General features: G+C 33.5%; 5 protein-coding genes, 1 long non-coding RNA gene and 2 pseudogenes across 7 annotated transcripts; 6 read left to right on the top strand and 2 right to left on the bottom strand.

Annotated features, from left to right (window-relative positions):
* Positions 1 to 4,255: 4,255 nt before the first annotated feature.
* On the top strand, positions 4,256 to 4,948 carry LOC120193716. The gene is made up of 3 exons (XR_005522884.1): positions 4,256 to 4,319; positions 4,500 to 4,613; positions 4,909 to 4,948. It is a non-coding gene; the product is annotated as an uncharacterized LOC120193716 (long non-coding RNA).
* A 3,229-nt stretch (positions 4,949 to 8,177) lies between these two features.
* On the top strand, positions 8,178 to 11,595 carry LOC120193441 (uncharacterized Rho GTPase-activating protein At5g61530-like). The gene is given in 11 exon segments (XM_039195930.1): positions 8,178 to 8,310; positions 8,468 to 8,576; positions 8,676 to 8,824; positions 8,826 to 8,942; positions 9,540 to 9,602; positions 9,694 to 9,712; positions 9,847 to 9,945; positions 10,043 to 10,120; positions 10,207 to 10,451; positions 10,877 to 11,039; positions 11,251 to 11,595. Coding segments are annotated over 10 exon segments (1,140 nt in total). The 5' UTR covers positions 8,178 to 8,310; positions 8,468 to 8,515; the 3' UTR covers positions 11,397 to 11,595.
* Positions 11,596 to 15,076: 3,481 nt separating this feature from the next.
* LOC120193438 lies at positions 15,077 to 20,156 on the top strand (annotated as a pseudogene).
* A 15,490-nt stretch (positions 20,157 to 35,646) lies between these two features.
* Positions 35,647 to 43,068, top strand: LOC120193571 (putative kinase-like protein TMKL1). Its single transcript, XM_039196051.1, has 3 exons — positions 35,647 to 36,434; positions 41,274 to 41,902; positions 42,094 to 43,068. The coding sequence occupies exons 1-3, from the start codon at positions 35,647 to 35,649 to the stop codon at positions 42,684 to 42,686; spliced, it is 2,010 nt and encodes a 669-aa protein (XP_039051982.1). The 3' UTR covers positions 42,687 to 43,068.
* Positions 43,069 to 43,398: 330 nt separating this feature from the next.
* On the bottom strand, positions 43,399 to 50,689 carry LOC120193570 (annotated as a pseudogene).
* An 838-nt stretch (positions 50,690 to 51,527) lies between these two features.
* On the top strand, positions 51,528 to 55,389 carry LOC120193689 (WD repeat-containing protein WRAP73-like). 2 transcript variants are annotated; one of them, XM_039196124.1, is made up of 6 exons: positions 51,528 to 51,802; positions 52,401 to 52,889; positions 53,418 to 53,639; positions 53,713 to 53,782; positions 54,016 to 54,126; positions 54,849 to 55,389. In XM_039196124.1, the coding sequence occupies exons 1-6, from the start codon at positions 51,686 to 51,688 to the stop codon at positions 55,214 to 55,216; spliced, it is 1,377 nt and encodes a 458-aa protein (XP_039052055.1). In that variant the 5' UTR covers positions 51,528 to 51,685; the 3' UTR covers positions 55,217 to 55,389. The 2 variants fall into 2 exon arrangements, with proteins under 2 accessions (XP_039052055.1, XP_039052056.1); XM_039196125.1 differs by having other exon boundaries at positions 51,529 to 51,802; positions 54,019 to 54,126.
* An 8,027-nt stretch (positions 55,390 to 63,416) lies between these two features.
* Positions 63,417 to 65,408, top strand: LOC120193468 (lipid droplet phospholipase 1-like). Its single transcript, XM_039195955.1, has 8 exons — positions 63,417 to 63,474; positions 63,596 to 63,838; positions 64,246 to 64,409; positions 64,517 to 64,572; positions 64,670 to 64,720; positions 64,810 to 64,935; positions 65,056 to 65,153; positions 65,241 to 65,408. Exons 1-8 carry the CDS (start codon positions 63,418 to 63,420, stop codon positions 65,310 to 65,312), a joined length of 867 nt encoding a protein of 288 aa, XP_039051886.1. The 5' UTR covers position 63,417; the 3' UTR covers positions 65,313 to 65,408.
* Positions 65,409 to 66,031: 623 nt separating this feature from the next.
* Positions 66,032 to 66,819, bottom strand: LOC120193505 (ethylene-responsive transcription factor ERF105-like). The gene has a single exon (XM_039195988.1). The coding sequence runs from the start codon at positions 66,745 to 66,747 to the stop codon at positions 66,040 to 66,042; it is 708 nt and encodes a 235-aa protein (XP_039051919.1). The 5' UTR covers positions 66,748 to 66,819; the 3' UTR covers positions 66,032 to 66,039.
* Between the last annotated feature and the right edge of the window lie 5,270 nt (positions 66,820 to 72,089).

The following is a 72,089-nucleotide window of genomic DNA, read 5'->3' as shown; positions in this document are numbered from 1 at the left end:
ACCCTTAATATTTATGATATTTGAACTCGAAACCTCAAAATATAACAATAATTTAAAAAATTAGTTATTAAAAATATTATTATTAGAAATATATTAAATATTTGTCATTAGATAAAGAATTTTTAATATATTTTTAAAATTTTATAATTATCAATAATGTATTTTTAATATATTTTTAATAATGTAATTTTAAAAAATCTAAAATTATAATATAACATTTTCTTCGAGTTACTCACGAGCTTTTCGAGTCGAATATCGAGTAGCTCGTTTCGGCTCGTTAAGAACCCGAGCTCGAGCTCGAGCTCGGGTTCGAGTCGAGTCCATTCGATCCGAGTATTTATCGAGTCTTGAACGAGTCGATCTCGAGTAACTCGCGATCTGTCTCGTCTCATTTACAGCCCTACTCCTCCTAGTCGATCAGCGAGTCTAAGACCATCAACAATGGAGACATGGTTAAGTGCATCAGAAAATACGGCAACCTTTTCTTGACCTTCGTCCTTCACCTTCACATATCACCGGCACAATACTTCCAATTGCAACCATCACCGCCATATTGGCTCCAAAGCCTGATGTGCAAAGAAGGCAAGCCCACGTTCCCAAATTGGCAACACCAGATATACTAATTAATGAAGCCATTTGAATATTTAGTATATAATAAATAATATGAAAAGGTTGTGTGATATATATAGTATACTTTTGTGGTTCGTTTGCAATCATATGTATTCATTTTTATCTATTGTTCTAGTTTATTTAGTTAGGTTTTCTTAATATTTTCCTTAAGTGACTAATTTTATTGTGTTCAGAAAAATATTCTTATTATATGTTTAGTTTAGAGTTGTGGTTCTAAACTTTCATTATAATTTGTATATTTTCTATTTTTAATGAAATTAGTGTTTTCTGTGAAAAAAATATTTTGAATGATAAAGATGAAATGAGAAAAAAAAAGTTTTTATAAGGAATCAAAAAACGTCGTTTTGAATTAATTTAATTTTGTGTAGGTATCTAAAATGACATCGTTTTAGTGTAAGTTTCCATGTCATAACGCAGTTAGAAAGTTAACAGCTGAGTGATAAAAAAATTCAATCTATAAAGTTCAGTGAGTAAATTGAAAAAAATTGAAAGTCCAGTGAGTTAAATAGGTGAGAGAATAAAGTTCAGTTACCAAACATGTAATTTATCCATGGATTAAATATTGAATGGTGGAATTTCAGGTTTGTCTCTGCAAAATTTGTCTGCATCTCTCTTCTCTCCCGCTGACAATTTATGGCTAAATTATTGATCTTACATGCTTATATGGATATCAACATAAACATTAAAAGTCAGTATGAACTGATACAGCACACAATTTGAAACTAAAACCAAACAAGAGAAATGAAGTGATATAAATCAATTTGTGCATACAAGAAGCTAAACAACAGGCCATAATCTTTGATGTCTTGTTAGTATGTCTTAAGATATAGTTGTAACGGCCATCTCTTTAACTCTGTGAAGGTGGAGTGACATCTATGAATCCCTTTCTCCACAAGTATATAACAAAATGAAGTCACCAAAATCAGCTGCTGCTGCAAATTTGATAGCCAACCGTTAACCTCATTACATCTTCGTTATACATCTTCGTTTACCAGGTTAAATCTCGTATCCATATTTTATTTTATGTTAATATCGGTTTAATTATTTTTCGGTTCACAGATTCCTAACACTAACCTTATTAATTTTGGAAACGAAAAGATCCAAGGAAGTTGGGGGTGGCGGATATCCTTGGCCATGGCAGGAGTTCTAGCCTCAATCCTAAGGGAACGTTTGGATGGGAGAATGTGAGATTCCCATGAGAATAGAATCCACATTCTCCCATTTGGTTAGCCGGTAATCTCATTCCTGGTAATGTAAGATTACCAATAGTAGATTTTTTGGGGTATATTACCTGGAATGTCATTACCTCCATTTCCTTAGGTATTGTTGGATTACCGGAGTTTTGGACTAAAATGCCCTTAATTTTTTTTTTTCAAAAATATCCTTATTCTGTCATTGAATAATAAAAATTCTACGAATGTTAAATTATAAATTTATCCTTAAACTATTTTAGATTTACAAAAAAAAAATTATAATTAAAATTTTATATGAAGTTCAGGGGTTAAAATAAAATTTTACCATTTTATTAAACTTTTTTTATATTTTCAATTTTGTAAAAAAATTATATAAATTTTATGAATTTAAATTTTTTAAAGAAAGTATATAAATATTTTCCAACTTGTTAAAAAAATAAATATATATTAATGACAATTTGATCAAATATAAATTAGAATAATCTTTTATTTCTTTAACCAAACACGATAATTTTACATTCTTACTAAACCAACCAAACACAGAATATAACAATCACAATAATCTTATTCTCTGGTAATATTACATTCCCACTGGTAATCTTACATTCCGTGAATCAAATGCACCCTAAGTGTAGGTGCACTTTTCCTCCCGGAAACACACAGCGGCCTAATCAGCAGTGATCATGACAAAGACAAAACAATTGCTGCAATGCATACGAAGCAGAACTCGATGATCTCATCAAAGCAACGTCAATATATATAAATAAAAAAAACCATCAAACATCCATCCAACAAAAAAATTAGCTTATAAAAAAAATTCATAATGGAAACGAGTTATGAGGCGTTTGAATGAAGGATTTTAAGATTCCTGGCAGGAATATTTTTTTTTTTTGACTAGGAATACCCATGTTTGATTAGGTATTCTTTTCCAAGTAAGGGTAATTTTTCTTTCCCAATAATAAATATTCAAGGGAATGTTATTCCCCACACTCGTTAGGTATTTTTTTATTCCCGTGTGCTAAGGGTTAAAATACTCTTCTTTTCCCGTTTGCCTTTACGATATCTTCTCCCAAGCGTTGTTGTTTTTGCCTTCGCTCTCTCTCTCTCTCTCTTTGTTCTTCGATCCTGTTTCGGCGTAGAACGGAAATCTCTCGTTCAACGCTATATCCGAAATGACTCAGGGATCCGAACTTCAGTATAGGTATTCTTTTATTTCCGTGTGTTAAGGGCTAAAATACTCTTCTTTTCCCGTTTGCCTTTGCGATATCTTCTCCCAAGCGTTGTTGTTTTTGCCTTCTCGCTCTCTCTCTCTCTCTTTGTTCTTCGATCCCGTTTCGGCGTAGAACAGAAATCTCTCGTTCAACGCTATGTCCGAAACGACTCAGGGATCCGAACTTCAGAATGGTTTCCAACCACTACCCGAACCGGAGTCGGATTTGAAAGTGGAATCTCTGCCTGAATTACAATCAGAAACGAAACCGGTTGAGGAATTGAAATCGGAGCCGGGGTAAGTGATGCCGAGCCGAAGCCGACTCCGGACACAGAGAGCTCGATCCAAGCAACCATCGACCAAGTTGCTCGTCCGGGGTTGCGTAAAGATGAAGAGAACCGGTACTCTTTCCCCTCATCCGTTTCGAGTCTTTGTTGCTAAAAAAATTTACTCTCCTTAATTCATTATTGAATCTAACGAGCTTTCAATGTAGAAACCTCTTGATCTTTGGCATTCTCTGTTGACTCGTCTCCTTAATTAGGCTATTTCACAAAAACTTCTAGATGCATCTAGGCGTGCTCGTTCTGTTAGACTAAGAGTTTGTCTTCAATTATTGCACGGATGAGCGACTGTTCTCCGATCTCAGTCTTCATTACTCTTGAACCTAATTGTTAGAATCTAATCATATATGTTTTGCTGTATATGAGCCTTCAGTTTGTTCTCAACTTCATGTGCGGCATTAATTGTATCGTACGCTTTCTATAACTTTGATTGAGGAGTCCTTGATTTTGCAATCTTACAATCTGTAGAATGCAGTTTATATTATTTTTCATGGGTCCATTCATGCAGTAAAGGTTTCTTGGTCTTGTAGGAGTAAATAACTAAATATGTATCATCTTGTTTCTTCTTGTATTTATAATGTTTCTTTTGCTCGACAATGATATCATTTTCTACTCCATGATTTATATATTCTTCAGTCAAGAAAGCAGACAACGCCAATCCCACCAAAACAATGTTGTAATGGAGTTGATCAATAATATCACTGGTACTGATGAGGAAGGCAGTTCTCGCCAACGGATTTTTGTATATGCTGCTAGGAGGTACCATCATCTTGTTTTATACACTTTTCACACTTATTATTATTCATATTGAACCTGATATGTTGCTGCTTTGATTCTATTATTCTGTAGTACTAATTTTAAGTCAAATTTTGTAGGTATGTTACTGCGCTAGAAAGAAACCCAGAAGATTATGATGCTCTTTACAACTGGGCATTGGTTCTTCAGGTTTGAGATACTGGTTCATTCTGATATAGCTATCTTAACATCATTCAAAATGATATATCATGTCCAATTCTTATATTGCTAGAACTTGCTGCTTAAGTTTGTGAATGTAAACATGATGTAATCTTTGCAAAATATTACAGATTTCTCATTATTTCCATGCGATTCTTATTTAGCTTGCAGGAAAGTGCAGATAATGTTAGTCCATATTCTACTTCGCCTTCTAAAGATGCCTTGCTAGAGGAGGCTTGTAAAAAGTATGATGAGGCTACTCATCTCTGCCCAAAACTTCATGATGTATGAGTTATTGTTCAACTCACTGAGAATTTATGATTTTTTAAGTTCGTTTTCAATTACAAAGGGCATGATGACTTCTCAGAATGCATAAGCCATATAAGAAGCTAGATAGACAAGAAAAATAAGTGTAGAGATGCAGAATGCATAAGCCATATAAAAAGCTGGATAGACAAGAAAAATAAGTGTAGAGATGCATAATGCATATATGTTCTCCCATATATGGATGAGTATGTATAGTATATATTTTTTACTGATATTTTTTCCTTGACTTTGTTGCAATGTTGTTGCTCAACAGGCTTTCTACAACTGGGCAATAACAATATCTGATCGAGCAAAAATATATGGTCGGACCAAAGAGGCTGAAGAACTCTGGGAGCAGGTTCTTACTAAATAATTTTGGTATTTCAATCGTGATAGATTTTGTATGAATAATAGTAGTAGTCATTTGAAGCCAAATCTTAGTATCTTGTTATAGTTCTTCAGTTAGTATCTTGTTACGAAAACCTTTTCCTTGCATGGATAATATTCTTATTCCGTTTATGCTTCATGATAGCTTCATGCTATTATACAATCTTTGATAGTTAAGAGTTATCGCTTTCATGTGTGTCGCAACTTATCGGTAGTGAATATTGGACGTCTTTGATAGATGGTGCTACATAGACAAGTAGAGCAGGGTATTGGATCAGCCACTGCAACTTATCGGTAGTGAATATTGGAAGTCTTTGATAGATGGTGCCATTCGCATTTTCAAATTCGCAAAAGCTTCTCCGGTACATGTTACTGTTAGATACATGTATGTGTCGAGCTCAATGCTATTTGGATGATGCTCTCAACCAATTTTGAATGTAACGTAATTATCATGTGGGTTGCTAAAATTTTAATGTCGTAATTCGACCGATTGAACCAGTTCAATCGAGAATCGGCTGGTTTGGGGGTTCATCTGTCTAAAATTGGAAATTTGAAGAATTGTTGTGAGCAACTTCAAAACCAAAACCAAACATTGAAATAGGAAAAACCGGATGAGCAAGTTCTTTTTAGGTTCTTTGTTAATATAGTCTTTAATTCGATCAATCGAATCAATTCAATTGAGAGTCGGCTGATCTAGTGGTTATAAAATTGGAAATCTGAAGAACTGCACTTAAAAACCAAAAATTGAAATAAAAAAAAGACGGATGAACAAATTATTTTATGGCTTTTGAATTTCTTTTTTAGGTTCCTTGTTAATATGATCTTTAATCGAACCAAATCAATCAAGAATCGATTAATATAGTGGTTGTAAATCATTCATAAATATAAATAAATATAAGAGCATACTTTATTCCATTAAAAAAAAGATTAATTCAAAATCGTTAAAAAACATTAAACTATTAGTATTTTTAAACTTTAAATAAGTAATATAAAAATATTTGTCCGAAACGGTGAATGCCAAGGGTTTATGTAATGAACTTTCATGTTATCTTGAGTGATAACAGTAGAAGAAATAGAGAAAAGATGATAAAATAGAAAAGAAATATTTGAATTATAGACAATATGATTTTTAGTGTTATATTTTCTTACTTATTTGAATTATGTTTTTGTAATATAAATTAATGAGATAAATAATAATGATAAAGTATGTAGAATTAAGTATAAATATAAAAGATAAATAAATAAATTATTATATATATAATAAATATTATATCTTAGATAACAAAAATAATTTACATCTTTTTATTATTATGAATATTTATGAAGAATTTTCACAATGTAAACATTTATATTTAATTAAATGTTGATGTAAAATTTTAATATATTTTTACATAAATTATGTAAAATTTAATATTAATTAAAATTAAAATAATACATGATATATTTAAATATTCAAGTAATATATTATTAACAAATAAAATTTTTATATAAATAATTTTTATTTAAATATTTAGAATTTCACTTGTTAAAAAAATAAATATAGAACAAGGACAATTTGATAAAATATATATTCTAGTAATCTTTTATTCTTTCAACCAAACACTGTAATCTTACATTCCTGCCAAACCAACCAAACAAAGTAATGTAATATTCCTAGTAATCATATTCTCTGGTAATCTTTTATTCCCACTGGTAATCTTACATTCCCAGTATAAACGGCTTGATGAAATCAAACTGATTACACTTCTATAATTGGTCCACTTAGCTCCTTAATCAATTTTTTTATTAATTAAAAAGATAAAATTAACCGGATTAATTTTAAGCAATAAGCAATCTAAAATTAAATAAATTCCTACTGTGACACGAATCGATCAATAGTAAAATTGATTTTGGAATAAAACAACCTTAACCTAACCCTAGTTGTTTTGCAAGCCATAAAGTCCAATAATGATGGTACTTTATAATACAAAAGCTTTTTTTAATAGATATAATACATAAGCTTAAAAAAGTAGTTATTAAAATTCAATAATAATTCAATGAGAAAACGTTGCAATGACAAATAAATCGGTAGTTGTAGATACGTATTTTTTTGCCTCTCACCCCTCCTTAATAGCAACTACTTGTAGAGATCAACATTTACTCGAATTTGATAAATTTTAATTTGATTCGAATTGATCAAATTAATTTTTCATTTAATTCAAATTTGAATTCGATCGAGTTTGAATATATATAAAAAAAATTAATCTAATATGAGAAGAGATAATATTATAATTATCTTATAATATAACATATATATATAGGGTGCAAATTGAGTGTAGGTTTTGACTTTAGAATTTGGATCAAATTTCAGATCAAACAAAATCCTTCTAGACTTGAATAAGATAAGGATAAAAGAATTTAATTTTTGACTCGAATTCAAATAGATAAAAAAATCTAATATGACCCTTCTCATGATCATCCTTATGTATAGGGATGTACATATGTTAGGTTTTCAGTCAACCCGACTCAATTCAAAATTTATATGCCTTCTCCCGATCCGAACTCGACCCTAAAAAATATACGCTCTTCATCTTATTCAAATTTGACCCGTCTTTTTTAGATAAAATCTGAATCTGATCCGACCTGAAATAATATATTTATAAAAAATATTACTTTCATTCAAAAAAATATGAACTTAATTGAATAATATATAGATGAATATTATCACAATTATCACTAAACATATAAGGTAAAATTACATTTCTTTTGGATCGGGTCGGATCATATATTTTTCATCTTATACCCGAATTCGATCCGATTCTACCTAAGAATAACCTCTAAAAAATCTGACTTGATCCAACTCAAATTCAAACTTTTATTAAAAAAATCTAACCCAATAAAATCGAATCAAAATTTATCGGATTCGGATACGTCTACATCCCTAATTCTCTATATATATATATATATATATATATATATAATATATATATATATGGGACAAAAAAAATGTTTCTATTTGGTTGATGCTGCTGAGGAGAGCCGTTATACTCGTTGGAAGCATCCAGAAATCCGGATATTTCTGAGCAACTTCCACGTGTATTTTTTTCATTTGTAAACCGTAAACTTAAGAAATAACTGACCTAACCTTTTAAAATTTAAGTGTAATTCTCAACAACTAAATAATTTTGAAACAGCCAAATAAAGAAAAGTAGCAGTCCACTTTCGACTTTCGCTATCACCTGCCGATTCAACTCTCAGAAAAAGGAAAGTTCGTCTTTGATCTTCGCATCCTTTAAGCTAACACCAAAAGGTAGATGTTCTATTTCTATATTTTTAGTTTTCCGTCAAAATTAGGGTTCTGTATCGATCTTTTATTTTGATGATTACAAAAAATTATTATGTATCGATTCAGCTTCGCTTATTTTCCCTTCACTCTCAAATCTTTGCTCTTTGTTTGGCTGTTTCAGTTGATATTTCGTTATTGATTATTTTCTCGTATTCGTTAATCGGAATCGATGCCTTCAGCCGCGTCGCAGCAGTGGCAAGAGAAGGCGACTGGTTTTTTCTCTTTCTCAGGTATCTTTTACAATAAATTCTTCATTTTATTATTTTTATCTTATTTTTTTATGTTGTTGCAACATTAGCCTTTTTTCAATTTCCGAATTTTGATTGCAGGGGTGAAGCTGAAGGAAGCTAGCCAAACAGCCGGAACGTTTGTCGGAGAAGTCGCCAAGGATGCCAAAGGCAACGTCTCTGACGTGGCGGAACGATTTGGTTCCTTGGTCAAAAACCGATGGACGATTCTCCGGCAGCCCGCGACGAGGCAGGCATGCTGTGCAAGAGAGTCTTATATGCGCGGCTGCAACGACTGGAACCCTTCTGAGGAAAGGCATCACCGGGACTAAAGACAAGGTTGTTGTTGGGAAAACAAAAGTTGAGGAGGTAAAAGATTTTAGCTCTGAAAATAATTTTAATTTGATTGTTTTAAACAATTCTTACTCATTACCATATCTTGTTCAATGTATTAATTACATCTGGAGAGAGGATGGATGGAGTACTATTTAAATTTTGAGTTCTCCTGTTTCGTGCGGAACACTTGTCTATGACTGTTACTATTGCAATCTTCCTTGCTTGGCCATTTGTTTTTTGATTGGGATTGTTTGTTTTCTAGCCTCTGTCTCTTTTCTGTCCAACTTCCTGCTTTGTAGATTGCCGTCCGCTCTGTTCATTACTTGGATAAGTTGAGCTTCTGTTCTTACCAAACTTTATATTATGCTAGAGAGATCCTTTTTGTACCCTACGGAAGGGTGTTGCTTGCTTGTTTGATTTTGCATTGGGCGTCACTTCTGTTATTGCAAAACTTTCAATTTTCAAGTAACTAATGGGTTTTGTATTCTTTTCGTCTTGTATTTATGATGTGTGAGCTTAAACATGGTATTGATGTTTATTGTTGCTTTTCTTGCAGACTAGGCTAACCTAGGCTTCACAGATATTATGGTAAAAAAATGACATATATTGTAATGATGTTTTGTTACAGGTGGCAAAAAAAAGACGGCACAGAAAAGCAAGATAATTTTGACTGATATAGAACGATGGCAGAAGGTATAGGATTGTGCGCTTTACTTTTACTTTTGTTGTTTGCTACTTGCACTTTCAAGATTCTGAACTCTTACAATGCGTGTTCCATTTGCAGGGTGTTGCCAGCACTGACGGTAAGTTTCTCTATCTTGGCCTCTGCATTCTCCAAATGGTGACATCTTTGGGGATCTTTGTCATTTCCTTTCCCTCTTTTTGGACATTTACGGTAGTGCATAGTGCTAGCCCCTTATTTTTTTTCCTTCTTCAGTATTTGGAGTACCTATTGAGGTTACTGTGCAACGGCAGCAAGCCAGCAAGCCCATCCCTCTGATATTGGTGAAATGTGCAGATTATCTCGTGTTATCAGGTGACTCAGATGAAAATCATCGGCCTTATTTAGCTAATGTTATTGCCGTATAGATCTTTTTTCCAGCGGCTGACAATATTTGTTTTGACTGTTTTAGGTCTAAATTCTCAATACTTGTTTAAAGCTGAAGGAGATAAGAAGGTCATTGAGCAGTTGGTTACTGCATACAACCAAGGTCTCTTGCATGTTATCTGCTTTAATTTGACCATGAATTATTCTATTTGGATTGCATCTTAATTTGTTGTCATGCATATATCACAGATTTTAATGCTTCCATACCAGAGGGTGTGAATCCAATTGATGTAGCAGCTCTAACCAAATATTACATTGCTAGTCTTCCTGAGCCATTGACTACCTTTGAGCTTTATGACGAGATCAAAGGTGCCCGTTCTAGCATTCATGCTATGAGAAATGTACTCAAGAAGCTTCCAAGCGTAAACTACATGACTCTCGAGTTCATCACTGCATTGCTGCTTCGTGTTAGCCAGAAATTGGTCCTTAATAAGGTGGGAGTTCTATCACTCTCTCGGCATGCCATCAATGCATTTCCTGTATGAGGGGGTTTTGAGTAAGGTTGGATATAAAAAGCTTATTTCTAAACGTGGAAGTTGTTTAAATCTTGTTAAGTTCAATATTTTACCTTGTACTGAGCAATATTTTGGTTTATCCTATGCACAACTGATGGGCTAATTCTAACTTGATGATCAGATCTCTGATGGATTTTTCATGGATAATTTATTTCTTTGATGTCATTGTTAGCATTTTTTAATCATTGTGAACAAAAAACACATATATAAAACAGTTTCTTGGTTTCTCAGATGAAACCCCCTCCCTCCCTCCAAACAGTTGGCTTGCAATTATGTGCTTATTGTGATCTAATAGACAAGTAATACCTATTAACAGTGTTCTATTGTTGTTTATCTTCCAACAGATGGATTCACGAAGCCTTGCCATGGAAATATCCCCTGTTATTATGTGGCAGAAGGATCGGAAACCAGAATCATATAGGAAATACTGGAGTCATCCACCCAAAAGTCCTTCCAATGGTACCATGGATCCAACCCCTGCTTTTAGTGCATGGGACATGCTTGCTGGTAAATTTTCCAATCAGCTACAATCTATGCATATATCAGTATATTGTATTTTCATGCAAACCAGGTCAGGGGCAGCTAATCCTAACAAAGTTATAAATAGGATTACGTATCAACTTACGGAAGGTAGTTCTTAATCACAGGATAGGAAACAGTGGAAAATTAAGTGAAAAATGTTACTTTATGATTTACTTTTTCTTTGTTGTGGCTACAGACGAGGGAGAAGATATGGATGCTTCCTCCCACATTCCTTTAGATGATGCTACGCCGGTCGATTTCGGTGCCATCGAGGTTATTCAAAGCCTTATAGAACAACACAATCCCATATTCACGGATGGTAACGAGACGGTCTGGAGATGATCGAGACATTGTCTCCGGGTATGAAGTTCGAGATTTGATCAAGTTGATTGGTTTACAGTAGTGGATAATTTTTGTTGGCCGTCAAATCTGGGAAAGCACTTTCATTTGTGCCTGTACATTTTAGTCGTTAGTGGATACTTGTTTGTATTTGGAGATGAAAATGAAATTACCTCAAAGGGACTGACTGCTTTGAACTGAAGTGTTGGTTTTCAAGGTCTATTTCAACCCGTTTATGTTCAAAATACTTTAGACGCTCTCTCTCTATATAAAAAAACCTCGATACATGCAAAGTTTAACTTTAAATCATACGAATAAAATTGACAAAACCTAAATTGGCTCCACTAAAAGATATTTTATTGGTTTGTTACATGTTCCAAATCGACGTAACAAGTAGGAGTGAAACAGGATAATATTATTTACAAATTATTCAAGTTAAATTTGAAAATAGTTCGTCGAGTTTGAATTCAAATAATTTAAATTATCGATCAAGTCAAATTTAATTATTATAAGGGTGTGATTGGTTCACGGAATGTAAGATTACCATCGAGAATAAAAGATTACCAGAGAATAAGATTACTGGGAATGTTGTATTTTGTGTTTAGTTGGTTTAGCAGAAATATAAGATTACTGTATTTGGTTAAAAGAATAAAAGATTATTGGAATGTGTATTTGATCAAATTATCTTTATTATATATTTGTTTTATTAACAAGTTGAATTCTACTATAATATTACTATAAGGTTGTCCCTTGTTCTCATATGTAATGGGGTAAGGGGAGGTAAGATAGTAGGCTGCTCCCAACCCAACATTAGGTTGGGAGCAGCTTCCGTAGGAGACCTCCAAATTATGAAATGCCCTCCATGGGACTCGATCTCACGACCTCAAGGTTAAGAACCTTGTGCTCTACCAACTGAGCTGGATGGTCATTTCTATAATATTACTATAAGATATTTATATATTTTCTTTAAAAAAATTTAAATTCATAAAATTTAGGGTAAAGTATAGTAATGGTCACTGAACATTTCTGAAGCTTGCATTAAGGTCCCTCAACTTTTAAAACTTACAATACAGTCCCCTAACATTAATTCCATTTGCAATATGGTCCCCCAACTTAAACTACTGTTAGAAAATTAGGGTAAATTATATAAACGGTCCATTGACTTTCAGGCACTTGAATTTAGGTCTCCCAACTTTTAAAACTTGCAAAATAGTACTCAATTTTATTCTAAACCCTAATTTCCAAAGTAATTCAATTTCATTCTAAACCATTGATTCTACTAAATCATAAATGATCACTGTATAAGCAAATTCATGTGAATCATAAATGATCGCACTGTAAAGCACTGAAGGGTTAGGTACTCAAATCTGATAAAAAAATAGCATGCAAGAACATAGTGGTACTTAAATTATAATGCTCCAAATGAGTGTTCCGAATTTCATATAGTCAAAAGTTGAAGAAATGAGCAGAGTTTATGGGAAGTTGAAATACCGAATAGAGTGCTTACATTTTGCTATTCGGGATGTTTAATCAATACATATTGTTATTCAAAATTGATATAAACAGTTAAATAAACCTCAAATTTATGTTGAAATAAATATTTTCAAATAGTAAATTCATGTTCAAAATTTCAAAACACCTTAATTTTATTCTAAACCCTAAATTCCAAAATAATTCAATTACATTCTAAACCTTAAATTGAAGTATTTTAGAATTTGGGGTTTAAAATTTAATTGAATTATTTTGGAATTTAGGGTTTAGAATGAATTTGAATTACTTTGGAAATTGGGGTTTAGAATGAAATTGAGGGTTGTTTTGCAAGTTTTAAAAGTTAGGAGACCTAAATTCAAGTGTCTGAAAAGTTCAATGACCGTTTATATTATTTACCCTAATTTTCTAACAACAGTTTAAGTTGGGGGACCATATTGCAAATGGAATAAATGTTGGGGGACTATATTGCAAGTTTTAAAAGTTAGGGGACCTAAATGCAAGCTTCAGAAATGTTCAGTGACCATTACTATACTTTACCCTAAAATTTATATAATTTTTTTTTACAAAATTGAAAATATAAAAAGATTTAATGAAAGATAAAATTTTATTTTAACTCCTGAACTTCATATAAAATTTTAATTATAGATTTTTTTTGTAAATCTTAAATAGTTTAAGGATAAATTTGTAATTTAACCTTCGTAAAATTTTTATTATTTAATGACAGAAGAAGGATATTTTTGGAAAAAAAATTAAGGGTATTTTAGTTCAAAACGCCGGTGATCCAACAATACCTAAGGGGATGGGGTAATGATATTCCTGGTAATATACCCAAAAAATCTACCGTTGGTAATAAAACATTACTGAGAATGAGATTACCGGCCAACCAAACGGGAAAATGTGGATTTCATTCCCCGATAATCCCACATTCCCCGAACCAAACACTATTCTGTGCACAAGTCTAATTCAACTTTTTGTTAATGCACATTTTTAATATTTTATATTATTAAATTATATAAATACTATTATTTTATATGCAAAAGACACGACTCGAGCCCGAGCTTAAATATAAAAGACTTTAATCGAGCTTCAATAACTGAATTGAATAAAAAATAATGATCGAACTCGAATTTAAGTACGTTAATTGTATCTCGAGCTGAACTCAAATATATATTTTGATGTGTGATCGAACTCCATCAGAATTTCAACTTTAAATATTGAGAAATTCAACCAGAAACTAGTATTACTGGTATTAACCACATAGTCGAAAGTAGTTGTTAACAAGTATGCATTGTACCAGTAGCATTACCACATAGTCAACAGCAATACTCAAGCCTTAATTCCAGTAAGTTAAGAATGAGAACTCATACTAGAAACATGGCAGGAGAAATTGACTAAACATGAAGAACATTGTAGATGGTATCAATTTATCTTCTCTACAGATACGGGGGGTTCAAAATGATTCACCTTTACCACAACCTTTAGTAAATAGAGTATATGCTAATTTATCACCACCTCAGTAAACGAAGGGAAATAAATGATAAACTTTCATTGAAACAGATGAAGGCGACGATCAGTGAAATAAAGATGAAAACGGAGATAGCATCTTCAGGATGGTCGGCGATGATCTAGAATGACTCTGATTTCATGTTAATCCGACGACATTGGTGTCGTAAGGTGTCCGGATAATGTTCAATAGTAGAGAGTACAAGAATAATCCAGAGAGATTCATTGCAATTTGGCCGCGTATATCCAGAGAGATTCACATCTGTTGTTGTATATTTACCATGAATATTCATGCAAAGTATTTGTAAAATCAGACAGTGTGAAGCTAATAAATGAAGAATTTTGCACAAAAAAGATGATTGGGGATTGTTTCTTTTAATGTCAAAACTCTCCTCGCCCTCTGTTCCATTCCTTGAAACAAGGAATTTTAAATGAAATCTGATTGAAAACATGAAGAAAATACGATACACATGAAAAAGAAACACAAAAAGCGCCTAATTTCAACGGCTCCAAGGCCTCTTTCCTCGAATAGTAAGTCGGGTTGAGGGCAGTCCAAACCCGAATGCAGTTGACCCGATCTCTCGATTCGGACCTTATAAAAGTAAATGTCAATACAAGTCTTCTCCTATATTCTTGCCTCTATATTGTATCTTCTTAGCATGAACCTTGGTTTAGTGCTTTAAATTGACTCAATTTTTGAACAAAAATCGGGTGATTTTTTCATCTCAAAGTTTACATTTTTTTAACTGTATAATTTGTGTACTGATGCTTGTTAATTCAATTAAATGGAAATAAATGGAGGTCTTTGTAATTCTGGGAATAAATCCCAGGTTGAAGGTGAAATATCCTTTTTGAGTTCGAATTTGTTCTTGGTTCACGTTGGAGAGGTTACTCTTACTTTTGATTCAGATGGGTTATCTTGGAAATCGCTTGATTCCTTGGATAATGTGAGTTCTTTCTTTCTTTTCATCTTGTATATTTTCATGTACACGAATTAACGAACTAACATCAAATTTTGATTCTTTTTCCTTATTATCATACCCTCTTCTTTTTTCTTTTTTTTGTTACTGTTGTATAATTTTGTTTTCCTGTTCATTTGAACGTAACCCCATCATTTTGTGTGTGTTTGTGTGTTTTCTTAAGTTAATTCATTTTGTACTTATTTTGGAGATCTTTTGTCTCTCTGTCTTTCCATTCTTGAAGTGTATGAGCTGAGATACCCTTTGATTATTGAGAGATTACATCTAGTTATGGTTTAAGAGATGTATGTTTTGATCAAATATATGATACTTGATACATTATGATTTAAAACAGGTTGTTTCAATACATTTTGATCAATCCAAGGATCCTCCATTGTTTTCCGCTTCATTGAGCTTTGTTTTACCCGTAAAGAATATGGTGCCATAGTTGGCTTCTGATGGATTCTTCATGTTTACTGGAACAGGATGGATCAACATGTTTGGGAATTAAATTTCTTCCTAGAATGGCAACTAAAATGGCTACAAAGTTAACATTCCCTGATATCTATGCCGTGGAGTTAATGAACGGTAACGTGATTCAAGAATCGGACCTCACAACGGCTACAGAATGTTTCTTGGGGAATGACGCTCATGATTCTGGGGTTTGTTATAATTTCTGTTCTTCTTTGTTCCCGTTTCATTGAATGATAAAATTTGCAGTGATTAATCTTCCCTACTGGTGCAGATGAATAACTTTATAGTGCACACTTTTCAAAAGTCAAAGTCTCATCCTTGCCTTTGGATCTTGACGGCGTACATGTTTGGTCACAAGGACTTGCAGACCTGTCAACTTTTGGGTGAATAAAATTAATGGTTCTCTAGATAAGGAAGTTGGAAGACCAAAGAATCTTCTGGTAGACAGCCTCTATAGTTTTGTGAAACTTTTTTTTCAAGATGTAGCTCTTGTAACAAATTGAAGAGAGTTTAAGGGAAACATCTTTCTCTCTCTTTTCTCTTTCAATAAGGTATTTGTTCATCCATTGAGTGGGAAAGGAAATGGGCGAAAGACGTGGGAAACTGTGGCTCCTATATTTTCACGTGCTAAAATAAACACAAAGGTAAGCTTCCATAATGAATGCAGATAGATGTCATTGCATTATTTTCCAACATGATCAAGTGTCGTAATTTTCCAGTAATTGTTATGTTTACTAAATTAAGAATGCCTTCGATTTCAGGTGATAGTAACACAGCGGGCAGGACATGCATTTGATGTAATGAGATCTACCACAAATGAAGAGCTGAATTCATATGATGGTGTTCTAGCTGTTGTAAGTGATCTGTTACCTACATGTCATGATATCGTATGCATCTTTCCTCTATCTAAAATAACTATACCAAATAATAGGTAACTTTCTAACTTGATGGAAAAGATGAAATCTTTTCAACTTCAGGTTCATATTTCGGTTTCTAAGTGGCACACATTTAGTTCAAAGCTTTTTGTAAGCTGTAACTGCACTAAATATCCTTACCCCTTGAACTTTATACTGTATTTTAGTGGCCTTGCTTCTGTTTTATGTTCTTTAAGCTTTAATCTCTTTGTGCACTGTGGTATTTTGTTTTTAATTTACAGGGTGGTGATGGTTTCTTCAATGAAATCCTTAATGGGTATCTTTCTTCAAGGCATAAAGCTCCTTTCCCTCCTGTCCCTTCAGATTTTCTTGATACTCTGGGGAATGATAACAACCCCTTAGTTAACAATCCAACTGAAGCAGATTCTGAGAGTCGTAATACCGAAGAGAGTGATCCTTTTCTCTCAGGTTCAGCTCATAATGAATCAGGATTCTCTCATTTGAGTGCGTTACATAATAACTATATTTCCGTAAGAATCATCTCTTTGTGGTTCTGTTTATCTAGTATAACCATGTTTGCTTCTATTTACAGGAACTAATGATGGCTCTCTCTCTGTAGGTTAGTTTTTACCATACTCTTACAAACTACCATGATAATGGAACTCTGTTTGCAACTCTCTACATACTGCTGTCGATGGTCTTTTTATATCATCGACATATATCAATGCCTTACACCTAAACAAATTTTGTTAAAATGCAGATCAACAGACTGAGTATCCACTCCCTAACCAGAAGCTTAGATTTGGAATAATTCCTGCAGGTTCAACAGATGCTATTGTGATATGGTATATTCTTCCATCCTTATGAATGTTCCTTCATTAGATTTTCTGCTATTTTATGGCTCAACATAGTACTGTTAGGTTTTCTGTAGCTTAGAATATTGATGCATGTAGCAGGCTTTTTGAGTGACTATTTGGAATGCTTTTTACTCTAGACGCAGTTCACGTACCTAGCGGTGAAATGTTCTTCTGATATGGATACTGCCCTAAGCTTTGAGATTTTTGCACTAAGTTGCAGCACGTTGTGGCAAGTGGTGATAGAACGGGAGGGGAAAACATTAAAGAAATAAGTGACTATTGACTGGATGACTTCATGCTATATTGATTTTTATTGAAAGGCCTCTTCCCGTTTAGTACTCATATATAACTGAATGCATTCTAAAGTCATCTTTCCCTTTTAGAGTGCTCAATTTGATGGTTCACATAAGGTAGATTGATACAGGATTTTATAGCATTTCAAAGAATTCTTTGCTGTCCTGGTTTCTTTCTGGCTCTGGTATTCTATGCCTTACATTTAGCTCACCTTAGTGTATTACAGACAAGTGTAGGGTCCATCGTCCCATGCAATGGTTTATGTCTCGGGCTGACAAATAGACTTGAGAGTCCATGTCTTAAGAGCTGCCATTTATGCGAGGATTTAAGTCTTAGGAGTCATCTAATTATAGCTGAGGTAGTAACAGTTTTCCTTAGATATCACATCTTTCTAAGGAAATGGCGTGTGCTTTCTAGGGCTGATGCGCTAAAACATAATATCTAACTGAAAAATATTGGAGCTAATCATGGATGTCATTTATTTTCTACTTAATACAGTTTTCTTGGTTTCTTTCTTGCAGCACCACTGGTGCTCGAGATCCAATAACGTCTGCACTGCACATTATCCTGGGTAAAAGGTTGTGCCTTGATGTTGCTCAAGTTGTAAGATGGAAAACTAATCTACCACAAAGATTGAGCCTCGTGTACGCTACGCAGCTTCTTTTGCTGGGTAGTTTCTTATTATAACTTATGACATGGATCTGTGAGAGTATTAGCAAATAAATCTTCTGTCTCGAATGTTGCTAAATGCATGCATGTTTGCAAATTATTAACCTTTCTTGCATAGTCATGATTTTTAAGCATGGTCAACATAATTGGAAGGCATTTTAGTGTGCTCGTGTTCTTTTGTCACCCAAACAGTTGTCCTCATTGTCACTTTGCAACTCATCAATGAAATTTATCAGGTATGGATTTTATGGAGATGTCATAACGGAGAGTGAAAAATACCGTTGGATGGGCCCTAAACGTTATGATTATAATGGAACCAAAGTGTTTTTGAAACACAGGTATATTTCTCGTCATATAGACTTAATGAGTTCGTGGGTAAATGATGTTAAGTTTTGGTAGCAATGTCATTCAATAAGATAATCAGCTTTGAAAGTTTATTCCAATTTATAGTTACAGGAAAGCTGCAGTTAAGTCTGCAATTCAGAATGCTTGAGGTTTCCCTTCCCTAGGGCATGTCTCTGTAAAATGCATCATTACTATTATTCGATAGTTAGCTGATCGTGGTAAGTCGTGTTAACCTTTTTTCTTCATGAAGGTCATATGAAGTCGAAGTAGGATACCTGGAAGTTGAATGTGAAAAAGATAGTTCAATATCAGATGGAAGTAGGATGTTTAGTAAAGCACGAAGCTTGAAACGAAAAAAATCTGAAAGAATTATTTGCCGAGCCAATTGCAATGTGTGTAATACAAAGCCAGTTTATTCTTCTGCAAAGAGCACGGCTGCAACACCTTACATAAGTGCACAAGAAACAAAATGGTTGAAATCCAAAGGGCGTTTTCTTAGCGTTGGGGCTGCCATAATGTCTAACCGAAATGAAAGGGCACCTGACGGTTTGGTGGCAGATGCACACCTTTCGGATGGTTTCCTTCATCTTTTATTAATTAAAACTGCCCTCATGCATTATATCTCTGGTAATATGGCACTTTCACTCTTTCTTTGTATTATTTCTGCATAGTTCTTCATCCTTGAGAAAACCATTTTCAGTAACGGCTCTTGATAAAAAATACAGGCACCTTACGCAACTAGCAAAGAAAGGCGGAAACCCCCTAAATTTTGACTTTGTGGAACATCATAAGGTATATCTTCTTGTCGTATCTCATCTTGCCGGTGTTCCCGGTTCCTGGAAGTTGTTGAACCCATTACATATGTTATTTCCAGACGCGGGCATTTACATTCACTTCGATCGGAAACAAGAGTGTATGGAATCTGGATGGTGAGCTTTTTCGAGCACATAAGCTCTCAGCGCAAGTATTTCGAGGCCTTATTTGCCTATTCGCATCTGGTCCCGAAGTTTAGGATACAAAGGAAACAATGGTTTCATCAAAGGAGTAGAGTAATTCACTTTCTACCAACACTGTTTTGTATTTTACAAAGTTGAGTTTAGTTATTGATCATATACAACTATCATGGTACAAGGAAATGGTATAGTTATGTATGAATATGTTATAGTGGGAGGAGAAGGACGGGAGATCGAAGAAGAATTGGGAGAAAGAGAGAGGCAAGGGTTAGGGATTGAGAATGAATTGGGGATTACTTACCTGGCAAATGGGTACGTGAGAGGCATGGGCGGAGTTAAACCAGCAGTCCAACAGATCCAAGAGGGTAGTCCAACAGATCTAAGTGGGCGAGCAGCTAGCCCAAAAGGAAGCCCAATTCCTGTGAAAGATAACTGAATCAGTTAGGAAGGACAACCAACTAACTGAGCTAGATTCCTTAGTACTATGTATGCAAATAAAACGGGTACTTGTAAAGGAATGAAGTATGCATATTTTGAATGAAATCTGAATTTCTTCATCTTTTCTCTGCTTCTATTCCCTATTTCTTCTTCTCTTTATTTCTCTAAATTCTCGCGTTTATCACAATTGGTATTCAGAGCCTTATATCCTGACAAGTTTTCAGTGGGTATGCCAAAGAAGAATCAGAATATGGCTGAAGGTGACCTCTCTACGCTGCAAAAACAAATTGAAGAATTAGCTATGTTGGTGAAACAAGGCCAAGAAGAAACTAATCCGCCTAAATGGTGGGAAAGTCAAGAAAATCGTATCACTGCATTGGAATCCAGGATGTCCATAATCAAAGTTATGTTGAGGAGTTGTTAAAGATTTTTAACAGCCAGAAATGATGATCAAGAGAATTATGGTAATGAATAAGTACAAACTCCTAATACTTCTAAAAATGAAGGGAATAACCATGTTTTGGTTATTGTAGTGAATGATAAATCCAGATTTACTTATAAAACTGATGAACCTGGGATTTTAAAAGCTAAACCTGATGCTTGTCTAACTCTTAAGAATAATTCTAAACTTGAGAATCAAATGGGTGAAAACAGTGAATCTAGACCTATTTTGTTGGGTTCTGAAGTAGAAAGAAGAGGCACAGAGGGTTTCTTTAACAGTGCAGGGTTTATGTGGCATCAACCTAAAATTGAACTGCCATTTTTCGAAGGGGTCAATCCTAGGGGTGGCTTCAAAAATGTCATAAATATTTTTCCCTTTATAGTGTTCCTATAGATCATAGAGTAGCGAGCAAGGAAAAGATTTGGTTTGATGGTTATATCATGCAGAAACACCATGTGACATGGCATGAATTTGAAGCAGATCTTTGTCACAGATTCATTGACTTTTTCTGATATAGTAGAGGAATTCACTAAGTTGACTCAGAAGGGGTATGTTGAGGACTATCAAGAAAAATTTGAAGAGTTACAACCTCACATGCTATTGCAGAATCCTACCTTAAGTGAGGATTTCTTTGTATGACTTTTCATTAGTGGACTTAGAGAAGACATCAAACATAAGGTCAAGGCTTTAGATCCTAAAAACTTGTCTGAAGCATGCAAACAAGCTAAGCTTTATGAGCTATCTGTTGAGTTTGAGAACAGAAGAATGAGGCATTCTTTTAAAAACCCACCCTACACAAACCTCATTACTACTTCTAAGACAAATTCACTGGAAGTACCTCCCAAGACCACATCATTACCAAACCCAAAACAGAACCTCATGGACTACAGAAGGTAAAATAACATTTGTTTTAAGTGTGGTGAGAAATTTCTTCCAGGCCATCAGTGTAAGACAAAACATTTAAACATGATGATTGAGGATGAAACTGCTATACCTACAGAAACCTTACCTAATGAACCAGATCAGCAAATGATACAAGAAGAGGAGAGCCTAGAAATATCTATAAATTCTATTATTGGATGCATTGGCCATGATACATTAAGAATTCCGGGAACCATTCAAGACAAACTATTAAATATTTTGATTGACTGTGGTAGTACCCCATAGTTTTTTAACACCACAATGGGATGATGCTAGCATTCAAGTGTTTGCCCCTTACTCTTTGGCTATTACATTAGCTAATGGTCAACAACTCAGCAAGATATAATAAGGTAGAATGACAGATGCAAGAACACTCTTTTATACATGATTTTAGACTTCTTAAACTGGGTGGGAGTGATATGGTGTTAAGTGTTGACTGGATGAAATTATTTAGTCCAATTTTGATGGACTTCAATCAAATGACAATGAGTTTTGTACATCAGGGTGAACAAATTGTTATACAAGGCCAACAACCATCACATATATTGTAGCAAATTTTAGGGGCTACACTGTTGAAAATAACAGGCTCATATTCAGCTATTTTGGGACACGTGGTAATGTTGAGTATGACTGAGACTCCAAAACCTATTCCTGTAGCTCTCCAACCTTTCTTAGAGAGATATAACTCTATTTTTACTGAGCCTACAGGCCTACCACCTACAAGAAATCATGATCATGCTATTCCTCTCAAACCTGAATCTATTTCTATCAATCTAAGGCCTTACATATTTCCCCATAATCAGAAGGCTGAAGTGGAAAGACAGATTGCTACCATGCTCTTATCCTATATTATTTAACCTAGCAAAAGTTCATTTGCTTCCCCATGTCTCCTAATTAAAAAGGATTGTACTTTGCGGTTTTTTGTTGATTACAGACAGTTAAACATTATGACAGTGAAGGATAAATTTCTTATTCCCGTTGTGAAAGATCTATTGGATGAACTACATGGAGCAGTTTATTTTTCAAAGATTGATTTAAGATCAGGCTATTGACAAATCAGAATTAAGGCTGAGGACATTTATAAAACAACATTCAAAACTCATTAGGGCCATTATAAATTCCAGGTAATGCCTTTTTGTAACATGCTCAATACCGGGTTAGTGACTAAAGTGAAATATTTCAGAATTTATTGGTCAAAGTAAATAAATTGAATAGTTCGGGGACTTATATTGTAAATTTTATATAGGATTAAATATTAAAGAATGAAGAATGGAAGGGTAAATTGGTCATTTGATAAGGAAATGAATTAAAAAATTGAGAGATGGAGGAGATATATACACATGTAGTGGAGAGGAAGAGAGGAAAAGAAATATCCAGAACAACTTTCTTCTTCTTCTTCCTTCATACGTGAGAGCCAAAACAAAGGTTAGTTTTCTTGTTAGTTAATTTCTTGTTGAATCTTAGAGTTGGATATGATCCTTGGACAATAATTAAGCTTAAGGAAAGCTTAAGTTATCTTAAAATCAAAGAATGAAGGAATTAAGAGAGATTAAAGATTATGAGTTTTTAAATGAAATTTTGGAAAAGAGATGATAACTAGAATTTGAAGCTAAATTTGACTTTTCAATAGTTGAATTAAGAGATATTAAGTGATAGAATTGGAGTTAGAACATATAGAAAAGTTGGTATGATTCTTGAATCCAATGTAGAAGATAGAACTTTGAAGGTAAGGATGTGATAAATTAGTACAAATAGGTTTAAATGAGTGTATTTGAGTTAAAAATATGAAAGTGGATGAAATATGAAGTGTTTGAGCTAAAATGAGTGGATTTTCGGGCTTAAAAAGAAAAATCTAGGCTATGGGTGTCGGTACCTATTCATCAGGTACCGATACTTCAAGAGTAAAAATAACAAAGGCATTCAAAGGGTATCTATACCTGGGAAGAACAGTATCGATACCCAGGGTATCGATACCTTGAGGAAGGTATCGATACCATCTTTAAATGAGAATTACAGAATGCAATATGGGTATCGATACCTAGGCATGGTACCGATACCACAGTTAGTGAATGTGTATCGATACACTATAGGGGGTACCGATACTACTTTAAATAGAAAAATAAAATTTAGCTTTTCCTTTAGGTTAAGAAATTAGAAATTATAGTATGCTAATTAGAATACTGATATGTATAAATATATGATTATGTAGACATCGAATGTAAGCAAGTTCTGGAACGATCACCTAATTAGGATTCGATCCAAAGAATGAAATCATAGAGGTGGATTTAGAAACTAAATGAGGCCAAAGTGAGTGCATACTAGTTAATATATGATGTATAATGGAAATAAGACTTGTGATAAGTCTATTTTCCATATTAGAGCTTATGATGATTATGAATGTATGTGTCATATGTTATTGCATGAGTTATATGAAATACTATGTATGTTAAATGAGTTATGTGAATGCATGTTAATATCAGAACTTGTGTTAAATAATATAATTGAATTATGTGATGTCATGAACCTGGAATATAAGCCATATGATATGATCTATGTGACTATATGAAAATATGACTAAGAGCTATGTGATAAGAAATTATGTGATTAAATGATTAAGGGGTATAAGCCATGTGATATGTGATATGAGATATATGATAATGAGATATGAGACTCAATGAGAGTATTATATGATATGTGACAAGAAACCATGAGCTTATATGAAAATGTGATATGAATGTGTATATGTGAAATGATATAAGTGACAATGCCTATGTTATGTGTTATGAGAGCTAGAGGTATAGTTGGCATGCCAAGAGTCGAGGGTTTTACGTGGTTCTTCGGGACATAGTGGTCATTCGGGACATAGTGGTCCTTCAGGATATATGTGATATGTGGTCTTTCGGGACATAGTGGTCATTCGGGACAAATTCTACGCGCTCCTACTGGGAATTATACGAGCTGTGGTGACAGCATAGTGCACAACCTCTATGTACTCACATATCTTTAGTTCTTAGAAGTGTACATGGGCTAAACAAAGAAATAACATAAATAAATCTTGTATGATGTTATACGCTTTGTTTGTGAAAGGTATAGTATGAAGTGCTTCAAAGATTAAGATCAAATTATATGTTCTAAATGGATTAATGATAGTGATAATGACAATAATGTGGCTAGAATAATGATGATATGTGTGCATGTATATAATTGGTTATATGAATTTGTATATGACGTTTATATTATATTATTATATGAATTGTGAAATGTTCATGCATTATTGAGTATATAAAGTTCATATTATACGTGTTTTATGCCTCACTAAGTCATCGACTTAGCGTGTGAATGTTTCACACGTAGGTTTTGACAAGCTTGTGGATCGAAGAGGAGCAAGACATGTCAGTTTCTCCTTACTGAATGTCAGATCAGAAGAGAAATGAATAATATGTATTAGGTTATAGAGAATGTAGTTGGCATGTAATTAAAGATTTGAATTGTACCTGCTTTGATAAATTTTGTAAACACTTTGATCTAAATTGTATAAATTATACCTTTTGATTTAATAAAAGTTTGAAATTTCATTCTTTTGGAAAAAGTAAATGTTTTGAAAAGTTAATGTGACGCCTCAGACTCGTATCTGGGTCGGGTACGGGTTGGGGTGTTACACTTTTGGTCTCACTAATGCCCCTACTATATTTCAAGCATTAATGAATGACTTGTTTAGTTCATTCCTTAGAAAGTTTGTTTTGGTGTTCTTTGATGATATCCTAGTCTACAGAAACTCTATGACAGACCATGTTACTCATTTGCAACTAGTTTTGGAGGTTTTGCAACCTAACCAGTTATTTGCCAAGTTGTCCAAATGTTTCTTTGGACAGACTCAAGTGGAGTATTTGGGGCATATTATTTCAGTAGCTGGAGTAGCTACTGATCCTAGCAAGGTGGAAGCAACGATGAATTAGCCTGTACCTAAATCCTTAAAATCTCTGCGTGGGTTTTTGGGTTTAACAGGCTACTATAGAAGATTTATAAAAAAAATTATGGCACCATCAACAAACCTTTGACACAAATGCTTAAAAAAGATAGTTTTAAGTGGAACACTGAAGCCTTGACTGCTTTTGAAGATATAAGACAAGCTATGTGTGTTGCTCTTGTTTTAACTATACCAGATTTTGGTAAGAGTTTTTATTTGGAAATAGATGCCAGTTTGTTGAGTTAATCGATCGACGGAATTAGCCAAGAGGGGGTGAATTGGCAATTAAAAATTCGGTGGAAGCTTTTGCAGAAAATTGAAAAGATTTGCACAGCGATTTAGAGTGGTTCGACTTTCTCAATCAAGTCACGTCCACTACCTTAGCTATCCACACTAAGGATTTCCAACAAATTCACTAATTTGTTCTTTCTTTGAGGCCAAAGAGATAACCTTACAATACCCTTAAGAATATACCCCAATTCTGAGAACACTCTTTTCCCAAAGAAGATTACAATTTGCAAACTTACAAGGAAAACCTCACAAGGTAAGATGTTGCACAATTCTAGAACAAGAAAAGAACACTCAAAGATAATTACAAATGAGCACAAATGGTGTTCTTGAAAGCAAAATGAATATTGAAAGGAAAATTGGCTTGATTTGCACAAACTTGATGTTTGATGCTTTCTCTCTTGTTTCTCTATGATTTCTTGTTGATCAAGGGCTTCAGAACTTGTTTAAATACACCTTGAATCACTTCTGAATGTTGGAGATAATTAATGAAGATAATATAGCCGTTTTAGTGTGAAAACAATTAATAAACAGCTTGGAGCGTGGGGGGAATCGGTTCCTCCTCATAGGGATCGGTTCCCTAAGTGTAAAATTCAAATATTTCGACCGTTGAACAGGGGGAATCGGTACCCCCTATGGGGGAATCGGTTCCCTCCGAGCATTCTGGAAATCTCGGAGCCAAACCATTCGGGGGAATCGGTTCCCTCTGAGCAATCTGGAATTTTTGGCTTTGAAATGGTTCGAAATACTTTGAAGATTATTTTGAAATTGTTTTAAGATTAAAACTTAATTTTACACTTAAGTAAGGATTAAAAATGATTTTGAAATATTTTGAGTAATTTTTGATATTCGAATAATTATATCGAATATACTTAGAAAATCATTTTGGAAAATCTTAAAATTAATTTAACTTAATTTGTTATATCGAAATATCAAAATGTTTTCAACAATCTCCCCCTTTTTGATATAACAAAACATTTTAGTAATTTTAAGATTTTGAAATCAAGTTTTGAAATTACTCCCCCTTACTTTAACACTTCTCCCATTTATCATTTTAAAACACATTTATCATTTTAAAACACTTAAAACACACACTTACACTTCTCCCCCTTTTTGTTAAATCAAAAAGATTCAAAGAAACATGAAAAACATTTAGCCAATTGATTAGGTATATGTATGCATAAGCTGCTAAGATCACAATTAAGAGAAACGTTAGCCATTAGTTCCGTAATCAATATTCATAAATAATGTGATATGGCAAAATTAGTCATATTGCTAATAATGATGTAAATGATGCAATAATAAATAAATCACACCAAACATATAAGTTCAAACCATCCATAAATCCAAACAAATTCACAATCCTCAAATTCAAACATCCCAAAATATTCAAAATGTTAAAACAATAAGTTTGGAAAGTAAAACATTTAATCACATATCCGGATCAGGAGGAGGAAAATGAGCTCGCATAGCGGCCATTTCGTTAGTGAGGTCATTAATACGTGCGTTGGTTGCTTCATTATTTGCACGTATTTCCCTAAGAATTTCTAATTGTTGAGCTCCCATTGTGGATAAATGGGACTCTATAGAATTAAAGCGCGAATCCATGGTCGCATATCGGTAATCAAATGTCTCCATAAAAGATTGAAAATATGGAGGCATTTGAGTCGATTGTTGTGCTTGCTCTTCGGGCTGCTCCTCGGGCTGCTCAGGTTCATCTTCAGCTTCATCGATGTCTCGCATTAATTGCTCGATATCTTCGTCAGCTTCGGGTGGAGCTTGTGAAGAACTAGCTCCCGGAGTAGTTGCAGAAGATCGAACCCATTCACCAGTTTCTTTATTTTTGACCCATCCCGCTCTTGTTAAAGAAAGAAGATTGATTTGTTTCTTAAGAGGAAAAGAGACATCTAGACCAACTCGAAGCTCGGCTTTAGAAAAGAGATTACTAAGGATACAACCGTAAACTAGTGAAGAACAGAGTTTCTTATTTGGCACTAGGTTAACGGTTTCAACGATCTCAGCAAAGATAATCTCGGAAAGGTTTATTTTTATGTTGTGTTCAAAACAATGCAACCACCATAGGTCTAAAGCTCTAAGAGTAGAATAACGACCCCCGGATGGTCAAAACCACCAAGTGATCATGAGATGAAGAAAACGCTCATGAAGATCTAGAACACTTGCACTATCATTCCGTTTATATCGTGAGCCTAAAACTTGTTTTTCATTTGATAAACCTTCATTATCCAAGCCTAAGGCATTGGCTATGTAATCCGGATCAAGATGGAAATATTGACCTATGAGGTAGGAACGTACTCTTATGGTTTTGGTCTTGTCACGATTTTTGATACAAACGACATTACAGTAGAAGATACGAACAAGTTGATGATAGACAACGGGTTCAAGTTCGAAAAGTTTATCAAATGTCCATTCGTGCAAGATAGGGAGATATTTAAAGTTAATAGCAACCATAGCTTGAAGAGATGGGATACGTTCTTCCCTAATCTTATACGAGTCAAAATATTGGTAAAACCAATATAATCTTTAGGACCCGGTTGATTGAAACAAGAATTTTGGATAGTCAAGTTAGGATCAAGATTTGGAATAGGATTTTGAGGAATAGGAGGAGGATTTGGAGGTGGATTTGGTTGACGACTAGAACGACTAGATGAAGACCTAGCACGTTTAGGATTAGACATGGTGAAGGAAATCGGAATTGATTGGATAACCTGCAATTTTAAAAACAAATGTATGCAATTTAATTAATCCCAAAACTCAATTGAGTTCCTCAATATTTCAAGGTTCTCTAAATCAATCCTAATGGGCAAAGTTTTTGAAAAACTTTTGAAAAATATGGTTTTGAGAAACAATATATGTATAGTTTTCATAACAACAACATAATTTAATCAAAACACAATAATTTGAAAAACAAAATTAAAAAAAAAAATTCGAAAATTTAAAATTTTGTGTTTTTGATGAAATTAGTTGTAACATCTAGTTTCTAATCACTAAACAATCAACAAAGTTTTTGAAAAAACTTTTGAAAAATGGTTTTGGAGAAACAATATATGTATAGTTTTCATAACACAACATAATTTAATCAAAACACATATTTTGAAAAACAAAATTAAAAAAAAAATTCGAAAATTTAAAATTTTTGTGTTTTTGATGAAATTAGTTGTAACATCTAGTTTCTAATCACTAAACATCAATGCCATGCCTCACTATTCAAACCTAGAACTAATTAAAACTAATCCTATGTTCAAAATCAATGAAATAGAGAGTTTAGAAAAATTTACCTTGAAAGATGAAGATTGAGGGGATTAGATGTTGTTTGCATGATTTTAATGATGATTGCAAGTTTAGGAGATGATATTTGAAGTGTTTTTCGATTAAAATCAATGATTTGAGGCAATAATGGGGATTTGAGAAATTGAGAGAGAGAACGGCGTAAGGGTTTTGGTTTTGGGGTTTTGGGTGTTCTGGCCCGATTTTAACAGAACCCCAGGGGGGTATCAATTCCCCTGTGGGGGGAATCAGTTCCTATTCAAAGGGGGAATCGGTTCCCTCATGGGGGGATCGATTCCCTCTGCACCAAAATGCTAAAATCCGATTTTTTTAAGCACACAAAATGCTAAATTAATTTTCTCTAGTGGTATATCATATATGAAAAATAATTATGTTCAAACAATTAAATTAATCTTTAAACATTATTTGAACAAAAAATTTCACTAAGAATCATAAACTCCCCTAACTAATAGCAAGAATGCAATCAAAATTTATTATTATAAGCATTTTTTATATTTATTAAAAGTGCTAAAATTATTTTAAACACAGTGAAGATAGGTCAGTTAAACCTAATTCTCTCCTAAGTGTCCAAAATCTTTCCTTGTCTAAGGGTTTTTGTAAAGATATCCGCTAATTGGATGCAAAGTATCAACATATTCTAGAACTACATCTTCTTTAGACATGGTCTCTAATGAATGATGTCTTATTGGTTGGTGGGATTTTAGTGAGAAAAATAGCACTTGATAGGAATTTCAATTCCATAATCAAAAAGTTTGTTTCATCCATAAAACTTGTGCACAAAACTACCGGCTGAAATGTATTCCGCTGGTAGATAATGCAACACATTTTGCTTCTTTGAAAACCAAGAAATCAGCATATTTCCAAGGAATTGACAAGTACCGGAGGTGCTTTTCCTATCTAATTTGCATCCTCCATAATCCGCATCTGAAAAGGCATGCAAGCTAAAGCTAGAGTCTCTAGGATACCAAAGTCCTAAACTAGGAGTGTCCTTAAGGTATCTAAAGATTCTCTTAACAGCTAGTAAATGTGATTCCTTAGGACATGATTGAACCTAGCACACAAGCAAACACTAAACATAATATCCGGTCTACTTGCGGTTAGATAAAGCAATGAGCCAATCATGGATCTATATAATTTAACATCCACACATTTACCTCCTTCATCTAAGTCAAGCTTTGTAAAGAGCTCATTGGAGTGTCATGAGGTTTCCCATTTTCCAGTCCAAACTTCTTGAGCATATTTTGACGTACTTAGCTTGATTAATGAAGATGCCATCTTTTCTTTGCTTGATTTGGAGTCCCAAGAAAAATGAGAGCTCCCCCATCATACTCATCTCAAACTCACTTTGCATTAGCTTAGAAAATTCTTGGCAAAGAACATCATTAATAGAACCAAATATTATATCATCAACATAAATTTGAACTACTAATAAATCTTTACCTTTATGCTTTAAAAACAATGTAGTGTCAACCTTTCCTTTGAAAACCTTTTTTCAATTAAAAAATTTGACAATCTTTCATACCAAGCTCTAGGAGCTTGTTTTAAACCATAAAGAGCTTTTGTCAATTTAAGAACATGATCTGGAAATTTTGAATCTTCAAAACCTGGAGGTTGTTCCACATACACTTCTTCTTTTATAAAACCATTTAAAAATGAATTTAAATTCATGAAAACATGCAAATGCTAATAACATTCTAATTGCTTCCATCCTAGCTAAATGGAGCGTATGTTTCATAGTCTATGCCCTCTTCTTGAGTATACCCTTGAGCAACAAGTCTAGCCTTGTTTCTCACTATATTACCACTCATCAAGCTTATTCCTAAATACCCATCTAGTACCTACAGTAGATTTATTACTAGGCCTTCAACTAATGTCCATACTTTACTTCTCTCAAATTGATTTAACTCTTCTTGCATAGCCATAATCCAATGTTCATCATTTAATGCTTCTTTAATATTCTTAGCTCTATGCATGAGATAAATGCAACATAATTACAAATATTTCTAAGAGAAGATCGAGTTGTTACCCCTTTTGATGGATCACCTATAATTTCACCATCCTTGACATAGTTGTACTCTCTTGGATAAGATACTTCCCTTTCTTCAATGGTTGGATTCTCAAGAGGATCATGAGTTTCCTCATTTTTCGTTTCTTCCTTTGATGATGGTTCTCCAACTTCATGTCTAACGTCATTGTATTTATAACACCTACATCATCATTCACACAAGAATCCTTCCTCGGAAGGGGATTATCATCGAAAACAACATGTATAGACTCCTTCTACAACTAAAGTTCTTTTATTAAATACACGATAGGCTTTAGAATTTAAGGAATAACCCAGAAAAATTCCTTCATCACTTTTAGCATCAAATTTGCCAAGGTTTTCTTTACCGTTGTTTAAAACAAAACTTTACATCCAAAAGGATGAAAATAACTAATGTTAGGCTTTTTATTTTTGAAAATTTCATATGGAGTTTTCTTTAAAATTGGCCTAATCATTACTCGATTACAACATAAAAGCGGTATTTGTGGCTTCCGCCCAAAAATATTTTGGCAAATTATTTTCACAAAGCATGGTTCTAGCCATTTCTTCTAAAGTTCGATTTTTCCTCTCAACAACTCCATTTTGTTGAGGGGTTCTAGGTGCTGAAAACCCTTTTCATTTGGATTATTTTGAAAATGTAATGAACTGTTCTAATGCTTCATTTAGTACTTAAAAAGAAATATATCTAGAATAGTCACTACCAAGACAAATGCATATTGTTTTCCACCCAAGCTAGTAGTCCTAGTTGGCCCAAAAAGATCTACATGGACAATTGTAATACTCTAATAGTTGATACGTCATTAATGGATTTAAAAGAAACACGCTTTTGTTTTCCTTTAGCACAAGCAGCTCAGATTTTATCATTATCAAATTTAAGCTTAGGCAACCCTCGAACTAAATCACTTGAATTAGCCGTTGCAAAACACTCATACTAGCATGTCCTAGTCTCCTATGCCTATAACCAACTATCATGTTCATCTTTAGCAACTAGGCATAAATTAGTCATATCAAAAGAATCTAAATGCACCATGTAAACGTTCCCTATCTATGACCAACAAGCATAATCCGATTAGATGCAATGTCAATGACTTTACAACCATTAATTTCAAATAAGACATTGAATCCTTTATCGCAATTGACTAATACTCAATAGATTATGCTTTAATCCATTCACATATAAACATTCTTAATTTTATGGAAGATGTATTACCTATTTGTACCAATACCTTCAATGTGACCTTTTGAATTGTCTCCAAAAGTCACTTCTCCTCCATTTTTGGCGTAAGCTCAATGAACTGGCTTTGTCTCCGGTCATATGTCTTGAGCATCCACTATCAAGGTACCATGAATTTGAATTTGTTTCCCGTGCCTTGTAGCAATGCTCCTTTCCCTACAAACATAGATTAACTTTTGATTTTGGTACCCAAATTCGTTTGGGTCCATATTCATTAGTTTCCAAAATCCTAGTCCTCTTAGGTATCCATTTGTGTAGGATATTTTTATCTTTAGTAGTAATGAGTTCTTTAGGAAACCCACATACTTCTAACGATTTTTCCATTAGAGGTTCTTTGGGACCTCTATGATTGTAGTTTCTAAAACTTTTTCTAACAAGTGGATTTTGATTTCCACCTTTTTCAAAATGTTTTGTTCCAAATTTATCAAAAGAAGTTTTAAGATCATCAATTTTCTTTTGATGATCATCATTGATCTTTGAAAGTAAATTTTGCAAATCTAAATTTTTCTTTTCAAACTCTTCTAGTTTGATTTGCAAGTCTTTGATTTTACTTTCAAGATCGTTGTTGGTTTTGGATATGAGTTTGTTTTCATTTTTCAATTTTGAAACATCATTTTTATATTTTAAAAATAATTTCTCATAACCGAAGCCAACCCATTATTCCTCTAATAACTCATCATAGGATAATCATCAAAATCGGATGAGTTAGAGGTTACCTTAGAATCTTCCCCAAATGCCATCAAGCACAAGTTAGCTACTTCTTGTTCCTCTTCATCGGAACTTTCTTCATCGGAACTTTCTTCATCGCTCCATGTAGCCACATGAGACTTGTGCTTATTCTTTGATTGACCCTTTTTCTTCAATTGTGGGCAATCATATTAACATGCCCTGGCTTTTTTGCATTCGTAGCAAATGATTGGGTCATTCTCTTTCGGTTCATTTTTGAGGCCTTCATTTCATTTGAATTTTCTTCCTCGATAAGGTCTCATCATTTTTCTGAACCGTTTGGCAAACAATGCCATTTCCTCGTCATCGTCATTCGAATCACTCTCATCTTTTGTGGATTTGAGAGCAACTCCAATGTTTTTCTTCTTCTCCTTCTCTTTTGGTGTCTCGTCAATTTTTTCTAGGTCCACCTCATCTTTGAGCATCATTTCATGATGAGGAGTGACCCAATTAGCTCTTCAAGAGTTAGGACGTTAAGTTCTAAGACTCGATGATGTCGTCTTCTTTGATGCCACGATTTTGGGAGGGAGTAGACTAACTTCCTCACAAGCTTTCATTTGAAATGATCTCTCCATATGATTTGAGACCATTGACAATCGTTGAAAATCTATCCGTCATAGCTTTGATATCTTCATTTGGTTTCATCCTGAAATTTTCATAGCTATGCGTTAGAATACTAATTTTAGATTTCTTTACCTCATCGGTACCTTCATGAGTGACTTGAAGTTTGTCCCATATTTCTTTGGCGGTTGTACACGATGAAACTCTTCCGTATTCATCTGGTCTAAGAGCACAAAAAATGATATGGATGGCTTTTGAGTTGAGCTGAAACATTCTTGTCTCTCCTTCACTCCACAACCTTGGATGAGTGAGAGGTTTGATGTATCCTTCTTCTACAGCATTCCATGCTCCTATGTCACTTGCTTGAATGAAGTACATCATTCTATTCTTCCAATAGGCATAGTTAGCTCCATTAAAGAAAGGAGGCTTGTTGACGGGCATCGAATCGAGGCCGGAGTCGAAGTTTGAAGCGGAGGCCATTGATGACTTTGATAATCGATATAACTCTTCCCGAATCGACTCAAGAGGCGATTAAACCTTCAAATGAGTTAGGCTCTGATACCAATTGTTGAGTTAATCGATCGACAGAATTAGCCAAGAGGGGGGTGAATTGGCAATTAAAAATTCGGTGGAAGCTTTTGCAGAAAATTGAAAAGATTTGCACATCGATTTAGAGTGGTTCGACTTTCTCAATCAAAGTCTACGTCCACTACCTTAGCTATCCACACTAAGGATTTTCCAACAAATTCACTAATTTGTTCTTTCTTTTGAGGCCAAAGAGATAACCTTACAATACCCTCAAGAATATACCCCAATTCTTGAGAACACTCTTTTCCCAAAGAGAATATTACAAATTTGCAAACTTACAAGGAAAACCTCACAAGGTAAGATGTTTGCACAATTCTAGAACAAGAAAAGAACACTTAAAGATAATTACAAATGAGCACAAATGGTGTTCTTGAAAGCAAAATGAATTGAAAGGAAAATTGGCTTGATTTGCACAAACTTGATGTTTGATGCTTTCTTTCTTGTTTCTCTATGATTTCTTGTTGATCAAGGGCTTCAGAACTTGTTTAAATACACCTTGAATCACTTCTGAACATTGGGGATAATTAATGAAGATAATATAGCCGTTTTAGTGTGAAAACAATTAATAAAACAGCTTGGAGTGTGGGGGAATCGGTTCCTCCTCATAGGGAATCGGTTCCCTAAGTGTAAAATTCAAATATTTCGACCGTTGAATAGGGGGAATCGGTACCCCCTATGGGGGAATCGGTTCCCTCCGAGCATTCTGGAAATCTCGGAGCCAAACCATTCAGGGGGGAATCGGTACCCCCTTGGGGGGGAATCGGTTCCCTCTGAGCAATCTGGAATTTTTGGCTTTGAAATGGTTTGAAATACTTTGAAAGATTATTTTGGAAATGGTTTTAAGATTAAAACTTAATTTTACACTTAAGTAAGGATTAAAAATGATTTTTGAAATATTTTGAGTAATGTTTTGATATTCGAATAATTATATCGAATATACTTAGAAAATCATTTTGGAAAATCTTAAAATTAATTTAACTTAATTTGTTATATCGAAATATCAAAATGTTTTCAACACAGTTCTATAGGCATAGGTGTTGTATTATCTCAAGATGGCAGACCTATTGCTTATCTTAGTAAAGCTCTTAGTCCTAGACATGTTACCCTCTCTATTTATGAAAGAGGGTATCTTACTATTTTATTAGCAGTCTCTAAGTGGAGACATTACTTAGAGAGCAAACCTTTTGTTATCAAAACATACCATGAACTTCTGAAGTATCTATTGGAGCAAAAATTAACTACCATAATTCAAAAGAAGGGATTGACTAAATTATTGGGGCTTGACTACACTATTCAATAAAGAAAGGGTAAATCAAATATGGTAGTAGATGCTTTGTCTAGGCGATGGGAATATAAAGGTCAGTGTCTTGCTATGGGAACTACCTTAGCAATCCCTAGCTGGGTGCAAGAAGTTAAAGACAGTTATAAGGAGGACAAAATGGTTATTGACTGGATTTCTATACTGACTGTAAATTCCAATGTTGATCCTAACTGGAAATATTCAAAGGGGATCCTTAGATTTAAGGACGAGGTCTATATTGGTTCTGCTGGCTCTCTTAGACTACATATTCTTCAAACCTTACACGATTCACCTCATGGAGGTCATTCAGGAACCCATGCCACTTTTCAGAGGATTAGATCTTATTTCTATTGGCCTAGGCTTAAAGTTATGGTGGCAACTTATGTAAGATCTTGTGCAGTTTCTCAACAAACTAAAGTGGAGCATATAGCTAAACCAGGCCTGCTACATCCCCTGTCTATTCCTCAGCAAGCTTGGGAGGTAATTACTATAGACTTTATTGAGGGTTTACCTATATCATTAAAGAAAAATTGTATTTTGGTGGTAGTAGACAAGTTTACAAAATACAACCATTTTTTGGCATTGTCCCACCCTTACTCTGCAGCTGATGCAGCTAAACTATATTTGGCTAATGTCTATAAGCTTCATGGCCAGCCTAAAATAGCCATTTCAGATAGAGATAAGGCATTCACTAGCCTCTTTTGGAGAGAACTAATAAAGCAATTGGGAACTACAACCTTATTCAGCATTACTTACAATTCTGAAATTGATGAACAAACAGAAATGGTAAACAAGTGTCTCGAACAGTATCTAAGAGGTCTCTTTTTTTCCAACCAAAACAGTTGGCAAAATGGTTGCCTCATGCTGAGTGGTGGTACAATACCACCTACCACACTGCCCTAAAACTAACACATTTTCAAGCTCTATATGGCTACAAACCTCCTACAATGATATGGCACACAGAGACACAAGTACAGACTATAGGAGAATTAATGTGTAGTAGAGAAGAAATTAGACAACTTGTGAAACTACAATTAGAACATGCTAGCAATCACATGAACAACAAGCAGATAAGAAACGGTCAGAAAGAGTATTTGCAGTAGGGGTGAAGTTTACCTAAAATTGCAACCGTACCGAAAAACTTCCCTTGCCCTACGAAAAAATCTAAAATTAGTAACCAGATTTTATGGGCCTTACAAAATTACAGAAAAAAATTGGAGAGGTGGCATACATATTATACTTACCAGAAACATCACGCTTGCACCAGTCTTTCATGTCAGTCTTTTGAAGAAACATATTGGTGAACCAGTAAAATCCTCAACAAATCCTCCTTTGGTTGATGAAGAAGGTCAGTTCTGAATACAACCGTGTAAGATATTGGGCAGAAGAATTGTTAATTGCAAAAAGAAACTTGTAACTCAATTGCTCGTTCGATGGACTAACTTGGATGACACTAATGATACTTGGGAAGACTACTATGTTCTCCGAGGCCAATTTCCATCATTTGATCCTTGGGACAAGGATCGTCTCAAGGGGCGGGTATTATCATAGTGGGAGGAGAAAGACGGGAGATCGAAGAAGAATTGGGGGAAAGAGAGAGGCAAGGGTTAGAGATTGAGAATGAATTGGGGATTACTTACTTGGCAAATAGGCACGTGAGAGGCACGGGTGGAGTTAAACAACAGTCCAACATATCCAAGTGGGCGAGCAGCTAGCCCAAAAGGAAGCCCAATTCCTATTAAAGATAACTGAATCAGTTAGGAATGACATCCAGCTGGCTTATCTAGATTCCTTAGTACTATATATGCAAATAAAACGGATACTTGTAAAGGAATAGAGTATGCATATTTTGAATGAAATCTGAATTTCTTCATCTTTTCTCTGCTTCTATTCCCTATTTTCTCTTCTCTCTATATCTCTAAATTCTCGTGTTCATCACAGAATACAAAGTTGTGAACCAACACTGTACATTATACTCTGAATATACTTCATAATAAATTTTAGATTTTCCATGATTTCTGAACCAAAAAAAAAAGATTTTTCATGATTGCAACTGTTTGAAATAAATTAATACAGTGAGAATTTAAATCAGGGTCTCTTGGTAAGAAAATCCAATGTTTAACCATTACACAAGCTTAGGAGTTATTTAAACAAAAATAAATTTAAGGCTTACATTGTAGGTAAAATAAATTAAAGGATCATTGTTTCTTTTCCTTTTTCTTTTATTTGAAGACCTTAAGTAGCATTAAGTCAATAAATTACAATACTTCTAAAAGCTTTTTTAATATATAAACCTATTTTACCATAATATATGGTCATTGTTACATTATTTTATTGAAGATGCATAGATCACCCGATGACTTTGAGAAGACGCATAGATCACTTAACGATTTTTCTCAAGATACATGCATGCCTGCATGCTAACAATGCTGTAATTTGAATGGTGTTTTTCAAAGACACTAAGTAATCCCAATGTCTTCAAGATATCTTCAAGTAATTCGGACGTCTTGCATAATATATTATAACAATTATCTTAGATGAGAAAATCTTTTAACTCTTATATATGAGTAATTTTTTTCTATTTTACCTTTTGTTTTAGGCTCAATATAAAAATAAGTGTTCAAATTATAATATTTTTCCATTTATGTGTCTAAACTATTTTTCGGTCAATTCATGCTCTTAACGTTACTATCATTTTAAGTACCTCGATTGTAACAGCCGTTAAAAATCTCTGTTAAGTAACGTGTGTTGAATTTATATAATTTTGAAAATTTTGTTTTTAAACAAAAATATTATTTTTAAAAAAATATAAAAAATAATAATCTCAATCCGCGTATCCCTCTCAAACACCCCCATGTGTGTTGCTTACCGCCCCGCCACCAACATGCGTGTTGCTTACACCCCTATCTCCGACGAACGACCAAAGGCCAAGGTGGCTAAATGACCAACTGTTACGGCTGGCTAAACGGTCAAACGGTGGGTTGCCACGGTTGGCTATAGGGATTGAGGGGATATTTTGGTATTTGAATGTTTGAGATTTTAAGGATTTAGGGATTTAAGTTTAGGAATTTAAGGGAGTGTGGCAACATTCTGTCACTGAAATTAATGTTTTTAATGTTTGGGGTTTTTTAGATTTAAGAAAATTTTGGGATTTTTCAAAAAAAAATAATTTTTAAGTTTTTTTATTATAAATAAAAAATTCAAGATTATGTAAATGTGACATGTTTGTGACGTTAAACACTTAGATTAACCAAAAACTAATTTATGCACCTAAATGAGAAAATTGTATAATTTTAACATTTATTTTTATATTAATCCTTAATATTATAACCTCTTTTCTAACTCCACACTACTACCTCGTGTTCTCAAGTTATATTTTTATAATCTCTTTTCTAACACATGATTTTATGCTAAATGACGAACTTATAAAATTTTAGGGGTAAAAATATATTATGAATAGAAAATACACAGAAAAATTCTAAAAAAATATGAGAATTTCAAAACTTCAAAAGATAACTACCACCAACCGTCCAACCCTAATCCATCCATGTCTATTAATAAATTTATTTAACCATTGACAATGTACATACACTCTGAAAATGCAATAATTTGAATCTAAAATCTTAAGAGAAACTAACACTATTTTTAATCATTTAAATTTCGATGATTTCATATATAAAAACATTAAAATAATTAAATTCTAGATAATATACCCGCTACAAGTTACACTAAACCTGACAAAATAAGCTACCATATCATAATTATCATTGAAGTGTAGGGTGATTTAGATTTATTGCTTTTCTAATCATTGAATAGAATTATACAACTTTAATGCTTAGAATACAATTTTTGATTAAGGTGCCTCACAAGGCAATCAAAACAGGAATTATCTTTTTTTTTTCTTTTTTCTTTTGGGACAAAACTTAATAATAACGAAAGTATATAATAAAAGCATTCTTTTATAGTCATTAGCATAACAAATTAGCTATTTAAGATCGCATAAAGACCATGTAATTAAATTATTTAACATATCTTTATATTTTATAATTAAATTTATATATATAATTAACTTTAATTAATTAATAACTTCAACTGAATGGGAATTAATGTCGTAACTAATTTACAACAACTCTATTTGTCAGGGATATCAATAATTTTGCATCCCCATGATAGCAGATGGACCACCAGTGGAATAAAAATCATTCTAGGATTGTTTTTATGCAGAAAATAGAAAAGGAAAAATCAAAACAATTTTACAAAAATTAGAATTTTGACAACATAGTTTACGTCGATTTTACCGAAATATCATCCGTGCAGGTAATAATTACCTATCATACATTTTTTTAATATATTTATCTGAAAAATTAATTTCAATTTAATTTAATCCGATAATATTTTTTATACTGATTTTGTCGCATTTTTTCACCAACATCAAATTTTGCTTTCATTTTCTCACTAACCAAATAAAATTATCAACATTCAAAAATTAACTCAAACCTAATATTTTGACTTCAAATATTAGTTACGTATATATTATAGGGTAAAGTATACTACAAGTTATTATACTAAGCTCAAACAATTATTTTGGTCACAAAATTTTTAAACGTTATAAAATAGAAATTAAATTATCAAATTGCTATAAAATGATTATAAAATTTTGTTAAACTATTACAAAACACTTATTCAATTTTATCAAACTATTTCAAAATATCATTAAATTTATTAAAAAGTTACAATTATTATAGCATTATAATGATCACTTTGTAACACATTGATAGATTTAATGATCATTTTACAATTCTTATAATGTTATGATAATTATTTTATAATAATTTAATAAATTTAATGATTATATTATAATTTCTGAAAATGTAATGACCAAAATAATTATTTGAGCATAATTTGATAAACTTTAATATATTTTATTTAATATTATAAAAATATATATCATGATATTTCATAATTATACGGAGACCAAAACACATCGATATTAGATTTTTTACCCATCCTTATTAATGTTCAATCAATTTGAACCAATATTTTTAATATTAATTTTAGATTTTATTTTGATAAAATAATTTTATTTTTATGATTTTTTGAAATTATTGAGTGAAATTTTCGAAATCCTATTAATAAATATTCAAAAAGTGACTATGTTTTAAGTAAATAAAAATAATTAATAATTCTTATGTATTATTTTAAAAAATCATTATTTAAAATAAAATTTAATGCGATCTTCTATAACTTTTAAGTTTATACATCATAAATCATATTAATATTAATAATATCTCAAATGATGATGTTTAATTAATCGAATTTTTTTAGTTATTAATAATACACATACATCTTATAAATACAACTATTCGAGTATATGAGATCTCTAAAGAAAAAGATACTTTCTGTTATCACTAAGATGGCTAAATGAAAAGAAAAAAAATGTGTATTTAAATTTAAAAAATTGGCAAACTCTTATTTGAAGAGAGAAACCGAGAATCATTTGAAGGAAACGGTAAAATAGGGAGGAGCAACCAAGACAAAAGGGACAGTTGAGCCAGTTTAACTACGAAAATGTGTCAAACAAGATAGTGAGCTTTCACATGGCAGATCCAAATGAAGTCTTTCCCACTTAAATTCTTGTCCTAAAGCATCAGTAATTCGCCCAGAATCTCCAACATCTCCTCCCAACAAAAACCCGACTTTCTATTTGACCCTGATCTTCATTCCCTTACAAGCTGCAAACTTTCTTTATCAGAAACCATAAAAACAATCGACAATTTTCGTGAAGCAAAAAACACCAACATGTTAAGACTCCTTCTTTCGCTATCTTCAATAGCTTTCATGTTCATTCTCTTACTTGTCATCTTCTTTTGCCGAAAGAGGGCAGCGAGAGATGACCAGCTGGGCGACATAGAAAGCAAAGAGCAGAAACATGATGGAGATGAGTCAGAAATGGAAGATATCATCACTTTCAGCGGCGGAGAAGACCTCACCATTTGTGACATTCTCGATGCTCTTGGTGAAGTGATCGGGAAGTCCAGCTATGGGACCTTATATAAGGCCTTGTTCCAGAGGAGCAGCACGGTCAGATTGCTTCGGTTCTTGAGGCCCCTGTGTGCCTTGAAAGGTGAAGAATTCTTCGATGTGGTTCGGCTGTTGGGGTGCATTAGACATCCCAATTTGGTGCCTCTGTTGGGATTTTATGCCGGGCCTAGAGGAGAGAAGCTTCTTGTTCATCCTTTTTATTGGCAAGGCAATTTGGCTCAGTTAATCAAAGGTAAGTTTTTTTTTTCTATTTCATGTTCATCTTATTATACATTGATAAATTGTTTGTCAAATTGTCAATCTTCTCTCTGCTGCATAATTTGATCTGTCGGCACCTACCTCTGTCCTTTTCATGTTCATCCTGTTTATGTTTGACGAGTTTGAATGTTTAAGATTTTGAAGTTGGACTGTTTGTTTGAGCAGATGGTAATGGGGAGTCTCGTAGATGGGCAGTAATTTACCAGATTTCCATTGGCATGGCTATGGGATTAGATCATCTACATACAGGGTTGCAAAAGCCAATTGTCCATGGAAATCTCAAGTCTAAGAACGTGCTTTTGGATCGAAATTACCAGCCGTATCTTTCCGATTTCGGTATATACTTACTCTTGAATTCTACTTCTGGTCAAGAAATACTTGAAGCTTCAGCAGCGGAGGGCCATAAAGCTCATGAGCTCATCAAAATGAGGGATGCAAGTCCGGAGACTGATATATACAGTCTCGGGGTGATCTTTCTCGAACTACTTTCGAGGAAGGAACCTATAAACGAAAAGCTGACACCGGATGAGGATTTTTATCTGCCAAACTTCATGCGGAATGCAGTTCTTGATCATAGAATCAGTGATCTGTACCATCCTGACCTACTTCTGAGTAACAATTATGATAAGGGAAATCCAGTTTCTGAAGAATCCATTCTTAAGTTCTTTCAGCTTGCCATGGCTTGTTGTTCTCCTTCTCCTTCTCTTAGACCGAATATCAGACAAGTACTCGTGAAGCTCGAAGAAATCGGCAAGTAGGAACCAGTGCATTTTGCAGAAGCACGGGGTCCGAGTTTCTAAATTTACATTCTGTTAATCACCTTTGATGGCCGGAGTAATAATGCTAACAAGGATGATAATTGGTAATCCCGGAAATCAACAGTGATCATCTTTCAAGCATCCGACGAGGATCATAGAATTCCTGCTTGGTTTGTTGGAAAACCAGATTTCCTTTTCATCAAATCATCTCCATGACGAAATAAGATCCGATTCAGAGACACGAAGGCCACATAATGCAAAAGATGTTTCAGCTTGTCGAAGTGCTGCTAAGACCAAGTGAATACCGGAATAAAGCTAGGCTATGCTTATTAGCTGCTATAGGTGATTTCTGGTCATTCTTTGAGTACCATTGCACAACAAGTGCCGCAGACACCGGTAATGAACATCATCTCCCACGGCCACTTAAGTATATATTATCTTGGAGTTTTCTGGAAAGAGAAATGTGTTTCTTTTAAGTTCTAATCTATCAATTTAATATCAACATTTTCTTCACTCTGAATTTCATACAACAGCTGGTGAGACTGATTTGAAGTTTGCATTTTGTTTTATTCGCTAGTCAAAAAAGATTATCAAATCCGGAATTAAAATCACATAAAATCTGCCCTGAAATCCAGGAGGCTGGTAATTGAAAGCTTGCTAAAGCCTAAAACTTCGAACAATGTCTAATATTGTAATGTAGGGATAAACAACGTCACATTTGAATGTTGGTGCAACCAGGAGCAAAATCATGGAGCAATGTGGATGTTTTGTCTTTGAAACTGTAGGCAATAGCTCTGATACGTGCACCACGATAAACGACAAAGACAACGGCTCTTGTTAGCTTTCTTCATGAACAACTGCTAGTACTCTAAACGCTTGATAATCCCGATCTGATACTTCGCAAACCACCAGGAAAAGTCATTTTTCATCTCCTACGCATTAAACTGCGCCTGGTGCTATGCTTGGAGGTTTTTAAGATGAGATGCAGTCGACCTCAATGTTCCCCAAAGTATCTGCACTTTGGCTGTCGGTCCCAATGGAATATTAGGCATTGGAATCTCCTAATGTCTCTTGATGAACATTGAAAAATAACAAAGATCTGGAGTTGCTCATGATCAAATGGATAGCACCACAGCAATAGACACCCTAAGGCCCTGACTGAAATTACCTTGGGATATCATTAGAGAAACTCCAAAAATGAGTTTCAGATGAGTATATCTGCAACTGATAAAGATGAGAAGATGTCTCCGAAATTATAACGAAAACAACTTTGTAATGTACCGATTTCAAGGGATCAAAATAGCACCAAAAATAGTGTTTGGGCTTGGAGTTGTTACCTGGCTTGGTATGTATTGGTTGGTCGTAGGATTGTAAATGTAGTACTTTGAGTTGTATTCTCCGATACAGTTGTTGCTACAGCACAATAACCAGCCATTGCAGGATTGCAAATTCCTAATGCCTGCATCGTCATCAATGAAAGTGAATGATCTATCCGCGAACCGGATTTGTATATAGAGAAAGGTAATGTACTTGGGCTTGTTTCACGCCCACAAGAAGATGATAGCCTCCGGATTGTAAAGTCAACAATGTGCGGCTGAGGAGGGGGCACCGAATTCTACCGAATTCGGCGCAATAAATGTTATTTGAATTTTTAAAATGGGTTTATTACACTTTAGTTATCGTACTTTAGGGTATTTTCAAAGATTAGTCCCTAAGCTTCAACTATAAATACCCTAACCCATTTAGCTTCAAAATCATCCCAAAAATCATTTATTTCTCCCAATACTAGAGAGCTTTCTTGTGAGTAGTGAGTGTTTTGTAAACACCTGTAAATTTTCTCTCTTAGTAAAAGATCTGCAGCAGTCCGGAGACGTAAGCAAATTGGTTGAACTCCGTTATCAATTTCGGGTATTATTTTTCCGCTTTTATTTTGCATTCTCACTAATCTGGTTATAGGGAAATTACTTGTTCTCGGTTTATTTCCCAACAACTGGTAATCAAAGCTTTTGGTTGTGAATTTTGTCAATTTTTTTGCGAGGTTACTATTCATTACTATTCACGTGAATAGTGAATTTCGTGAATAGTAAAAATTTTGTCGGTGATACGAATTTGTCGACGGAGGTGTTTTAATACACGGTGGTTTGCAAAAATTGTCAAAAACGATCCAAACGAAGCCAGATTCGAGTGGGAGCGATGGCTGCAGACGAAGGGAAGGTGAAAATTGAAAAGTTCGATGGTGCGGACTTTGCTTTTGGAAGATGCAGATTGAAGATTTTTTGTACCAGAAAAATCTATATCAACCACTCTCAGGAAAGCAACCAGAGGGCATGAAAAATGAAGACTGGGCTCTTCTCGACAGACAAGCCCTCGGAGTTATCCGACTGACGTTATCCCGTAATGTTGCTTTCAACATAGCAAAGGAAAAAACTACGGCGGGTCTTATGGCGGCTCTCTCCAGTATGTATGAGAAGCCATCGGCCTCAAACAAAGTTCATTTGATGAGGCAATTGTTCAATTTGCGGATGGCGGAAGGGGCATCAGTGGCTCAACACTTGAATGAACTCAACACAATCACAACCCAGTTGAGTTCCGTGGAAATTGAATTTGATGATGAAGTTCGAGCTTTAATTCTCTTATCATCTCTACCAGACAGTTGGAATGCTACTGTTACAGCAGCTAGCAACTCGTCGGGAAATATCAAATTAAAATTCGACGATGTTCGGGATCTGGTATTGAGCGAAGAAATTCGACATAGAGAATCGGGTGAAGCATCAATCTCCTCAGCCTTGCACACGGAGTCCAGAGGGAGAAGTTCAGAAAGAAATTCAAATCGTGGCAGATCAAAATCCAGAAGGGGAAAATCAATAACGGGAAAGAAAGATTTTACCTGTTATAACTGCGGCAAGAAGGGTCACTTTAAAAGAGATTGCCGAGCACTGAAGAAAAATACCGGCGCACAGGATTCTGCTAACGTGACAGAGGAGACAGGTGATGCCATGATTCTAAGCGTCAATAGTCCGATTGAATCATAGATCTTGGATTTAGGGGCATCTTTCCACTCCACTCCATGCCAAGAAATCATGGAGAACTATGTCAGTGGTGATTTTGGGAAGGTTCATCTAGCTGATGATGAAGCCTTGAAGATTATCGGAAAATGAGACATCCGACTAAAGTTGCCAAACCATACCACTTGGAAGTTGAAAGGTGTGAGACATATTCCAGGCCTCAAAAGAAATTTGATTTCTGTTGGACAGCTTGATGGAGAAGGATATAGTACAACATTCTCAGGCTGTGAATGGAAGATTACCAAAGGAGCATTCGTCATTGCTCGTGGTAAGAAGATTGGTACTCTCTATGTAACCTCAAACTTAGAGAATATCATTACTGCAGCAGATGCTGATGGAAAATCAAACCTATGGCACCAAAGACTTGGTCATATGAGCGAGAAAGGGATGAAGACACTTTTGTCAAAAGGGAAACTGCCAGATCTAAAGAATGTAGATGTCGGACTATGCGAGGATTGCATCTTTGGCAAACAAAAGAAAGTCAGCTTTGCAAAGATTGGTAAGACACCCAAGGCTGAAAAGTTAGAGTTGGTTCAAACTAATGTATGGGGACCATCTCCAGTTCCATCTCTTGCAGGCTCATTATATTATGTCACCTTCATCGATGATTCTACAAGGAAGATGTGGGTTTATTTTCTGAATAAGAAATCAAAAGTCTTTGATATCTTCAAAAAATGGAAGGCCATGGTGGAAAATGAGACTGGTCTGAAAGTCAAGCGGTTGATGTCTGACAATGGAGGAGAGTACAGAAATAGGAGATTCAGATATTTCTGCGCAAACAATGGGATCAAGATGGAGACAACAGTTCCCATGACACCGTAGCATAATGGCGTAGCAGAGCGTATGAACAGAACTCTCAATGAACGTGCCAGAAGCATGGGGATACATGTCGGACTACCCAAATTTCTATGGGCTGAAGCTATCAACACTGCAGTTTACCTAATCAACCGTGGGCCCTCAGTTCCTTTGGATGGCAGAATACCAGAGGAAGTTTGGAGCAAGAAAGAAATAAACCTTTCACGCTTAAGAGTGTTTGGTTGTATTTCTTATGTACACATAGACTCTACTGAAAGAAGTAAACTTGATGCTAAGTCCAACAAATGTGCCTTTGTTGGTTATGACGGTGATGAGTTCGGTTACTGGTTTTGGGACTACGAAAATCGAAAGATCATCAGAAGCAGAGATGCCATTTTCAATGAGAATGTGATGTACAAAGACATGTCAACTGTAGAATCAAGTAGCTCCAATACCGAAGGTGAAACAAAAGAATTTGCTGAGTTCGAGGAGATTTCTAGAAATGATGTTCAGATCAATCCTAAAGCAGTTCAAGAAGAATCAGGTACACCAGAACTAAGATGCTCCTCTAGAATTCCTAAACCAACCCAACACAACGGTATTCTTCTTCTTTGCACTAGTTGTTGCTGACTGACAATGGTGAACCAGAGTGCTATGATGAAGCAATGCAAGTGGAGGATTCAGTCAAGTTGGAGTCTTCCATGAAAGATGAGATGGACTCGCTTAGGTCAAATCAGACATAGGAATTAGCTGAATTACCACCAAGCTAGAAAGCGCTCCACAACAAGTGGATTTACAGGATCAAAGAAGAGCATGATGGGAGCAAACGCTACAAAGCAAGATTGGTTGTCAAAGGTTTTCAGCAAAAGGAAGGTATTGACTACAATGAATTTTTCTCTCCAGTTGTAAAACTGTCTACAATCAGACTGGTGTTGAAAATTGTAGCTGCAGAAAATTTGCATCTTGAGCAATTAGATGTGAAGACAGTGTTCCTTCATGGTGATTCGGATGAAGAAATCTATATGAGGCAGCCAGAAGGCTTCATAGAGGCAGGCAAGAAAAACCTAGTATATAGGTTGAAGAAGAGATTGTATGATTTAAAACAAGCTCTTTAAAACAAGCTCTTAGACAGTGGTACAAGAAGTTTGATAACTTCATGAGTAGCAGTGGTTTTACCAGATGCCAAGCAGATCATTGTTGCTACATCAAGAGGTTCGATAACAGCTTCATTATTTTATTGTTGTATGTTGATTACATGCTCGTTGTAGGCTCAGACATACAAGAGATTATAAACTTGAAGCAAAAATTGTCGAAGCAGTTTGCTATGAAAGATCTGGGCGCTGCAAAGCAGATTCTTGGGATGAGGATCAAAAGAGACACAAAGTCGGGGACTTTTATGTTATCACAGGCTGAGTACATCAACAAAGAACTCTCTAGGTTCAACATGCAAGATGCTAAACCAGTAAGTACACCTTTAGGTGTTCATTTTAGACTCTCCAAAGAACAGTCACCAAAGACGGAGGAAGAATATGCACATATGGTGAAGGTGCCGTATGCTTCAGCAATTGGAAGTCTGATGTATGCATTGTTTGTACCAGACCAGATATTGCTCATGCAGTGGGAGCTGTTAGCAGGTACATGAATAATCCAGGCAATGTACACTGGGAAGCAGTCAAATGGATCCTCAGATATATGCGAGGTACCACAAACAAAGCACTTTGTTTCAAAGGTGGAGATACGATATTAACAGGATATGTAGATGCTGACTTAGCCAGAAATGTTGACATCAAAAGAAGCACTACGGGGTATGTCTATACTCTAGGAGGTATTACAGTGAGTTGGGTTTCTCAACTACAGAAGATAGTTGCTCTCTCCACAACTGAAGCAGAATATGTCGCTGTTATGGAAGCCAACAAGGAGATGGTTTGGCTCCAAAGTTTCTTGGAAGAGTTAGGCAAAAAACAATAAAATAATGTCTTGTATTGCGACAGTCAAAGTGCTATCCATCTAGCAAATAATTCGTCTTTTCATTCCAGGATGAAGCATATAAAATTGCGATATTATTTTATCCGGTCTCTTCTGGAAGATGGGATTTTGAAACTTGAAAAGATTAGTGGAGCTCAAAATCCAGCAGACATGTTGACAAAGACGGTGATCACGTACAAACTGAAGTTGTGTTCAGCTTCAGTTGGCATGCTAGAGTAACAAGACCAGAAATACTGCTGCATCGATCGAGGTGTGAAGACAGATTAAAATCAGTCTTCAAGTGGGATATTGTAAAGTCAACAATGTGCGGTTGAGGAGGGGGCGCCAAATTCCACCGAATTCGGTGCAATAAATGTTGTTTGAATTTTTAAAATGGGTTTATTACACTTTAGTCATTGCACTTTAGGTTATTTTCAAAGATTAGTCCCTAAGCTTCAACTATAAATACCCTAACCCATTTAGCTTCAAAATCATCTCAAAAATCATTTCTTTCTCCCAATACTAGAGAGCTTTCTTGTGAGTAGTGAGTGTTTTGTAAACACCTGTAAATTTTCTCTCTTAGTAAAAGATCGCAGCAGTCCGGAGACGTAAGCAAATTGACTGAACTCCGTTATCAATTTCGGGTATTATTTTTCCGCTTTTATTTCGCATTCTCACTAATCTGGTTATAGGGAAATTACTTGTTCTCGGTTTATTTCCCAACACTGATTCCCCGAGATAACGGTACAGCCTTACATCTTTGTCAACAACGGAGGGCATCGAGATATCTCTCTTTTACTCTTCTTCAACGTCAAAACACAGTGAAGATCCCCGGTCACTAGGCCACTGAATGGCACCATTCCAGAAAACACCATTCTTGAATCGCACGTTACTTGGTGCTACAAATGGACGACTTGAAGGCCTGCAGGGGCCAGTTTCCGACGAGTAAATCTCCAACCGGTAATGATCCAGTAAATCAGGGTCGGAATTCGTAATGCAAGTTACTTTGTAATGAGGTGACTTCGAAGGATCAAAAGCTAAACTGACACCAAAAGCGTTGTTCCTCGAAGAACCAAGTGTTGGAAGTACATTGCAATGCTTTGTAGTAGTTAGATTGTATATGTAATAGGTTGTCTCGAGACGATTAGCACGAAAGCTACAGAACAGCAACTAGCCATTACAAGATTGTAAGATTTCAGTGATAGAGACTCCTTAACACAGAGAGCAATATATCTTCATTTGGTCTTTATCTAATAAAAGACTAAAAAGATTATAGAATAAAAAATCTTAATATTAACTTAAATTTGTGGAGTTTAAAAGTATTTTTAGTTAAACCAATATTTGATTAAGTTTATGAGAATAAAGTAAATTTGATGAAAATTTTTGTACTCGTTAGAAGTTGACGATGATGATAATCGGAACAAAGACGACGAGTGTAATTATTAAGATTTAAGTTTATTTGAATAGGAAAAAAATAACGACGAAAAGAAAGAGAAAAATAAAGAGATATTTTAAATTTTAATGGGAATCCAAATTTGATGAATTTTGTAGAAATTTAAAATAAGGTAAATTACATGTTTGATAATTAAATTTTACTCTATCTTTTTTTCACTCATTATACTTTTAATTTTTTTAATTTACTCATTAAATTTTATAAATTGAATTTTTTATCACTTATCGTTTTCACTAAAATTTATAGATTGATTTTTTTTATCCCTTAACCGTTTTCAGTCAAATAGACAGTTAGATGATGTGAAATAATTTAATATTAAACAGGCCACGTCATATTGATATTAAATAAAAATATTAGTATTTAATACCAAACAAGATTTCAAAATATAAAATTAAATAAATTAAAATCACTAAACCCTAATCGCAAATTTCAACCCCAATCCCAGCCCCCAAACCTTCACTTTAATCAACAAGAACAGAAACGCAACAACACATGAAATGGCGTCGGCTGGTCGTGAAAGCTCGTCCGATCAGTTTTGGGTCGAGAATGCACCAGAATCAGCGCTCTAAGCGACGGATTGTGATGGATCCATGGATCGCAATCATCTTGTCTTGTAAAATAAAGTTCTGCACGTGTTCAATCCATTAAAAAAGACAAAATTCAAAGCTGTTTTGATTTTTGAAAACTAATTCAAACCTACATGAAACATTGTTCTTCCTCGGCATTGGGTTGTGGCCTTATCTGTCCCCACAAATGTTGTCACTGACTGGCTTTGAGATGTATATGCAACACCAGTAAGTGTCTCATTCTGCCATTCATGAATCAAAATTACACCAGTATCGAGTTTTGGGGTTTAGGAATGGGGATAGGGGGATGGTCAGGGTGGTGGGGTTAAGTATTTGGGAGAGGAAGATAGTGAGGGATTGTTAAGGGGAGAGGAAGAAAAAAGTCTTTGGCTCATCGGCCTCCGACAACGGTGACCGGAAGTTGCCAGAACGGCAACTAACACATGGTCGGATTTTAGATCGACTTTTATATAGAGAGGGGAGAGAGAAAATAGAGAAATAAGAAGAATAATAAAGATGAAATGAGAAAATAAATTATTAAAATGACGTGTTTTGAATTAAATTTAATTTTATATAAAAATTTAAAATTATATTATTTTAGGGTAAATTATTATGTCATAGTATTATTAAAAAGTTAACGATTGAATATTAAAAAATTAATTTATAAAATTCAATGAATAAATTAAAAATTATAAATAAAATAAGTGAAATAAGAAAAAGTAAAATTTCAGTTATCAATTTATAATTTACCCTTCAAAATAAGGTCATTTTGGGGATTTATCAAACCTGGTTGATGATCTAACTTTCGAATAATTAGAACATGAGTAATGTTAAAGTTGAGGGATAAAATTAAAATTTTAATTTTTCAGTAGTCAAAATAGGAGTAAGATTATAGATCAGTGATACAAATCTGTAATTTACCTGAAATATATTTTGTCGTGATGTTTGTGTTCGTTTGCTGGAAGAAAAGTGAAAACAGAGGCATCTACTTCAAAATTTAAACCCTTCCTGACTGAAATCTCCCGTCATTCTAGGATGGAAAACTCATCGATGTTTGGATTTCATCTTCATTGAATTTCATTCTTTTTAAATCTGGGAAAAAGTTTTCTTTTCCTTACATCGTCTCTTTCCATTTTTATGTAAAAGAGTATAAAAATGGAGTTCACGGAAGCTTATAAACACACAGGTCCTTGCTGTTTTTCACCGAATGCTCGTTACATAGCGTCCGCTGTCGATTATCGTCTTGTGATTCGTGATACACTATCCTTTAAGGTATAGTATTTTTTTTACTTGCTTTGCTTCTAATTTCCAATTCATTTGCCCTCTTTCGGATGAAATGCGAGGAAGTACAGAAATGACATGTGAAAGTGCATTTTTCTTTTCTTTTTTTCCGCTTTCCATTTGGGTTTGTTTTTATTTGGCTTTTTAATGAATTGTTTGCCAGATTCAAATTTTACATGTGTAGATCAACCTCATTTTAGTTTCTAGATCTCCTTGTTCTTAGTTAGACAACATTTAATTAGATTTGCTTAGTAATTTTTCCTATTTGCTTTGTATTGTTTCACTCTTTAGGCCAAGCTAATGGATTTGTTTTGCTCTGTTTCTCTGGGTCATTTAGAATTGTGAAGTGTTTAATGTGTACTGTGACATGACAAACTATTTTGAGTAATATTTTATCTTTTAGCATTAGAACACTTCCTCTCAATTGAAAACTCTAGCAAATTGATCTTCTGTATTTGAGCTCATATCTTTGATATACGAACATATTGAATCATTTGAATATGGATGCAAAGGTCATTTTTGAGGTTCAAGGCATGCATTTCTTGTGTTTCTAAATGGTAATGCTTATTTTCTATTCGAATTGATGCAGGTTGTGCAGTTGTTTTCTTGCTTGGATAAGATAAGTTATATTGAATGGGCACTTGATTCTGAGTACATTCTTTGTGGTCTCCATAAAAGACCTATGATACAGGCGTGGTCACTCACCCATCCCGAATGGACATGCAAAATAGATGAAGGTCCTGCTGGTATTGCTTATGCAAGATGGAGCCCAGATAGTCGTCACATACTGACCACCTCGGAGTTACAGCTGCGATTAACGGTTTGGTCCTTAGTGAACACAGCCTGTGTTCATGTACAATGGCCGAAGCATGCTTCTAAAGGAGCTTCATTTACCAAAGATGGAAAGTTTGCAGTTATATGCACAAGACGGGATTGTAAGGACTATATAAATCTGTTGTCCTGTCACAATTGGGAGATAATGGGTGTTTTTGCTGTTGACACATTGGATATGACTGATATTCAGTGGTCGCCGGATGACAGTGCTATAGTGATCTGGGATTCGCCTCTTGAGTACAAAGTATGTGAACTTCTGTTTTCCATTGTCTGTCATCCAATGACCACTTTTAGTTCCTTGTTGTGATATCAAATTTACATTTGGAATAACTCTTCTCTTTTTGTTTATAAACATTAGGTATCATGATAATTATAAGGATCTTATTAAATTTTAACGTCTTAAAAGCCTTTGTTTTTTCTTTTACCTGATTGATCTGCTTCATGCCTAGCACACTATGAGCCAAGGGTGCTAAACTTTGCAAGCTAAGATAAAATGTAAGATAGACTAGAGCTTTTTCTATGTTGTTGTTGTTGTTTGTGTGTTTTCCCCTATCCTGGTGTAAATGGTATCTTGTGGAAGATATATCCAAATAACAATTACCTGGCCCTGAAAATTGTGTTTCTAATTAACCGTCTATTATCACATAGTTATTTTTATGGTTTTACAAACGTAAAAGCATGCATTTTATTTTGTGTGCCAATAATTTTCTCTGTTGAACTGATATAACTGGAAATATTAAAGTTTCCGATTCTCTTATTTAATTTGATACAGGTTCTAATATATTCTCCAGATGGAAGGTGCCTCTTCAAGTATCAAGCATATGAAAGTGGATTGGGAGTTAAAAGTGGTTCATGGTCTCCCTGTGGCCAGTTTCTTGCCGTGGGTAGTTATGATCAGATGCTGCGAGTTCTAAATCACCTTACTTGGAAAACTTTTGCAGAGTTTATGCATCTATCAACTGTTCGTGCTCCTTGTTCTGCTGCTGTTTTCAAGGTAAGCTGTTTTCCTTGTTACTATGATTCAATTTGTGAGAAGCATCTATTAAATTTGTTTCTTATAATGGCAGGAGGTGGATGAGCCATTGCAACTTGATATGTCTGAATTATGTTTGGACGATGATTTTTTGGGATGCTCTGGTAAGGATAATGAAATTCTATATCTCTGATTGTTGACTTTCTTTAATTTGATTTAATGCTTGATACTAGACCTTGTTGTGAAATTGTACTCAACTGTCTAGGACCCGAGTGCTTTGTGCTTTTTTATACAATTTCTTGAGTTTAAATGTTTTCCCTGCATGGCTTTCCCTTCATTATTCAGTATATGAATTGCAGCCTTTCAGTTATTTAATTCAGTTCATATGCCCCATTAGCAGATGCTCCAGAAGGACACTTCAAGGTTCGATATGAGGTTATGGAAGTACCCATTACTTTGCCTTTCCAGAAGCCTCCTGCAGACAAACCTAACCCTAAACAAGGAATTGGTAAGTCTTACCAAACTGATGTAGATTGACTAAAAGTTCTATGCTTTTCATACTGTATATTCAAGTGACACAAAATCCAAGTACAAAGAATTGATAATGCTTTTTACTTCTAATATTAACACAACTCTCTTGCAGTAAATTTCATTTTTATCCGAAAAATATTATTGACGTTGGAAACAATCAATATCCTTTCTACATTACCCTACTATTATAGCGATCAGCCTGTAGCCTGTAGCCTGTAGCATGTAACTTAAAACCAATCTCTAATGAGTGGCAAGACCATACTAAACCTAACGCATAATAAGTATGGGATAAGACCACTTAACACTCCACCTCATTTGTAACTCGGCAGGGGTCTACACATAGACAATCTCGCATGGAGTTAGGCAGGAAGAACATAACACATTGGATTTGTTATCATGTAAAGCAGCTAACCTAAAAGCCAATTGACTATAGGTGGAGAGGTCCAACTTGATACAAGACCACCACTTAACTGTGTCAGTTGCCAATTATCATTGCCAATGCCATATTAGGACGTTAGAAAAGGTATTCTTATTGGATATGATGATTTGGTTTCGAGTTATTTTTCTAGGGATCAGTAATGCGTAGAGGACACTTGGTAGTTAAGGCTTCACTAAGGTGCTTATTAGAATGAGTTGATCGAATTAACTTTGATTTTCCTCCCTTTAATGCTGTTACTAACCAAACTAATTTTATTCCAGGTCTTCTTTCATGGAGCAATGACAGCCAATATATCTGTACTCGCAACGATAGCATGCCGACTGCACTCTGGATTTGGGACATACGCCATTTGGAATTAGCTGCCATCTTGGTGCAAAAGGATCCTATTCGTGCTGCAGGTTGGGATCCGATATGCACTCGCCTTGTTCTATGCACCGGCAGCTCTCATTTGTATATGTGGACCCCTTCTGGTGCATACTGTGTAAATAATCCACTACCACGGTTTTCCATAACTGATTTGAAATGGAATTCAGATGGGAGCTGTCTACTTCTCAAAGACAAGGACTCATTCTGCTGTGCTGCTGTGCCGCTACTGCCAGAATCTAGTGACTATAGCTCGGATGAGTGAAGCAGATTTCTCTTTTAATTTGTTTGCTTGCTGCTATCTAGAGGAACAGAAACATAAATAGGCATCCTTAGTTTTAAATCGATCCCCTCCCCCTCTCTCACTGTTGTACTATGTTGTGTATCTGAGACATCAATGACAGAGTTATCGAGCTATGAAAATGTCCGTATTATGTCGTTCTTTTCCCACTATGTTCGCGGTCACCAAGGTTAAGTACTAGGCATTTTGGTAAAGATAGTTACATCAGTTGAAGCAGAGATATTTATGTGTTGAGATTGTTGAGTATATTCCGCCGTTTTCATTCTTAACTTCCTATTGCTGCTTAGTTTTAGGTGTTCCTTTTTTAGCACAGGAAGTTGTTAGTTTAACCTCTTGGAGAGGTGGGAGATATTAATCTCAAATTAAAAAGAAAGTGAGGTTTTGAAGTTCATAAGCGGTACCGTCACATGCACAAAAAATTCGAATATTCGATTTTGTACAAAAAATATCCGAAACCGGATTTGAGAAAAATCGGTTTTTTTTAAACCGGATCGGATATTTTAAAACCGGATAGTATAACCGGTTTGAGAAAAAATTGTACGATCAGATTTTTTACAGGATTAAAAATCGGTTTGAGAAAAAATTGGACGATCGGATTTTTTACAGGATTAAAAACCGGTTTGAAAAAAATTGGATAAAAAATCAATTTTTTATCTGGAAAAAAATCCGGTCTGGGGTTTAAAAAATTGGATGACCGGATTTTTTACCAGATTCCAAACCGGTTATGATCCGAACCGGTTTTTTTATAAATCAATTTTTTAACTTAGTGAAAAAACCAGATCGGTTTTTATCCAATCCAGATCGGATTTAAATCCGATTATATGCATCTCTACCGTCACACCTCTTATCATACATCTTTTAGAAAGATCATAACCTCGTGACAAGTGATATCAGATTGATCTTTTAGTTGTCTGTTCCCCCGATAATTTATGCATCTACCGGTATAATTTTGGTCTTATCGATTCGTGCTATAAAAAGAACAGCACACTAGAAATTAAAAAGGATAGGAGCCAGCCAAGACAGGCCAAGGCTTGACATTAATGTTTAGTTATAGGGACAATGGGTTTAGTTCTATGGATAATAATAACATGGACAAAATGACAATAAATTAGGTCAAATAACTGTTGAATGTCTTCTTCTCACTTGTTAGATGCTAAGGGGTTAGCAGGGCTTGGAACAATATTACGGAAATAATACGCAAAACAACGTTATTTATTTTAATAGTTTCTAAATAACATTATTAACTAAAATAATTATTTTATAAAAGTGCGTCACATGCGAAGTATTTTTCAAAAAATATATACTGTAAGATCGTCTTTGTCGATGTTGATAGATTTTTCAAGTGATGGCGTCATTAAAAAATACAAACATGAATATATAGAACGACGACGATAATATGTGTATAGAATATTTTCGATCAGTTAATAAATATATGTTCAGAATATTATATTTAACGATTTAAATAAAACACAACAATGTGATATTTGAATATCATGTCAAAAATTTATTAATTTTGAAATATTAAAAATATTTTTTAAATTTAATCGGACTCGTTTTATACAATAATAAAAAACCAAATTTAAATACTGAAATATCGAATATTTTATAAGACAACTAAACATGCACTTATTATAAACTAATATAACGACAAAACGATAACGAAAGCTTTAATTAAATTAATATTTTATTACAATTTTTAAGTAAACAGGTCATCAAAATAAAGAAGAATAACGTTCATTTTAACTTGAAATAAATTTATTTTCTTTTATTTTCATAGCTCCAAGCCTCCAACTGATTCTCACTTCTCTCAGCTGTTTTTTTTTTCTCGCGTTTTCTCTCTCTTTCTCAATTTTTTCTCGAAAATTTTCAAATGCGTGATTCTTTTGTGTGTTAGTATAATTACTCATTACCTGGCGTCGTTGGACGGAACTGTAATATATAATTTAGATTAAGTAACGATGCGAAACGGCGTCGCGATGAGTTTGCACATCGGAGTCGGTGAATGGAAGTCAAGATGTTTGCAGTTGTAAAAATTATGATTCTTTATCAGCTGATCATCTTGTTATCATGGTCCATGGAATTCTCGGCGGGTGCCTTTTCTTTCTTCTCTTTTTTTAATAATTTTCTGTTGAAGAATTTTGAGGTGTGTTTTTTTTTTAATTTGGATTTTGAATGCTTGAATTAGTTTATTGGTAGCTTTACTTTGTATTACGATGAATTACTTCTTCGTTGTAATCTGTTTTTTTGGAGTGAATTTTGCGGAACTTATTAGTTGTACTTGCATCATGATTATACACATTTTATGATTGGTTTGAATGTAATCGGTTTAACCGGAAGTGATTAAACTTAAAATTTTGAGATTAACTCGACAAATGTTGAATCTGAATTCAAATTGTCTGGTTTTGACTTTTTGCTTATGGCACCAATATCTGTGTTTTTAATTCTGTGGTGTTAAATTGTGTTAAGTTCTATATGAGATTTTTTTAGGATTAATATGATTAAAAGTTCTCCTCAATTGGTTTCGGCCCTGATTTTATGGTTGCTTGTGTAGTTCTTCGGATTGGAAGTTTGGAGCTGAACAGTTTGTTAAAAGGCTACCATATAAAGCATTTGTCCATTGTAAGTAATTTTCTTAGGCACCTTTTTTTTAAGAGGAAAAAGGTTCCTTCTCTTTGTTTATATTAGATTGTTGGCATGATAATCCATTAATGAATCCATAGTGGTATCAATAACTGTTAATTTGATTTTATTCGTCACGCAGAACCCACACTTTCAACTAGGGCTGTAAAAAGATGACCCGACCTGCAAAACTGACTGAAACCGACCCGAGTCAAAATTGTTTTTTGACATGTACTGTGGTGATCTGAAACCGACTCGAGTCGGAACTGGTGTTGACCTGAACCCGATTTGAACCTGGAAATTGTGGATCCGAACTCGACCTGCATCCGACCTGAAAATGACCTGAACCCGAATGGAACCGAAAATATGATATCTGAACCCGAACTGCATCCAACTGATATGAACTCGAACCCGAGATTGACCTGGTAAATAACTGGTATTACCCGACCTGTTTTCAACCTGACTTGTTTTCAACTTGACCTGTTTTTAACTTGACCTGTTTTTAACCTGACCTGTAAATGATCCGACTTGTTAATGATCTGATCTGATATTTACCTGACTTATATATTACCATGAAAATCTTATAAATTATCAGTTTTTTAGCTTATGATGTAATTAAAATATTAATATGATTACTTTTTAAATGTTATAATAAAATATTTATTATGATACTTATATTAATAAATAGACCTATTATATAAAATTATTTAATAAAATTAATAAAATTAATTAAATATAAATTAGATAAAACATTATTAATAATGCAAAAGGAAAATTAATATAATTTAATTTATATAAATTATATATTTTAATTTATATAAAGAAAAAATAATATTAATAATAAAAGTATTTATTATGTAACATATATTAATCGTTTACATTAATAATATGAATAATTTTGGCAATAAAATAATAATTAAATTGATAATAACTTAATGTTAATATTAAACATGATTAATAATTAAATTGATAATAGCTGAATATTAATTAAATTATGAGCATCACACAACAATATTTACAATCACTAAATTAAATTTAAATATTGTCTTATTGAACATGATTTTATTAAATTATATTAATTAAGTTAAAATATTCATAAATCTAATTTACTTTTAATGTGAAAATTAATTAATAATTTAAGTATAACTTAACTTGAAATTTTAAAATAAAAATATATTAATTAAAATAATGAACTTATTAAATATTTGAAATTTGAATAACATTTCAAATACTAAAACAAAAAAAATTTATAAATGAAATTAATTTTATTATACTCAAAAACACTAAAATTACAATAAAATCAACTAAACAAAATAAATTTATGTTGAAATAAATGCTCTCAAAAATTTATGTTTAATTATAGGCAACTTTCTAGCTTTAAAAGTCAAAATGTCACCATCATATTCCACATGAATAACTATTTAGATAAATTTATAAGGTTCAAAACAATAATTTACAAGGCATCAATGAGTAATAGGCAGCAGCAACCGGCAAGCATCAATGTACCAATTCATCAAGCATTATTGCATCAATTCAACAAGCATCCTGCATTAAGAAAACATATAATCAGTGATAAAGCCAAAGGGAATTCGATGACCAACAGTGCCAAACATTTCCGACTTTACCAAACCCTTACAAATATCAAGTAGAAACAAACAATATCAAACAGAAGCAAACAATATAAAATAGAATAATGCAAAATCAAGCACCAAATATTGCTTCTTGTAAGGCACCCTACAAAAAAAATTATTAATGAACTATTTGAAACTTTTATTAAATAAACATAATAAATATTTGAAACTTTTATTAAATAAACATAATAAATATAAAATATTAAGTTACCTTTGAAGGGAATAAATAAGACATAATCTCCAATTTCAATAGTTTCAGGGACCATTAAACACCCTAAAAATTTAAAAGAAAAATTAAATTCTCTTTTCAAATAATAATGAAAAAATTATGGAAAAGGTGAGTTATCATTAAATAGTTTATGTAGGCAATAACATTTTATTTTCTTCTAATGCTTTATGCTATGAACAATTAAAATGTTACTTCTGTGCAATTGAGTTGAAGAATATGAAATGATTTTAGCTTACACTGCCCCACGATGCACATCACCATGGTTGCAATGACCCGAAACACCATAGCTATCAAATGTAATAATCTGAAAAATAATTGATGCACATAAAAAAACTAACAATACGTAGCTCCACAACATATTGCCAAAGCAAAGCTAAAAGATGCTCAAATAACAACAACAATAATAATAATAAAGGTTCAAGTTTCTTATTTCTAAATAATTGATCCCAGTGACTAAACTATATCATATAAGAATTGCAAATACCAGTGTACTTCCACATATTCATTTAAGACTACGACAAACAATATACAAGAAATCAAACAAGCTAAAAGATTAAGCATTTCACAGAATTGGTTTCATGCTAATTTGCCCGGACAGATTCATAATTTTACTATAAAGCAACAAACTTGGATTACTTGCCTTATAGGTTCTGGCACACGAAATTTGCATGTCATATTTACAATTAAAAAAATCCAAATTAACCAAGTTGCAGAGAGTCTTAAGTGTATCAGAAACATCCAGTTGGTTGCAACGTCAAGAACAGAAATCATTATTCTAAACTGGTGAAATAGTTTGAACCAATGTCCTTGGTTTCTCTTACAATTAAAAAAACTACTTTGGAACAAAAAATGGGTACCATATCCAAATATCTATTACTAATAATCAAACAAATCAAAATCAAGGGAAGAAACTTCAACGCCAAAAGAATTAAAGAGAGAATTTACTGAAGAATCTAACCTTACCAGAAAGTTAAAAAGATAAACGGATCTCCACCGCTCCTTTAGAAATAGCCAAAACAGGGAACAATAAAGAGATTATTAGTAACGAAAGAGAACAAACGTTGTTTGGAAGCAGAGAAAATCGGAGAGAGTGTGTGAGAATAGGGCGAGAGGGGGTTAAAATAACCGGGTGGACTTAGCAAGTGGCAAGAGAACAGAGAAGGGTAATCGTTGTCTTCAAATCCTCCAGAACCGAGTTCAACTGAGCCTGCAACTCAGATCCCTTACTGACCCGTGTTCGGCAACTTTTGGATGCTGAGTGGGGAAGAAGAGGCAAAACGAGGGAAACATAATTTTGGATGATGAGCGGGGAAGAATAGAGACCAAAACTAAAGGAGGGAGGGTTTGGTGGGAAGAGGCGGGAGAAAACTGCAACTCAGATCCCTTACTGACCGTGTTCGGCAACTTTTGGATGCTGAGTGGGGAAGAAGAGGCAAAACGAGGGAAACATAATTTTGGGATGATGAGCGGGGAAGAATAGAGACCAAAACTAAAGGAGGGAGGGTTTGGTGGGAAGAGGCGGGAGAAATGATATTTATAATAATATAATTATATAATATTGTATAATATGACTTATAAATATGTCTATAAAATTAATATTAATATAAACTATATGTTATAAATTATATTTAGTTTATAAACTATATACTATATTATATAAATTATAGTTAAGATAATTAACATTAATATAAACTATAGTTTATAAATTATATACAATAGGTTATAAAGTATAAACTATATAGTACACTAATATAAACTATTGCTTATAAACTATAGGTTACATATATAGTTTATATAACTTATAAATTGATTGTTTATAAATATATTATAGGTTATATATAAGTTTTATATATGCTATACATAGTTTATACATACATATACTATAAGTTACATATATAGTTTACATGTATACATATACTATAGGTTACACATATTAACTATTATTTATGTATAATGTTTAGGGTTTATGGTTTAAGATTTAAGGTTTGGTGTTTAGTTAGGGTTTAGGGTTTTTTTATATAATATATACTTTATTAATTTATATAGTTTATGCATATTGTTTCTATAAACTATATAAGTAATTTACTTTATATGATATATATATATATATATATTATATACTATACATACATACATGTACTATAAGTTATATATAGTTTACATTACATGTATACATATACTATATGTTACATATATAGTTTACATTGCATGTATACACATACTATAAGTTACATAAATTAACTATTGTTTATAGACTATAGGTTAATGTTTACATATAAAATTTTAATAATCTATTGTTTATATAAACTATATATGAATTATCAAATGTATTATATATAGTTATAATGCTTAGAATTTAGGGTTTATGTTTCAGGGTATAGGGTTTAAGATTTTTATAAACTATAATTTATTATTTTATATTTATGCATAGTGTTTTTTAATATATAAATATATATATATATATATATATATATATATATATATTCTATATATTATTATACAATATATATACTATATATTAAAATTAACATATAATTATATAGTTTATATAGTTTATACATATATAGTTTATATATATAGTTCACATAAACATAATTTATATATAGTTTATAATAATAATACAGTTTATAATATAAATATAGTTTATAATTTTATATACATAGTTTATATATATAGTGCACATAAATATAATATATATATATATATATAGTTTATAATAATTATATAGTTTATAATATAAATATAGTTTATATATAATTTTATATATATATTTATATTTTTTCAATTTTTTGAATGAATGCAAGTTATATTTTTCATTTATTTTGATTTAACCCTTTTGTGTTTTTAATTTATTTCAATTTTAAGTCTCTAACTTTTATATGTATTCAATTTAGTCATTAAATTTATATTTGCATATTCCATTGTTAGTTGTTATATATTTATATTTATATTTTTGTAACTGGCCCATAATTTTTTAAATGTGTTTAATTTTGTCCTTTTTTATATTAATTTAAACCTCACATTTTAAATTTATTTCGACTTAGTCCCTTACTTATGTGTGTTGTTTAATTTATATTTTAAGATTTTATTTGTAATTTTACATTCTTCGAATTTGTCATTAAATTTATTTTTTTTACAAATTGATCCATGAATTTTTTTTTCTCTTATTTTACTCGAAATCATATACAATTACAACTTCCAATTCAACAATCACGAAATATGACAAAATAATTAATCTAAAAAAATAAAAATGACCCGACCTGAACTCAATCTGTATCCGATAAACATCCGACCTGAATTTTATCTGTCAATGATGTAACCCGAACTGAACGAGATCCGACTGAAGTCAACCCGAACCTGAATTAACCTGGTCTTTATCTACTTCGGACCTGAATTGTTTTTACCTGAACTGACATCGATCCGAACTGAAAATTACCCGACCTGAACCCGATCTGGATATGGTGTCAAATCAACCTGAAAATAACCCGAACTGATTTGACCTGGCCTGAACCCGATCTGGATCTGGTGTCAAATCAACCTGAATTGACCTGTACCCGATTTTACCCGACCTGTCAAGATCCGACTGAAACCTGCCCGATTACCTGATTTTACAGCCCTACTTTCAACTTTGTATTTTTCGTAAGCTTTTAAGTATTGGACTTTTTGAGATCAGCAGTGAACGGAATATGTCTAAGCTGACTTTAGATGGTGTGGACATTATGGGTGAACGACTGGCGAAGGAGGTTAACGCATATTTCATAATGCCCTATTTTAGTCATCAAAATCGGTTAAATTTAACATTTAATAAAAAAACTATCAATTTCATATTATACTATGTTATCAAGAAAAATGTATGAATGCCAGGTCCTTGAGATTATTCAAGAAAAGCCAAATTTATGCAAAATCTCTTTTGTTGCACATTCGGTTGGAGGATTGGTAACTAGATATGCAATTGGGAGACTGTATAGACCACCTAAGGAAGAATTTAAAGAGGATACATCAAGTAACAGATGCAAGGAGGAAGCGAGGGGTACAATCGGTGGTTTGGAGGCTATGAACTTCATCACTGTTGCTTCTCCTCATCTTGGTTCAAGGGGTAATAAGCAGGTGGGTATTTTTTATTAACAAATTAATATGGATGTGATAGGCAAAAAAAAAAAAAAACAAAAACAAAAAACAACAACAACAACAAATTACTCTTCTCTCTTGTTCTCTCTCATGTGTTGGTTGGTATTGACATTCACTACGATTGATGTGTCGAAGGTGTTTATTCCAACGTTACTGACTTTTCCAAATGGTGATTTCATAATTTTTTTGTTGCTTCTGAAACAATGTTCCTTTAGTAGACGGATTTTGTTAATTGCAGAAGTTTATTTGTTGCAATGCAGCATGCTTTTGTTGTATTAGTTTTGCATGCCATGCAACATGTTATCTCTCATCAATGTTGGTATGTGAAGTATCAGCCATCATCAGGTTATCTTTGCTTATTGGTGTAGTAAAATATTTGTTTCCAGGTACCATTTCTTTTTGGGGTGACTGCTTTTGAGAAAGCTGCAAGTTGTGTTATTCATTGGATATTTAGGAGAACAGGTCGGCACCTTTTCCTTACTGATGATGATGAAGGAAAGCCACCGCTGCTTAAGCGGATGCTGGATGATTGTGATGAGTTTTATTTCATGTATGCAACTTTCTCCCTCGTCTAGATTTCTTTCTATATAAAACTACTTGAGTTTTTTGTTCTGGATCTGTAAAGTGACTGAAATAGTAGCGAATTTATCTATGCAGGTCTGCTTTACGTATATTCAAACGCCGGGTTTTGTATTCCAATGTGGCCCACGACCGTATCCTATTTACATTTTCTTTGCGACTTTAATTTCAACCTTTCCTGTTTTTTGTTAATTTCATTTTATTTGTCTCTCTTAACGAAATATTATAAAGATATTGTGGGCTGGAGAACCTCGTCAATAAGACGGAATAGTGAACTGCCAAAGGAATAATCTTTGTGAAGTTTTGCATTTGACTTCACGTCAACTATTCTTTTGGGTTGAAGTTGATGCGCAAAAACCTGTCTTGTTATTAGTGGGAGGAATCTCAAAATGAAACATATCCACATATTGTAACCGAAGAACACTGCAAGGCATGCAACAATGATCAGTATGAAACTATTTCAGCGGAGGATTATGGGTCATCTGACAAGCTAGAAGGTATATGAACTTAAGAAAGTAGAAACTCTGCTTTCCCTAAATATTTGTTTTGCATCTTTTGACTGTATTGTTCTATGTTTCTCATTCTTACAATTCCATTAATTAGATACTGTTGTGCAGAGGAACTGATAAGAGGCCTAACCCGAGTTTCGTGGGAAAAAATAGATGTTAATTTTCACAGAAGTAAACAGAGATTTGCTGCTCATAGTGTCATACAGGTCTCACTCTGTCTCTCTGGATCATATAAACTGTCAAAAAGCATTTCTTTTGAAGGGGCATGTTCCCATTTCTGTGTATTTTTGCAGGTTAAAGATCAAGTATTGCATATAGAAGGTGCAGATGTCATCCAACATATGATAGATAAGTTTCTTACATGAAACCATCATTCTTTGAAATACATATCGTATGTGTAGATGCAATGTTCTTTTCACCACTGAGCTCCCCGTATTTGTCGACTGTTAAGCTATCAATCGATATCTCATTGCCGGTTGAATGGATCGTTACTCACTGGTTGCTATCTATGACAACTATGATTAGTTCAGCAATCATTAAGAAACTTTTCTCATTCATTGATAATCATTAGTTTGCTTGATTAGTCGATTAATCTCATTTTTTAGTTATAAATTTTGTTATATAAGTACTTAGTAAGGTTGCAAATCAAATTTGTTTGACCATATAATTGACTAATATTCATTGATGAAAGGTTTTTACCAATAAATTTGTATTACTTTATGGTTGAATGTAACTATTCAAATGCTTCTTGATTAAATGATCTCACTTAGTTTGACAATATTATAAAAATGATTAATTTGATATTTTTTTAAGATATAAAGAGTTAAATTTATTAAATTGTTTTAAATTAATACGAACTTGATATAATTTATAAGTTTTGGAGACTAAAATTATTATCATATGGCTGCATTAGATTTATGTTTTAGTTTTAATGACGGAATGATATGTTTGTAATAATATTTTAGTTGAGTGATTAAATTATAATTTTTATAAAAGTTATCAGTACATGTTTGTAACTAAATTAATAATTCTATTAAAAAAACTAAACTAATAATTTAATAACCGAGGATGTAGTTTACCCTATTCCTTAGCTTACATAACATCAAGCGTAGAATACCCAAACCATGGAGGTAGGGATAAAGGAGATAATAAAGGGACACTGAATATTTCATCTATATCTCCGTTATCCTCAAACCCTGTCCTATTCGACGTTGTTACACTTTCCGGCACCGCCTCCTTGGGGGTCTCCGCCATAAACTCGTTCCTTTTCACTACTTTACACTCCGAGTTCACTCTCTTTTCTTCTTCATCATCCTCTTCGCTTCTCCTTTTCCTTGAAAACGAATTATCTTTTGATAACGAGGAATTTGGTTTCACAGCTTCAAGAGGGAAATTCAATATGGCTTTGCTCCCACGTAGCTTAAACGAAGCTCGATCGTACGCTTTAGCTGCTTCAATGGCGGTATCAAAGGTTCCGAGCCAAACCCGGGCGCCTTTCTTGTTAGGGTCTCTGATTTCAGCGGTGAACTTACCCCACGATCGTCTCCTGACACCTCTATAATGCCTCTCCTCGCACGATTCAACTGCAACCGGAGCCGAAGCCATGTTAACATTTGCAGGTGGGATCATAACGTTAATACAAGGACGAAGTCGGCTAAGAGTGGATTGCTTTAGCTGCTGGTTTGGGGTGTAAACATTAGATGGGCTGGAAATCATGAAGGTTTCCATGGAAGCAAAATCAGTAAGGAGATGTTGCCTTATGAGTTCCAACTGAGCTGATGTTTCTTCAGAAGATCCCATTGCGCATGAAGATAAATTCAGACACGGAATTTAAGATGGAAGTTGGAGAATTGAGAAAGAAAGTGATGGGTTTGAGTGGAAAATTGAGTGTGCGGTGGGTTAGTATTTAAAGGGAGGCTTAAATACACCATTGTACTTTTAAGTATGTCACTTATATTGAGTTAATTTTTAAAGTAATTTTTTATATGTTTTGACTTTTAAATTTTAAGTTGTTACCTCATCCATCTCAAATTGTTAAGAAATTTTTTTAGTGATCAATCAAAACACACACATGTCATCCTTTAATTTTCATTTTTTAATCTAAATAAATAAAATAAATTATATTTTAATTATTAAATAGGTTTAATTAGAAAATAAGTGCAAAAATTATATTGTTTTTCCTAAATGGGTGCCTAATTTATTTTTTCAATTCTTCCAAATGTTACGTTACAATTTTAGGTGTCTCGATCATTACGGTCGTTAAATTTTGTCGTTAAAGGAAACATGTCATATTCTAGTAATTGTATACTTTTATTTGAAATTAAAAAATTAAAATTATATTTGAAAAAATCCCAAAAATTTTGAAAAACTTAAAAAAAATAAAAAATTTTAAAAACTTAATTTCAACCCCTAAACCCACGTCGACCACCGTCCTTTACCGTCGATGAACCTCTATCAGACGACCAATAACCCCATGAAAAGCCACCGGAACATGAGCCAATCAACGTGTGTACCCCAACGAACCCCGACACTGCAAATTGTTACACCACGTGATCCCAACGACAAGGATGACGACGTCTGACTAGGAAGATAGCAAGGACAATGTCGGAAGCGATGGGCGTGGTCAGTAAGGATGATGTGAGTGGGTTAGGATTAGGGATTTAGTATTTTTAGGGATTTAGGATTTTTCGTAATTTAAGAGAAATTAGGATTTTGAAAATATAATAATTTTTAAAAACCTTTTCAGTAAGGATGACATGTGTCACTTAACGAAGTTTTTTAATGTCCGTTACGATCGGGGCACCTAAAGTGAGAACGTTTATAACGTTAAGCATCTGGATGAATCGGAAAAAAGTTTGGACACCTATTGGAAAAAGCGGCATAGTTTTGATTGGTAATCGTTTTTTAACGGGGTTAACGTTTTGGGGTAAACGATATAACAATTTAAACTTTAGAGGGCAAAACGTCTCGAAAAATATTTTAAGAGACAACTCAGTAAAAATAATATACTTTAGAGAACAATGGTACATTTAAGCCTTAAAGGGAAGAAGAGGAAGTATGTGTTGTTTATTAATATTCCATGAAGGTCCCTTATGTTTCTATAAACTTTCTGAGGTGCTTGCTCCCTCTTTATATAATTTAAATATTATTTTATATTATTGAAAAGTGTATTAATATTTCATGAAGGTCTCAAAAAATTTTGTTTCGTTTTAGTACCTCAAAAAACTTAACGGATGAATGGGTAAATTATATCATTCATCATTCAATTATTTTCTCACTCTTATTTTAGTCACTAAAGTTTATTTTTTTTAATTTAATGACTTAAATTTCAAATTAATCCTAATTTAATCACTCTAACTTATTAATATATATTTTTAGTATAATCACCGATATATAATTTATTAATCGATTAATTTGGATCGGGTACTACAGAAGTGGGAGCGACCCTCCCAACCCAATTTGCTCCTTTCATAAATGTTAGGATTTGAATCCCTGATTTTAATATCCCAAAATTTATATGGGTGACTGAAAAGTAAATTTTAAAAGTTTATGGATTAAAGTGTAAATTTATAAAAGTTTAGGGACTAAAAATGTAAATTTTCAAGAATTATATGTCTATAATTGAGTATTTCAGCCCAATAATATAATTCTAGTGGGTTTTATAATTTTTATTTGAAGTTGATATAAAAGTTTATTAAGTGATAGAGTTTGGTAAAATATTCGGATAATCGGATCATATTGAAAGCGTACAAAAATTTTAAGCAAGGAAGTTTGAGGTTAGAAAAATTATATTTATATTTTTAATTAGTATAATTTGATGTGATTTAGTGGAATTTGGAGGAATTTTCATGTTAAAGTGGAATAGTAAAATTTAGTGACTAAATTGAATTTTTGGAAAATTAGAAGAGCGAAGATGGAAATTGATAAATGATATTTTTACATTTATTTAATGATATTAAAATGGTGATAAAAGGATACATGATAGTAAAAATTAGGATTCATTAAGGGTATTTTTGACTTTTTGGCTAAAATGATTTTTTAATTGTTTTTAAGATAAATTAAGAGATATTTGTATGGAAAACTCAAGAAAATTCCTTCCATCTTCTCCATTCTGCTGTGAATCCATAACCAAGGTGAGAATTTTTTTTCCATTTTTGATCCACTTTAGTGAGAATTTGGAATAAACTGTGAAATAAGAAAATGTTCTACACTTAATTCTCTACAAATTGGTATAAGTATTTCATTGTTTCATGCTTGTGAAGTGGGTATTTATGGTGGTTGATTGGTTGAAATAAGATTAAATTTTGATTTTATGATTGTTATGGAAGTATAAACAAGCATGAAAATTGATTGGAAATGATTATGGGGACTTAATTGAAAGTTTTGGCCATTATGAGGTTTTGGGGAGAAATATTGAAATTGGTTTATCTTGATATGTGATTGATATAGAATTGTTGGACATGATTAAATTGGATTTAAAGATGGTTTTTCATGCCTTAGAATTGAGTTTTTGATCGTTATGGAACAATGTTGAGTTAGGAGGTGACCCGATCTGATCCGGAGTGTCACATTAAGGCTACCGGAGCAACCCACGGAAAAATTCCCGGTAAAAATTTAATTTTTTTGTTAAAATGTGTAAAATCATTAAAAAAATTATAATTAAAAATACAAGTTTAGAAAACTATTCATATATATATATATATATGTTATATACAGAATTAAAATCATACATGTTCATACTCATTATAAAAACCAAATGTAACCTACATGCCCCCTAACTACACTTGTATTGTACTCTGTAAGCAAAACCGAATAGAACTCCTTTACTGATGTCGATAGATGTCTTGGATCAAATCTTTTAACCTGAAATGAAAAGTAAAAAAGAGTAAGCTTTGGAAAGCTCATTAATACAGAACTACCAAGTGATGTCGAAGAACATGCAGATAAATGGAAAACCGTAACATTTTCTTGTTGATTCAAATGTCTACAGATTTTCAGGATGAGTTGCGGTTCCACTGGTATTTCTTCAAGTAAAAGCCATGAAGATTTCAGTTCATAAGAAACATTCAGAGTACCATACTTTCAGGGAATTGGAATAGGATATCTAGTGTGTTCCAACCAAAACCAGTGAAAAGATATAATTTTTTAAAACAGTAACAATTTAAAACATATTTTTAAAACCATATTAGAACCCTCCAACCGAACATCATTATGCAGTTCCCCAGAACTGCATCCATAAGGATTTACCCTAAGCACACAACAAAGGGAGCCACCCTACGGTAATACCTTGAGGCCCGAGAGGCTACCCAATAAAGTGTCTCGGGGCCTCGAAGCCTAGCCAAGGGTCACCTTAGGTCCATAAGGATTTACCAGCTTGATCAGATCTGAACCTCTATACTCCAAAATCCTACCCATACCATATCCAGTAGAAATCATATTTAACAATAAAATGTAATATCTAGATCGTGATACACTAAAATGTCGTAAACGTGAAAATGAAATAAACCATATAATTGCCCTTTACCCGTACACCATATGTAGTCTCATGATTAACCCAATGGAGTGCCTTGGGGCCTGAAAGCTTACCCAAGAAAGTTTTTCGGCGCCTTAGAGCCTACCCAAGGGTCACCTTAGGTTTGAAAGGATTTACCAGCTTGATTAGAGCTGAACCTCCATACTCTAGCCTACCCAGATAATGTCCCAATAAAACAGTTCAAGAAGTAACCAGTGAAAACATGAAACCATAGTTCATAAACCAGTAAATTCCATGATTCCATAAATCAAGAACTCCATGATTCCATAAATCAGGAACAATCATATTTTTTATAGAGAAAATCGTAATCAGAGAACACATACCATATAAACATGGTTCATAAGCTAGTAAATCAATAAATTTCGGTGAAACAATTTTCAAAACATATAAGACAGTCATGTAGCACATAGGGAACACACTAGAGGATCCAAGTATTTTTCAGAGATACTTGGTAGTTATCAGGAATAGAAAACATGAAACTTATGTAATTTGATCATATTCCAGGATCTAGGTCTTATAAAAAGAGATCAAATACTAATAGATCTATCGTACATTTAAAGTTGATACTTTAGGACCCCTTTATGATTTAGGTGCATGAGGAAGGTGTTCAAGAATCTTTACTTCTGGATAATTCTAGATTCAGATTTATTGAGAGTGATTCCATTATTTAGGCCAACAAAGGAATTTTAGACATTATGATTTCTAATGGATTCCTAGCAACTTAATCTAATAAGGGTGAAACGTTGATTCATGATATTCAATATTCATGTCAATTTATTAGGATATCAGGTCAACTCGAACTAATAAGGGTGAAACGTTGATTCATGATATTCAATATTCATGTCAATTTATTAGGATATCAGGTCAACTCGAACTGAACATCTTCAGAACCATTGTTGAACATATATTGAGGAACTCTACGTATACTGATGGTATTTGTTTTATTTATGAATTGCAACAGTCTCCAAGATGACCAACGTACTTGAGTCATACTCCACAAACTTTAGAGGCGATACAATACTTAGGTTTTCTCGGTGTTTCCAGAATTGTCCAGTAATGTTCACTTATTTCTAGGTCATGAAGGTATTTGGGTCATTTTTGTACTCGATGTTACTTTAGTAATCTTATATTTCAAGGTATTCCAATCATTTTCTTTGATTTAGTCATATATATATATATCAATTCTCATAATTTAATTATCAGGTGGTTCCAAAATAAAAAATTCTAAATCTTTTATCACCTCGGGAATTAAAATCGGTAAACAGGATATTTCTGAACAAACCGAGTATTTATCAAGTTAATAAGTAGTCTATCAGATCCATGATGACATTTTAGGGTTATTTTAGTTATTACTGATCTCGAGGATTAGTAATTGATTTTCAGACCTTCAGACCGATTTATAGATCTTCCAAACAAGTCAGGAGTTTAATTGGTGGATCTGTAGTTCTATTAGGTCAATAACGATTTATCAGGTTAATTCCCATATTCGTGTCAATTCCATTATCTTTTAACTTCATAAGAGTATTTTCGAAATTTTCTTTCCAAACATTTTTTACATCAAAACATTTAACAATAATATTCAAAGTTTAAGGATTCTAAGATTAATTCC

Source organism: Hibiscus syriacus, unplaced genomic scaffold (genome assembly GCF_006381635.1).
Source record: "Hibiscus syriacus cultivar Baekdansim isolate YM2019G1 unplaced genomic scaffold, ASM638163v2 tig00116996_pilon, whole genome shotgun sequence".
Lineage (NCBI taxonomy): Eukaryota > Viridiplantae > Streptophyta > Magnoliopsida > Malvales > Malvaceae > Hibiscus > Hibiscus syriacus.
Note: the sequence above shows the minus strand (reverse complement) of the source record. Positions and strands in the feature narration are given on the sequence as shown.

Excerpts from the sequence above, each read along its gene's own strand:
- LOC120193571 (XM_039196051.1), top strand. The coding sequence starts at position 35,647 with ATGGTAGTAGATGCTTTGTCTAGGCGATGGGAATATAAAGGTCAGTGT. Across the intron at positions 36,435-41,273 it reads GTAAACAAGTGTCTCGAACA|CATCAGTAATTCGCCCAGAA; the intron begins GTATCTAAGAGG and ends CTTGTCCTAAAG. Across the intron at positions 41,903-42,093 it reads TTTGGCTCAGTTAATCAAAG|ATGGTAATGGGGAGTCTCGT; the intron begins GTAAGTTTTTTT and ends TTGTTTGAGCAG.
- LOC120193689 (XM_039196124.1), top strand. The coding sequence starts at position 51,686 with ATGGAGTTCACGGAAGCTTATAAACACACAGGTCCTTGCTGTTTTTCA. Across the intron at positions 52,890-53,417 it reads ATTCGCCTCTTGAGTACAAA|GTTCTAATATATTCTCCAGA; the intron begins GTATGTGAACTT and ends AATTTGATACAG. Across the intron at positions 54,127-54,848 it reads TAACCCTAAACAAGGAATTG|GTCTTCTTTCATGGAGCAAT; the intron begins GTAAGTCTTACC and ends ATTTTATTCCAG.
- LOC120193468 (XM_039195955.1), top strand. The coding sequence starts at position 63,418 with ATGTCTAAGCTGACTTTAGATGGTGTGGACATTATGGGTGAACGACTG. Across the intron at positions 64,410-64,516 it reads TGTGATGAGTTTTATTTCAT|GTCTGCTTTACGTATATTCA; the intron begins GTATGCAACTTT and ends TTATCTATGCAG. Across the intron at positions 64,936-65,055 it reads GTCATCTGACAAGCTAGAAG|AGGAACTGATAAGAGGCCTA; the intron begins GTATATGAACTT and ends ACTGTTGTGCAG.
- LOC120193505 (XM_039195988.1), bottom strand. The coding sequence starts at position 66,747 with ATGGGATCTTCTGAAGAAACATCAGCTCAGTTGGAACTCATAAGGCAA.